The sequence below is a fragment of the Eretmochelys imbricata genome, chromosome 12 (genome assembly GCF_965152235.1).
Source record: "Eretmochelys imbricata isolate rEreImb1 chromosome 12, rEreImb1.hap1, whole genome shotgun sequence".
Classification (NCBI taxonomy): Eukaryota; Metazoa; Chordata; order Testudines; family Cheloniidae; genus Eretmochelys; species Eretmochelys imbricata.
In genome coordinates, this window is record NC_135583.1 from 43,140,887 (window position 1) to 43,201,834 (window position 60,948).

Below are 60,948 nucleotides of genomic sequence, written 5' to 3' on the forward strand. Positions count from 1 at the left end.
CCTTTTTCCAGTCATTCGGGACTTCCCCCGTTCGCCACGAGTTTTCAAAGATATTGGCCAATGGCTCTGCAATCACATCCGCCAACTCCTTTAGCACTCTCGGATGCAACGCATCCGGCCCCATGGACTTATGCACGTCCAGCTTTTCTAAATAATCCCTAACCACCTCTTTCTCCACAGAGGGCTGGCCATCTATTTCCCATGTTGTGATGCCCAGTGCAGCAGTCTGGGAGCTGACCTTGTTCGTGAAGACAGAGGCAAAGAAAGCATTGAGTACATTAGCTTTTTCCACATCCTCTGTCACTAGGTTGCCTCCCTCATTCAGTAAGGGGCCCACACTTTCCTTGGCTTTCTTCTTGTTGCCAACATACCTTCGAAGAACCCCTTCTTGTTACTCTTAACATCTCTTGCTAGCTGCAGCTCCAGGTGTGATTTGGCCCTCCTGATTTCATTCCTACATGCCCGAGCAATATTTTTATACTCTTCCCTGGTCATTTGTCCAATCTTCCACTTCTTGTAAGCTTCTTTTTTATGTTTAAGATCCGCAAGGATTTCACCATTAAGCCAAGCTGGTCGCCTGCCATATTTACTATTCTTTCGACACATCGGGATGGTTTGTCCCTGTAACCTCAATAGGGATTCCTTGAAATACAGCCAGCTCTCCTGGACTCCTTTCCCCCTCATGTTATTCCCCCTTGGGATCCTACCCATCAGTTCCCTGAGGGAGTTGCAGTCTGCTTTCCTGAAGTCCAGGGTCCGTATTCTGCTGCTTACCTTTCTTCCCTGTGTCAGGATCCTGAACTCGACCAACTCATGGTCACTGCCTCCCAGATTCCCATCCACTTTTGCCTCCCCTACTAATTCTTCCCGGTTTGTGAGCAGCAGGTCAAGAAAAGCTCCCCCCCAGTTGGCTCCTCCAGCACTTGTGCCAGGAAATTGTCCCCTACATTTTCCAAAAACTTCCTGGATTGTCTGTGCACCGCTGTATTGCTCTCCCAGCAGATATCAGGGTGATTAAAGTCGCCCATGAGAACCAGGGCATGCGATCTAGTAGCTTCTGCGAGTTGCCGGTAGAAAGCCTCGTCCACCTCATCCCCCTGGTCCGGTGGTCTATAGCAGACTCCCACCACGACATCACTCTTGTTGCTCACACTTCTAAACTTAATCCAGAGACACTCAGGTTTTTCTGCAGTTTCATACCAGAGCTCTGAGCAGTCATACTGCTCCCTTACATACAGTGCAACTCCCCCACCCTTTCTGCCCTGCCTGTCCTTCCTGAACAGTTTATAACCATCCATGACAGTACTCCAGTCATGTGAGTTATCCCACCAAGTCTCTGTTATTCCAGTCACGTCATAATTCCTTGACATCACCAGGACCTGTCATGCTTGGCAGTATCATTGGTGCCCACTTGGAGAAGTAGGATGGGGTAGCGGTCCAAGGGCTTGATGAGTTTCAGCAGACTCAGTCACATCCTGAATTCTAGCTCCAGGCAAGCATTACATGGACTGTGTTTCATTATTACCCCCAACTATCAATTGGGATCCCTCTTTTCAAGCAATTTCTCTTAATATTCCAGTGTTAGACAATGTGATGATATTTTTAATATGCTTTCTTCTTTCTAGAGCCTTGCAATTCTTCTCACTTCCAGGGTGCAACAATCTTTTACAAAGAAAACAAACAAAATCCCTTAGATCAGGGGAACTGGACAGATTAGTCACACGGAGAGATGAACATCTGGTTCAGAAGGCAAACAAGCATACAGTGTGTAAGTTGGAGTGAGTATAGAGAGAGAGAATGTGGCATTGGAGGTATCAGGAAGTTTGACCTCTGGAACTCTCACTGGTTTCGAGTCACCAGCCGAGCTAGTCCTGATTGGTTTAACCCTTCACTGTTTTTTCCCTCTTCTCTCGTTCTGTATAACACATGGGAGACAATTGGGCGCTCTGCGCAGGAGAGGGGGCAGAGGCTCTCCGTAGCTAGACTCAGAGCAGTGGAAGGCTCGTCCATAAGTGAATTATAGGAGTCTTTGGTTTGAGAAAGTAACAAGAGTTGGAGAATTCCTCAACAAGCATCAGAGCTGTACTTTCCTGGGAATGACGTATTTTAGCTTTAGCTTACTTAACGCCCCCAGAGAGGATGTCTCACCTGTTGGGGTGGGTCTGTTGACTCTCATTGACGAGGAAGCTGGGGTGTGCAATACGCATGAGGGTGATTGCCACTGGATAGCTAGATGGGAGCAGAGAGAGAGAGAGATTGTCAACAAGGTATTTTCAAGAGACATGTTAATGTCTGTATCTCTTACACCTCCTTGTCCCCTAGATGACCCAGCAGCACCAGACCATCCATGCACTGGAAGAGGAGCAAGCCCGGCTGCAGGCCCATTGTCACCACCTGGAGGAGGAGACTGGCTTTCTGCATGCCAGGCTGGAGGCCCAAGGCCTGGTGCTGGAGAATGAGCAAACACTGGTAACCAGCCAAGTGAGCAGTGCTGACACTGGGAGAAAGGATGAGCAGTCCTGCTCTTTGCAGCAGGGACACGTGCATTCATTTTCGCCATCCTGCTGCAATCAACTGCTGTGATAATAGGCCCTCGGGGCTGGGGCCAGGGTAGTGAGGTGTCTGAGTCAAACACATGCCTTCACCAGCACCCTCCATCTGTGCTCCCCCCTGTACACAAGCATCATGCCACCCTGACTGTGTCCCAGAGAGCTGCAGGGGTTTGGCTTTTGTTCCAAATAATTTGTGCTGCTTATTTTCCTGCTTAGAAATGTCTGTGATGTCCAGCTGTCCCCAGTGTGCTGGCAGGCGATAGGGGCAAGAGGTTTCTCAGGGAGGTGTACTGAAAGGGCAAGGAGGTGATTGTTTAACAATGAAACCCTTTCTCCAACTTGTTACTTAGTTATTGAAGTTAAATAGGAATTTAGGAATTGCCAGACTGGCTCAGACATGAGGTCCAGAGTCTTGTCTGGCAGTGCCCAGAGCCAGCTTCTTCAGAGAATGCTGCAGCAGGCAGATAATCTGTCCCCATGAAGTTCTAGCCTAATTGTCAGAGGTTTGATTTAAGCCCTGAAGCATGAAATTTAACATGGCTTTTTGTTATCATTAGCTATGATAACTCTGTGTGGTTTTGGTATCCCTATAAATGACCAGTCCTTTGAAACTTGCTAAATACTCTCTTTATTGAATTCCTGTGGTAGTGAGTTTCACAGTCTAATCACACCTTGCATGAAAAAGTATGTGCTTTTATCAGTTTGTTTATCTTCCTACCTTTTAATTTCATTGAAAGTCACCTTGTGCTTGTGCCATGCAGGGAGAACAGAAGGTCCCAGTTTCCCTTCTCTAGAGCTGTCGTTATATACCTTTATCATGTCTCCTTTTATTCATCCTCTTTCTAAGGTAACAATCCCAATCGTTTCAGTCTGTCTTCATGTGAGAACTTTCCCAGGCTATAGGCATTCTCATTGCCCCTTTAGCTCTGCAGTGCCCTTTTAGAGGGGCAGCCAGCCCTGACACAGTGTCCAGGTGAAGCTGTTAGAATATTAGCCATTAGAATATTCTCCAGGTCATTTCTTATGCATCCGGCCACGATTCCCCCTCACCTCTGAGTGCCTCCCTGTGGCTGGGTGCAGTAATGCCGGTCCCATCTCAGGCCCTAGGGTATGTGCACACTGCACACTCCGGCTGGGCTCTCAGCTCTCCCGTCTGGATTCCCCTCTGGGCTCTCCACAGTTACACCACAAAGAGGAGCAGGTGGAGAAGTTAATGAGAGAGCTGCTGAAGGCAAAGGCTGAGGTGCAAGCCGCTGAGCAGAAGGTACGTGTCCCTCCCTCCCCTTTGGGGGATGTGGGCTGGGACTGCAAGGCGCTGGGAATGGGCGGGCAGCAGGCAGTGCTCCGCATTCTCTTCCTTCATCTCCCACCACCTCTTCTTCCCACTTGTCTCTCTCCAAGAGCCGGCAGGCCTGCTGGGGAGGCCCTCAGGAGTGGGCGGCCCCCACCTCTCCGCAGCGCAGGCTTGGGGTGAGCTCCTCCCTTAACTTCAGGAACTTCTCTGGCTCTCTCCCGACCCCACTCGTCCCTGAGGCCCTGTTTGTATGCTCCAGCCAGAGGCAGTCAGGTTCCTGTGGGACGCCCTTGGATGCAGCCTGCAGCCCGAGCGGGTTACCAGGGTTGGGGCGCTCCTGGGCCATTTCCTTGCTGACATTAAGCCCTGTCCCTGCCTTGGGTGCCCAGCCTTTCGCCTCCTCCCTTTCCACATGGGCACCTTGGGTATTGCAACCGTAAGCAATGTATATTGTGCCTGCCAATAAGTGTGGGTGCAACATTGCAACCCAGGCCAGCAAGCAGCCTGGGCTCTGCGACTCCACCCTCTCTCCTCTTGCCCCCAGCTCTGGGGCTACTAGTTCTTCTGCACCATGTCCCAGAGTGAGAGAGCCCGGCGGCTCAGGGCTCAGTCCTGGCGCCAGGGAGCAGCTTTCCATGCAGCCACTTGCTGGTCACATTGAGTCAAATGCTCAGCTCACCTGCGTGCTTCGCCAGGCGCAGGCTCCTGCTTGCAGCACGTGCAGAAGGCCATTGGGTAAAGAGGCTGGTACTGGTCGGTGCTGTATTAGGTGCTCCTCCCCTACCAGCCCCCACCTCCAGTGTGACCCTCGGGAGAACCGCCCAGTCCTGGGGGGATGGAGGCTGAGGGAACCCAGGCTCCTGCCTCGAGCTGTTATCGTGGGTGCACCTCCTCCCACCTCTGCTGCTAGCTCAGTGGGAGGGCAGGCGAGGGCGGGGAGGGCTTCTGCTGACATCCGCGTGGTTTGTGGGACAGGCCCGGCGCTGGGAGGACACCCTCGGGCAGCTGAAGGATAGCCTGGCAGCATCCCAGGTCTCGCGGGAGGCAGCCGAATCCAGAGTCCAGCTCAAAGAAGGGCAGCTGCAGGGTTTGCAAAGGAAAGGGCAGTCACTGCACCAGGAGCTGAAGATGGTGCAGAGAGAGGTACCCGTCTGGAGCTAAGGGAGAGCCCACTGCTTAGCGCCTCTTCCCTTTGCACCAGCACTGAGCGAGAACCTACATCTTCTGTCTCTTCTGCCTTCCACTCTCCACCCCTCCTGCTTGCTGCTAGCACTGGCAGGACTGTCTTGGAGGGTGTGGGGGTCTCTCTTGCTGAAGTTTCAGGGAACTTTCTAATTTCACACACAAAGGGCATGGCAGAGTCTTGCCTGGCACCATGTTGCCAGGCCGTGGGCAGTGTCTCAGATCTCTGGGCAGAGGCTCCTGGAGCAGGCACTGTGGCCATATGGCTCATTTTGTGTCCCCTAGCATCCCTCAGGCCCAGTGCAGGCTTCTCCACAGCATGCAGGCCCCAGACTGGGGCTAGTGGAGGGAGACGATGCAGGCCGTGCTGGCAGATGTTGTCAGTACTGTGAAGTGTTGCTGATGCCGCAGCACGCTGTTCCTGGAGCCCTGAGGCCAGCTGCATTAGCAGGCCGTGCAGTGTGTTCCTTCTGCAGACCTGGCTCGGTGCGGCGGCAAGGCGCGTGGCCAGGTTCATAGTGGGGGGAGGACAGTGTTAGCGCCCCGGCTCAGCGGTTACAGCCGCACTAACCCCTACGTGCAGCCGCAATGGTGTCAGTGCACCAGGCTGCCAGCCCCTCTGCAAGTACAAAGACACCCGCCTAGGACGTCTTCTTCTGCACCCTGACCCAGACACGGTACCTCTCGTACGCCTGACGTGGTCAGTTACCACCCTGCTCCTTGTGCCTGCCTCCCTCAGCCTGTCCGCCCCTCCCGGTCCTCTGGAGGGTCGGGTGTTCTTGTCCCATCCCTTGGGAATGCATTTACACAGCTACTGGAGAGAGCTGCACCATCCTCGCCGGTCGGGAATATGCTCCCTTAGTTAGCCAGTGCCTGGTGTGTTACTGTGCTGCCCAGGCCTGCTCTGGCTCACACTGCCAGTTCAGCTTCCGGCTCCAGCAAAGCCTAAAGCAGACTGCTCCAGGACAGGCCCGCGGGACAGCAGCTGCCGCCAGCCACACGCGGAGACAGCCTCTTGCATCATGTCCTCAGGCGGCCCAGCTGGAGGTGCTGCTGAGCACGTCGCAGCTGGAGTCATGCTCCCTGAAGAAGGAGCTGCAGCGCCTGCAAGAGCAGCTCCGAGACGCGCAGGAAGCACTGCAGGGTGCTAGGCAAGGGAAAGAGGACGTCCGGAAGGGGTCGGAGACCCAGGTAGGGCCCCAGCTGAGGCTCAGGGAGAGAAGCAGACGCTGAGCCTCCATTCAGTCGTGTCTGTGCCTTTGCACGTGGCCAGCTCACATGGCTTCTGGCGGTGGGGCGGGTGGGAAGCCTTGCTGGAGCTGGTGCCACACCCCGATCCTGCCTGCCCTTCCCACGCGGCCCGGAGGGTGGAGGGGCGCGCTGAAGCCACGCAAGGGCAGGTGGTACTGCTGCAGGACCGGCAGGCCAGCTGCCATGTGCAGGAGCACGGGGCTTGCAGTCAGCACCACGGGCGACCATTCACTTAGTCCCCACAGCTTGCTCCCTGCCCTGGCTCAAGAACAACTGGCAACCCAAGAGCCACTTGGAGCCCCCCTTTCCTGTCCCTCCAGGGCCCACGTCCTGGCGCGCTGCCCTCTGACGGAGGGGCCCTGCAGGGGGAGGGCTGAGCACCGTTGTCCCAACGTGGATCTTGGGCACAGACAGAGCCCCTGGGCCTTCTCATTGCCCTGAGCTAAGGAAGGAGCATGCATGTGGCAAGGGCTGTATTGGTGAGATTGTCTCAGGCCAAGGAGCCGTCTCCCTGCCCGCAGCCTGTTTTGGGGAGGTTCCAGGAGTCTGCTTCTTTCCCGTGCGGCCCACCTGCATTTCGTATTCATCGCCCAGCGGGGCCTCACCTTGGCCTGGTAAAGCAGCAGCATCTCCAGGTGTGACTCTCCAAAGCAGCACTGCGGGGCTGCCTGCCCCATCTGCCCAGCGCTCCATGGCTCCTTCAGCCTGGGTATCTGAGCTGCGCTGGCCTGCGGTGTCTGGGAAGTTGGCTTTGGCTCCAGCTGTTCCATTCCTCTGCCCAGCGGCTGCAGCGTGACCAGCTGGTGGAGCAGCAGAAAGCCGATCTTGTGGCAGCCCAAGAAGAGCTTTCCAGGTGCGCAGGGCAGCTTGCAGAGCTGCACTCAGACCAACAGCAGCAAGCTGGGGAGCTGGCCATCCTGAGAGAGAAGCATTAGACCGCACAGCAGGAGGTAGGCAGACAGCACTGGGAAGAGGACAGCAAGGTTTTCTCTTCCTCCAGACCATCCTCTTGGCAGGCTGCTATGGGGGCGTTTCTCCTGCTATGGATTAGTCTGTCCCCTGGCTTGGGGGTTCCTAGATTCACCTTGCCTGAGTGTCCCTTTCAGGAGGGCAGTGCCTAGGACACCGGTGGCTGCCCCGTGAGATGACTGGCGCCTTCCTCCCAGCTCTTGGAGCTCTGATGCTTTGAGCTAATTGCTGCTGTTATTTTGTTGTCTCATCTCGCTGCTAGCCTTGCCCCTGCAGGCTGCCTTCCTCCCCTCACCGCCCCTCCCTGGCTGCTGGAGCTGGGCAGGCCGTGCCCACGGTGGAATGTTTTCGGAAGTGGGGTTCTAAGTTCTAAGCATTATCTCCAGAATTCCCACTGCGGGAAGGCTGCTTTACCAGCCATGGGCTTTGCAAGTGTGCAGCCGTGACCAGACCATTGGGAAGCTCAGAGGAGACCTGAAAAGTGCTGAGGAGGAGCTGGTGCAAGCGAAGGATGAGGTGAGCTTTCAGATCTCAGCCTTCGGGGTCTGTTGAACTCGCAGCATCTCCTGGGGCGAGGAGCTCCTCGCAGGGCTGCAGCACTGGCTGTATGGTCTGTCCGTGGACTGTGGTGACCCGTCTGCCCTGCAGCCCCTCTGTAGTCGGGGCATGGTGGGCCCAGCGGGGAATCGTCATGGTTGGCTGCAGTTCCAGGGTGCTGGGCGCAAGCCCTGTGTGACAGCCTTTGCTCGGCAGTTAGTGTAGCCCATGGGCAGGCAAACTTTTTGGCCTGAGGGCCACATCTGGTTTCTGAAATTCTATGGAGAGCCGGTTAGGGGAGGCTGTGCCTCCCCAAACAGCCAGGCGTGGCCCAGTCCTCGCCCCCTGTCTGACCCCCCCGTCCCCTGACAACCCCCCCAGGACCCCTGCCCCGTCCACCCCTCCCTGTCCCCTGACTGCCCCCCACTGCTCCATCCAACCCCTCCTCTCATTACTGACTGCCACCCGGGACCCCTGCCCCATCCAAACCCCCTGTTCCCCGCCCTCTAACCACCCCAACCCATATCCACACCCCTGACCACCACCCCGAACTCCCCTGCCCTCTATCCAACCCCCCCGCCCCCTGACCACGCCGCCCAGAGCACCAGGACAGGCAGTCGTGCCACCCGGCTGGAGCCAGCCATGCCACGGCGCAGCACAGAGCACCGAGTCAGGCTGCGGCTCAGCAGCTGCACTGCCCCCGGCAAGAGCTCGCTGTGTGGTGCAGTGAGCTGAGGCTGTGGGGGAGAGGGAAGAGCAGGGGACGGGACGGGGACTAGCCTCCCGGGCCAGGAGCTCAGGGTCCGGGCAGGCGGGTCCCACGGGCCGGATGTGGCCTGCGGGCCATAGTTTGCCCACCTCTGGGGTAGCCAGTCTCTCATATCCCTGAGCCCTGAGAGCAAATGTCAGAAGGGCTCGGTGCAGTGCCCGAGGGGGCTGAATGTGTAGAGCTCCACCCGGCGAGGGAGAGGCTCCGTCCCCCACCTTCGGGCCGCAGGGCGTGGCCCCTCACTGAACAAAGCACCAGCGAGTCCCTGCAGGGGAACAGTCCCAGCAGGACGAATCCACTAGTCCCGTTTCTTGCTGCCTCGGGGCTGCTTGCCAGTGATGGTTATCAGCTGGGCGTGGAGACCGGGCGAGCAGCCCCTTCGGTCCGTGCTCCAACACGCACCAGGGCTTTTACGCAGGACAGTTGCTCTGTGGGCCCTCGTGTGTAGCTGGGAGCCCAGGGCGAAGGATATAAAGGGCGGAGTTGTGCAGCCACCGACCACCCGGTGCGAAGTGAGACCCGCTGGTGCGAGGGAGCCCAGCAGAGCAGACAAGGGCTCTGGCCCCAAGTGCCATCACCCAGGCCGGTGCATTCCATTGTCGCCATGTCGTCGCTTGTGTGCGCTGCGGCTAACACATGGTGCTGTCCCATTGCCTCTGTCCTGACCGTCTGGGCCAGTCACGTGTGCGTTTGTGGTGCTGCCCAGGGGAAGGAGAGAGCCACAGAGGGGAGCGGCCTGAAGGGAAAGCTCCACCAGCTGCAAGGTGACGTAAGAAGCCTGCAAGAGATCTGCGGGGAGCGGGACAAGGCCATGGTGGAGCAGACCTGCTGCATCCAGCAGCTCCAGCACGAGAGGGCGATCTGCATCAGCCAGGTGAGAGCTTGCCAGCCCTGTTCTCTACCCAACCCTGCTTGCACATAGCCAGCCCTGCCGTGGTGTTAAGCCTCAGCGAGGCAACTGGCTTCCTGGGGATTCTAAAGACAGGAGCGAGCGATGGAAGCTGTCTGGCTTGGAGAGCGTTGCTGGCCCTGGCCCTGGTCAGTGTGCAGACCTTGTGTGCTCCACTTACCATCTCCTCTAGCGCACAGGTGCCGGCTTCCTCCAGGTTGGTGCTCGAATCCCCATCCCACCCCTTCTCCCAAGCCTCCACCCCACCCCGCTTCTTCCTGCCCGCGCCCCGTCCACACTCCTACACCTCCTGCACGCCACAGAACAGAAGGGGCTGGGAGGAAGGGGGAGTTGATTGGCGGGGGCTGCCGGTGGGCAGGAGGGGAGCTTCAGCCCCGGAGTACCCACAGAGTCAGCCCCTCCGCTGCCTAAGACTGCCCCTCAGTGTATGAGCAGTTCACAGCCCCAGCAGCTCTGCGTTGTCTGGAACTGGGGTCGCCTCCTGAATCCTTTGTCTTGAACTGACTCAGCGCTGTCCGTCCGTCCGTCTGGTACCGCGGAGGGGCCGGTCAGCCCTGTCCATCCGTCTGTCAGGTACCGCGGAGGGGCCGGTCAACCCTGTCCATCTGTCTGTCTGGTACTGCAGAGGGGCCAGTCTGTGCACGGTCTAGGCCTGGGATACTCAGCTACATCCTCCCGCTGGGGACAGAGCCCTCCAAGTGGCCTGCATTAATCTGCAGGCTGTAAATGGTTACGTCCTTCTTGGCATTCTCCGCAGAACTGGTCCCACTGCGCGTTTCTGGCCTCCATTACCTTGGCCTTCGCCCAGCCCCAAATTTCATGCTGCAGCCTGTGAGAATAACTCAGAAGTGACGTAACTGGTTTCACTCCAACTTGCCAGGTACCCTTTGGCCTGAGAGCCCACCGGGCCAAGGTTGTGCGCAGGGAGGTGGGGCAGGACCAGGGGAGGCCTGACTGCTGCGTTACAGTGCGGCACCTGACTGAGGTCTGCCCGGCGTTGTACGGCTCGTGTGGGACTCTGCTTTTCTGGCCTGTGTCCTAGGGCCAGGAGCAGGCCGTGCTAGTGGAGCAGGGACAGCCCGAATCCCGCGAGCGAGCCCGCCAGACAGAACTGGAGCAGCTGCGGGCCAGGCTGCAGCACCTTCAGCAGGAGCTGGATGTCTGCAAAGGGAAGAACCAGGATAATCTGAGCCACCTGCAGCAGCGGGAGTCCTCGATGGAGAGGCAGAGCTTGGACCTGGAGTTCCTGCTGCAGCAATGCCAGACGCTGAAAGAGGAGGTATGGCTCCGGGGAGGGTCACCCCCTCTCAGCAGGCAGCCCAGAGCTGAGCCCTCGTTCAGGCAGGGCCCTGCAGCTCCCAGAATGTCCCATCAGCCCCCTCTGGGGCTGGGCCACAGCCCGGGCGTGGAGCAGGACAGCAGGGAGGGTGAGAGTCTCAAGTCAGGCACCATCAGGGCCCCCTTGTCGTGGATCCAGGGACAGGGAAGGGGCCTGATGTGTGCTCGGGCTGGTTCTGGTTAGCAGCAGCCCTGGCCAGTGTAACTAGCCTGTACCAGGAGCAGCCTCCCATCCCCAGGGCTCCAGCTCCAGCCCTGTATTCCTCTGTGCCCAGCACCACATTGGGTCAGCACCCGCAGCAGGGTCCTGGTGCCTCTGCGCACGGTGGGGACAGCACCCTGCTTGGTGCAGAGCACCTGGCCAGTGCTGAGAACAGAGCTGGAGGGGGAAGGGGCGGGGGAGTGACAAGGAGGAAGCCGAGGAAGTCCCCTGCCGGGGATCCATGCCCAACTGTGGGGGAGATGCTCTGGGGAGGAGCCAAGCCCTCTTGCTTGGGAGATTTGAGACTAGATCGATAAAGATCTGTCCTGCCCAAGCCAGAGGCTGGACCGGACTGGACCCGTCCATCTCTGATTGGCCTTCGGGTCTGAACCCTGCCTGGCCAACAGGCGCACTAAAACAGGGCAGTGGCCGGCAGGCGGCTCCCCGGTGCTGTCGCACTCCCAGGTGTTCTACTACGAAGAGGTGGTGCAGAAGCAGGAGAGGGAGCTCTGCCAGCAGCAGGAGCAGCTCCGAGAGGCACAGGAGCACCTGGCCATGGCCAAGAGCAAGAGCAGCTGCACCGAGAGCAGCCTGGATCTGTACAAGAAGAAGTACCAGGCCGCCCTGAACAGAGCTGGCGAGCTGGAGGGCAAGGTGCAGAGCCTGGAGGAGGAGCTCCGGGACATGAGCAGCCAGGTGGGGCCCGGCCTGACCATGTGAGCCCTGCGCCTCGGATTAGAAATGAACTGGTTGTGCTTTCCCTCGGTGCCTTTACCTGGCATCGCACTGGAGGGGTTTGGGCACGTGGGCCTGGCCATGCGAGCAGTAGCACAGGCTTCTTGCCAGCACAGTTCCAGCCGGGGACAGTTTAGGGCGCAGCTAGCCCAGGCTGCACAAGCCCCGTGTCCTTGTCTGTGCTGAGAAGTTTTCTGTGGTTGCCCTCCAGGGCTTTCTCCGTTCACCTGCTGGGGTGGAGGGCTCGAGTGAACAATGCCAGTGGGGTCTGCCCTGGTGTCTGGACTCTGGAGGGTTTGCACCATGCTCCCAACACATGGGATCTGAGGGGAACCACTCTAGTGCAGGGGCCATGGGAAGGCCGTTAGTCTGCTCTCCCGTGGCTAGTGACCATGCTGGCAGTGCAGAGCGTGCGACACAAGACTTCCAGCTCTGTTCAGAGAAGCACTGGCCAGCACAGGCCGTGCAGCCACTGGCCTGGGGCAGAACAGCTGGGAAATTCACCAGGTGACAGTAGGCAGGTTGGGCACCCACTCTGCCCTTGTGTCAGGGCTGCACAGACTCAGGCCCAAGGCTCTCCATGGTGCTCAGTGGCCTCTGGCTGCCCGTCTGCCTCTGCTCTCCTCCCTGGGAGCTTCATGGAGTGGACAGCCGGCCTCCTCCCATGTCATTCTCAATCCTTCCCTCGGAAGGGAGCCAGGCCGCAGGCAGGGGAGCCGGTCCAGCCCCTACCCCACTGATCAGCACCATGGGTTGAGCCAGTCCTACTGTCTGGCCCCTCTGACAACTGCTCCTCGTCCCTGCTGCAGATGCGGGAGTGTGATGACACCATCATCAATCTGTGCAGCAAGCAGCTGGTTCTGCAGCAGGAGATGACGGGCAGGAGGAACCAGACGGCCATGGAGCAGCTGACTCAAGAACTTCATGCCACACAGGAGGAGCTGTCCAGCAGCCTTCTGCATGCCCACCAGTGTGAGCAGAGCATCCAGGGCCTCCAAGAGCAGCTGGTTACCAGTCAGACCAAGGTGAGCAAAGAGAAGTGGGGCAGCTGGCCTGGCTCTCTCCCTCCTGGTGCACTGTCTCTGTTCCTGGGTCAGCCTGAGCTCCCTGGGGCAGGGCCTGTGTGCAGTGCCAGCATGTTGTCAGTGCTTTAGAGAACGTCACCTGCACGCCAGCATTCACACCTGCTCCTTTGCCCACTCACTATCACACACCACCTCACGTGGACATGCTCACCCATTACACGTTCACACACCGTCCCTCCAGATTGCCACAGCATGCTCTGTTGGAACGCAGCGCATCTCTGTCGGGATGAGGGACACCAGTGCTCTGGAATCTGCACTGGCTGCCTGTTGGTCCCAGCTGGAAACACAAGTCACATTGGGTATCTGTCCCATTCTAGGGAGCAGTCTAGACCGGCGAGGGGCTGTCACCACCTGCCCTGTGACCTGGAGTGCCTCACAACAGTTTGATGCTGTAGCTCCCAGCATGGGCTGCTCATAACCAGCCAGACAGCCTGTGGGTCACCCCTCAGTGTCTGTGTGTAGCCGCAGTCCTGGGTCAGCCCCTCTGAGCCCAGCAGCCTGTCAGCTACAAAGCAGCCACACTCTGGCTTCCAGCAGCCTTAGTTACTACCCGCAGGGTGACCCCAGCACACTGCCAGTCCTGAGTTTTCCCCAGAAACGTGTGTTCTGCATGCTCCAGCCCTCTCCTGGGCAGTTCGGGTATTAGAGGAGCTGTGCCCCTCAAAGGAGAAACAGTTTGTTACTTTAACTGGCATTACCCAAACAATTCAATTTAAACACAACACTGGGTTGTTTTGATTAAAGAATAAAACAAGTTTAATTAACTACAAAGAGGTAGATCTGAAGTGAGTACAAGATATTAAAGTCAGCAATGGTTACAAGAGAAATAAACGCAAAACACGTCCTAGTAACTAAAATTTAACAAACTAGACTTGGTTCAAGGTAAAATCCTTCCACGTGTTCCTAGCAACTGGACTGACCAAATTCTCAGGTCAGGATCCCGCCCGCAAGGCTGAGGCAGTAACCGGCTTTCCATTGCCTCCTGCATCTCTGCCAGCCCCTGGCTGCAGACAGGGAAGAACAAGAGCAGCTGGCAGAGAAGGAACGGCCACTGGAGGCCCCAGGGCAATGCCCTGGATTTCCCACAGACCCATCACAATGAGGGGGTGCTTATCCACACCTCCTCCTGCAAAGACCCTGGTCACAGACTCATCAAGAATAGGGTGCAGCAACCCCTGGACCGACTCCAGACACCAGAGACTTAGCCTCCAAAGGACCATACCATAAATGTACCCGGGGTCTGGTTCACTTGCATGGGATCCCAGCCTGTCCTACAGCCCTCCCCAGAGCAGCGTCTCAGAAACAGCATATCTGCAATGTGCTGTACAGTGTAAACAAACAAGGAAGCATCTGCTTATCACCCCTAGGCCGGGAGGCACCCAAGGGAGGGCGGACGTGATGTCAACAACACAGGATAATCTCAGCTACTCCCAGCTGCTCTTCATCTTCCAGGAGTCAGCAGCAACCTGGCAGACATCATGCACAGACAGTCCACCAACCATGTGTGCTCCCTGACCAGCTCCATCATCCAATCAATATTTCACTGCAGGAAGGGAATCCCATTATAGACCCACTTACCACCAAAGATTATACAAATTGTCCAGCCTTTTGTGCCAGGGAGACATGCGCCTAGGGTCATTACACATCTTCCTCCTACCATGGGATCAAGGGCCCCTGATTTCCACTGATTTCCTTGATTCCAAGAGTGACATGCAAGGCCCAGCAGGATGCTGACAGATCTCCTGTGTCCAGCCTCCCATGTCACTTCCGAGTGGTCCAGACAGAATAGCTCAGAACCAAGGGCAGGTACTCCATCCAGACCCGACGTTGCTCCATCTGACAGCCTGGGAGGTGGCTGGTTGCATGCTATCGCCGGAGGCAGCTCCCTGTGAGTACGAGACCCTGCTGCTAACTGGGACGCTCCCAGGAGGAAGATTTACTCCTCCAAATGGAAAAGGTTTTCAAATTGAAGCCCGAATTGAGCCAGGGCTGGCCCCTGCACCCAAAATCCTCCATTAGACTATGCATTTGAAATGCTCTGGACACCCCTTCAGTGCCCTCAAAGTGCACCTGGCAGCAATCACTCCCCCTTGCAGGCAGGGGCCATTCGTCTCCCACCACGGTTACCCAGATAGCTGATGGGGCGAGTGTGTGCTGACCCACTGGTGAGAGAGCATCTGACATGGGATCTCGGTATTGGCCTTAACTTGATGGAGCCACCTTTGGAGCCTCTCACCAGGTGCTTGTCACACCAGCTCATGCTCAAGATGGGCTTGTTAGTCACTAGCCCCCCCCAGCCAGCAAACAGCTCTGTGGCTGCCCTTCCTTACCCAGCACCCACGGGCTCAAAGCTGTGGTGAGCCTCACCCACGGTTAATCCCCCAGCTGCATCACACTGTCAGATCAGCCAGGCCATTACGTTCCCAAGGCCATTTCTCCGCAGGAGCTATGCGCTCCACAGGGGCCTGATTATCCTACCTTGGCAGGACTAAGCCTGTCCCGCCAGCTCCCCATGCCTGTGTTTCAGAGGCTCACGCCGGCTCCCCGCAGAGCCTTTCAAAAGGGAAGATGCAGCATACATCAGCCTGCTACCATATAGCCGACGGACCGCCCCCTCCAACCAGCACCGCTCGCGCCACAGGTCACACGCTGGAGCCTCTGCATGCCCCGGGCGCAGCGCCATGTCGGCTGCTGAATGGTGGAACCCTGGCTCTGCCCTGAGCTGGCAGCAGATGCAAGCGCGTTCCGTAGGGCAGCCTCCTCGGTCCCACCGTCTCAATGGGGGGGCCGCTGCTCGTCAGTCCCCGCCAGTGGGCGCTGCAGGCATACGCCCGGTTACTTGCCCTGTGGTTTTGCCTGACGTTGCCCCCACGACCCGCTCACTGAGCCTGCCTTTCCAGAGTCCGCCGGAGCCGGGGTTCTGAGTGAGCAAGGGACGGCCAGGTGCAGCTGCTCTGCTCTCCAGCTCTTCAGGCGGGCGAGGGGGACTATGCACGGCGCAGGCCCAGCCGTGCCGCTGATCTCACCCAGGTGGGAGCCGCGCAGCCAGCAAGTAACTGTTCTCTCTACGGCCAAAAAGGAGCGTCCGATTATGCAGGCTGAACTCCTGTGTACCAGGAGTTTCACCTAGTTACCCCCATGTTCAGCCCCACTTGTGTGGCCAAAGCCCCTTTCAGAGAGGGATCCGTTCTGGAGTTGGCGAGGCCCCCGGGGTTGTTCGCCCATCCTGCTAACGGTTTTTGCCTTATTGCTCAGCTGGACGTGTCTGGCTTGAATGTCCAGGCCTTGATTCTAGTTCTGCCTTGCGCTGCTTTGCAGCCCTGGTATTGTCTCCTTGTGAAGATACGGAGCTGTTGTAATCACGTCGCCGCTCAGTCTCCCCTGGGGAAGATCGACAGATCGAGCTCTTGAAGCCTCACAGCCAGGCATTTTCTCCTGCCCTCAAATCCTTTCTGTGGCTCTTCCCTGCAGCCTCCTAAAACGTACACACCAGCACAGACGGCCCCCCCCCCCCCCGGGCATTTCCTGGGCTTCCCGCTCCACCCTCCTGCCATGTGGTGTGTCCCAGGTGGCCCCTCGTTACCACCTGCCCTCAGCCTGAGGGAGCCTCATCTGTGCCTGCCAGGGGTCAGCTCCCCAACTGCGCCAGCCCTCCCCTCCCAGTCTGCACAGCCTCCGCTGTCCCTCTGCCCCCGAGTCCTGTGAGCACCCCCAGGCGGGTCCAGCACCGAGCCACTGGGCCCTGGCAGCACTCACAGCGTCCCAAGGTACAGGACACCCCACCTAGCAGCTTCGCCTCCGGGTCTCCGTACTGCTTATCCCTCACCACTTCCCTGCGGGGACTGTGAGAACAAGGGTCTGTTCTTGACCCACGAGAGCGAGTCCCATGACAGCAAGTCGATGTATTGGAAACAGATGGTTACATGTAAAACAAAACCGTAATAGTACTTGGCTAATGAAGGTCAGCGCACCCCCAACGCCTTTCTCCCTGCGCTTACCAGCCAGGCTGAAGGGGTCTCTGTGTGAGAGCTGTGGGGTGGCTCTGCCTCTCCTGAGACACCAGATTAATTCTTCAATCCTCATCCCTGCTGGGTGTGCCTTTCGCAGATTTCTGTGAGCTCTTGTCAACTTTGCAGGCTTGAGCTGCAGCCCCGTGTGCAAATAGCCTTCCCTTGCAAGACACACAATACACAGTGGTCAGCCAGGCAGAGCTAAGCGTCTCCTCCCCCTGCCCAACTAGAGCCTGATTAGTGTGTCGGGTGGCATGGCGTACTGCACACACCGTACAAACACCTGTCTCGGGCGAACGCCGTCGCTCCACACCTCACAGCCGTACGCACAGCTTGGACCTCCGGCTGTTCCTGGCCGTTGGGGGAGGCCTCACATGCTGCACTTTGGCACACTAGTCTATAGCCTCAGCCCCGGGGGAGTCCAGGAAACCCCTCTGCACCCTGCTGCCCAGGGGATCTCTGGGGCCCGGCCCACTGGTATCCTGCTGCCTGTGGTTTCAGTGCTTGCAAGAAGAAGAGACTCTGGTGAACGTGCAGACCGAGTTTGCCTCTTACACAGCCATTCACAGTCACTCCAACGCCAGCTACGAGAGCCAAGCAGCCGTGGCAGAGAAACTCCAGCAGGTAGGAACATCCCTCCCCCACTCCCCCGTACTGCTGTCGGCAGGGAGCGCCAGGGCGGCACTGGGCGGCCAATGCCTGCCCTGCCCTAGGTCCCTGGGACTGCTCTCTAGGACCAGCCAGGCCTGGCAGCTGGCTGGCTGCCCACGGCAGTGACTGAGCTGTGCTGCTGTGTTGCTTGTCTAGCAGCTGATCCACGCCGAAGAGGAAAGCTCCAAGCACAGCCAGCGGGCCGAGGAGTACCAGTGCCTGGTGCAGGACTTGAAGCTGGAGCTGGTGCGAGTGGCTGAGCAGAAGAACAGCACCATGAAAGGTAACGCAAGAGGCGGCCGTCTCCTCCTGCCAGCCAGGGCACCCTGGGGGGATGCCGCTCCCCGTTCAGCCCCAGCCACATCAGCGCTGCCCATCAGAGCGAGAGAATCAGCACCAAGGGCCTGCCCCAGGGGGGCTGTTCAGGTTGTGAGCTACGCCCCATGCCAGCCGGGACTGCAAGGAGCCCTGGGTGGGTGGCAGGGTGGCTAGGGCTAGGCACGCTTTGTCTTCCTGGCTGAGCCTGTGGTGAGCCCAGAGTCCCTGGCTGCCTGGCCATGAGTCAGGCAGGGCAAGGATTGGACCATCAGAGAGCCACATGCAGCCTGGGGAGGAGCTGCAGCCAGGTGCTGCTCGCTGCTGGGCAGGGCCCCGTGCTGGCAGGCCAGGACAGCCCTGGCCAGTGGCACGCCGTGCGGTGTCTGCCCAGCCGTGCAGCTCGCTGCACACTGGGCTGGAGCTGCCCCGCGCCGGCTCTCAGTGAGCTCCAGCTGGCAGCGTGGCCGTGGCCGTGGGAGGGCTAGCGGCCTGAGTACACGCTGGGGCTCAGAAGGGAACCGTACGCGGGGCGGCACCCCAGCAGCACTGTGGTTCCTGACGCCCGGCCAGCACGGTACGTGTGCAGAGCCGCAGGTCCGTTCTGCTGGCTCAGGGCGTGTGCAGGAGGCAGGAGCTGGCCCTAGCCTGGTGCTGCTTTTTCAGCCCTCGGGAAGCTGGAGCTGGAGGTGCAGCGCCTGAGGCAGGACACAGCTGCTGAGGTGGTGCGGAAGCAGCTGGAGGTGGCCAAGCTGCAGCAGCTGATCCAGACACTGGAGTGCAAGCTTAGGGAGAGCCGCAGGCTGTGTGCGCAGAGGGAGCAGGTGAGCCCAGGAGACGGGAACCCAGAGGAGGGACAAGCCAGGGGCCCTGGGCCAACGTGCGTTCCCAGCAGGAGAGGGCGCCAGATCTCAGGCAGGTGCGGCAGCACCTGTGGGGCCAGGTGGAGGGCGCCTGTGGCCGTGGGGCTGTGCCGGAGGGCGGGTCCGGCCGGCGGGCGGCGTGGCCCCGGGCAGGGTCTGCGGCAGTGCTGGTCTCTCTTAGCACAGGTTATGCAGAGCCGGGAGGAGCAGCTCCGCCAGGCGCAGGCCGCCCTGCAGGAGACGGAGCTGGAGGGGGCGAAGCAGCGCGCAGAGGCCAGCAGCCTGGATGGGCGCCTGCGGCAGGCCCAGCAGGAGAGGGAGCAGAGCCGGGCAGCCAGCGGCACCCTGCAGGAGGAGAGCCAGCTGCTGAGACAGCGCCGGCAGGACAGCCAGCAGCAGCAGCAGGCGGCTGGTGAGCGAGGCAGCCGCGCCCTGGTTGGGCCCTCGACACCACTGGCCTCAGGCTCTCGGAGAAGGCAGGCGAGACACATGGCCCGCCTGGGCCATTCCCCAGAGACACCCCCGAGGCCTGGCAGCCGAGCCCTGTGCCATAAGCCCGGGATGGTCCCGCTCGGAATCGGCCAGCTGCGGGGGGGAGTGCCCGCGAACCGCCCAGTCCCCTCCCGCCCCGCGTGCGTCCCACCTGCCCTGAACGATGCGGCCAGGAAGTCACGCAGTGGCCACACTCCTGTGGTCGCTGACCCTGGGGGATGGCAGACGGCTGTGCCTGCCCATTCCAGTCATCTCAGAGCCTCCCAGACGCGCAGGTGATGGGCTCCAGCTGCCCCCAGGCGCCTCAGCTCCAAGCTGCGTCAATGGCAGAGCACTGGGCATGCTCAGGAGCAGGAGTCTCCTTCCTGCAGCCGGCCAGGGGGCAGCTGCTGTGGGTGACGGGCAGCGGCTGGGTAAGCTCGTCCCTCCCTGTCTCCGGCAGCTCAGGAGCTGGTGCAGCAGGAGGAGCGGCTGCTGCTGGCCCAGAGCAGCCTGCAGAGCACACAGGAGCAGCTGAGCGAGCGCGTGGCCGAGGTTGTCCGGCTGGAGCAGGCCAGCCGCAGGTGGGAGGCGGAGCAGCTGTCCAGCAGCATGGATGAGGTGGAGCAGAGCAGGTGGGAACAGCTGGGGACCTGCCAGTGGCCCCTGGTGGAGGTGGGAAGAGCCCAGCAAGGGGCACAGGGTGTTGGCATCTGCTCGTGCCAGACTCCGTGACCCAGAGCAGCACCAGTCAGCACTCAGCGACGTGGCTGTGGGGCAGAGAGAGCCAGGCCAGAGCCACTCGGGATGGGAAGGGTCCCGGGGAAGAGCCAGGGTTGATTTTTGTGAGCCTGCAGCGTGGGGCGTCCGGCTGGGCTCATGCAGCAGGAGGGGCAGAGGCTGGAGCTGCTCTGCCTTGGGCCTTCGCCCGCAGGAAGCTGCTCGAGCACCTGAAGGCGGAGCTGAGCCAGTGGAAGCAGAGGCACCGGGTGGCTGTGCAGCAGGGGATGCAACATCAGCACTCAATGGCCAAGATGGAGCTGAAACTGGGGAGCAGCCAGGAGCAGGCGAAAGCCCTGCAGCAGCAGGTACAGGCTCGGCGTGGCCTTCCCCTGGGACTGCACACGGGGGCCTGGCCCCTGGGCACCAGGCAGGCGAGACAGAAAGGGAGCACCCTGCTTAGATGGGGGAGAGGAGACGGTCACCCGCTGGAAGCATCAGCCATGCAGGAAGTGCTGTCTTGCCCAAACCAGCAGCTGCCCAGCTCCTGCATTGACCCCACAGCCCTGCCCTGCCCGGCCCGGCCCAGCATCTCCTCCCGAGGCCCTCATGCTGCCCCGGCCGGTGCCCCCTGCTCACTTGGAGGGAGAGGGCGGTGCTGGCCTCGCACCTGCAGCCCCATGTTCCCTTAGCTCCAGGAGCAGGCATCCACGCAGCGGGCCCTGCAGGAGGAGCTGAGCCAGCTGCAGGGCAGGGAGGAAGACCTCCAGCGGCAGCTGCAGAGAGCCCAGGAGAGGGAGAGCAGGCTGGCCAGTGAGCGCGAGGCGCTGCAGCAAGAGCTCCGAAGCAGCGAGCAAGCGGTGAGCACGCAGCGGGGGAGACAAGGCCTCTACGGGGCAGTGGCCAGGGAGGGAGGGAGGGAGGGAGGGCCGGGGGAAGATACGGCGGCTGGCTGGGGCCTGTGTGTGGGAAGGGTGAGCAAGCGGGCCTTGCTGACAGCCCTGCCTCTGTGCTAGCTGCTGGAGCAGGAGCAGACAAGCCAGGGCCTGCAGTGCGGGGTGGGGCAGCTGGAGGAGGAGGGCCAGCGCCGGCAGGAGCAGCTGAGGCAGTGCTGCGCCCAGCTGGAGAGCACCAGGAGCAGCCTGGGCCAAGCCCAGCAACAGATCCAGCAGCAAGCCAGCAAGGTGAGTGCCCCAGCCTCACTGTGCACCACAGGCCAAAAGCCGGTCCAGCCACTGGTGCCCAGCTGACAGCGCTGTCCTCCCCGAAGGCCATGCTCCAGGAGTCGGCCCTGGCCCAGCTGCAGGCGGAGCTGGAAGCAGCCCAGGCCAGAGAGAGGCAAAGCACCCGCACGCTGACTGCAGCGGAGACGACCATCCAGGAGCTGATGCTGAAAACTGCCTCCTGCCAAGAGAAGCAGAGGGAGGCACTGAAGAAGGTAGGGCAGAGCCACCCCATCAGCTCCCCTGAGCTGGAGTAGGGTTAGCCTGGTGTTAGCAGGGGCACGGTCAGTGCCGACCCCCAGGGCGGCGCTAAGGGCTGGTCCTGGGAGCACTCGCCTCTCAGCTCCTCGGGCTCACCCGCTCCCCAGCCCGGTGAGAGCTCTGTCCCCGTGCCGCACGGCCTGCACTGGCTCTGCCTGCCGGCACCGCCCTCTTCCAGGTGAATGTTTCCAGCCTGCAGCTCCCAGCATCTCTGGAGCCTCCAGTGAGTGGGGTGTTCATCCATTCACACTGGCCCAGACAGGCGGGTGCCCCACACACCCCGCCTGGTGCCTGCTCTGCCCAGGAGCACGTTACCCTTTGGCACCTACAGGGGAGCAGCCCCTCACCCAGGCAGTCAGCGACCGTGTAGAGCATTCCCGCTTCGGCACATGCGCCCAGCACAGTCGGTCCTGCTCCTCCCTCTCCCCCACCCCCCGTCAGGCTCAGTGCAGCATTAGGGGCCTGTGCTAGGGGGTGCTCAGTAGGGGTCTCCGCCCTCCCAGCCAGGCCTGGCCCCGCGTGGCGGCTAGAGGGTGTATAGTTCTCGCGTCTGCCGGAAGGCTGGGGCCTCGGCCCTAGTTGGGTGGATGTCAGTGCAGCCCAGCTGTCGGCCCAGGGCCTGACGCCCCCCCAGGGCGCCCCACCCCACTGCTCCGTCCCATGTGAAAAGCTCAGTGAGACGGCGCAGGACATGGCAGCCCTGCGGGCAGAGCTGGTGCGGACGCAGGCCAGGGAAGCCCAGCTGGAGGAGCAGATGAGGCGGCTCAACGGGGAGCTGAAGACACTGCAGGATTTCCGGGAGCAGGAGGTGAGTGACCCGTGTGCTGCAGCTGCCTCCCTGAGACCCCCACCACCCAGCCACCACCTGCCTCCCTCCTGGCCCCCTGCCTTTTACCCCACCCCGGCTGCCACCTGCAGGTCCGGTCCTTCGAGGAGCAGCTAGGTGAGCAGAGGCGGTGCCAGGAGAAGGCGCAGGCCTTAGCACAGCGGGACGAGGAGCTGGTCGTATTCAAGGTGGAGCTGGCCGCGCTGAAAGAAAAGCTCCATGGGGCCGCTGAAGAGGTAAGTGACTGGGGGGTGGGAGCGATGGCGTGTCACGCACAACCCTGCGGCTGGCACAGTACAAGTCCCTGCGTGCTGGCAGGGTGGGTGAGGCGGCAGGGGCGTGACGCCTTCCTGCGTAGGGCTCACTGAATGGTCAGCACATGGGGCTCTAGGAGCCGGTCCCGGGGCGGGGGCAGTGCTGTGGGCTTGGTCCTCGAGTGGAGCCTTGTTCACAACCTACGCGCCTCGAGACGCGTGTTCCTGGGAGCAGCCAGGCTGGGAGCCTTACGACACATGGCTGGAAGCATGGGCCTAGCCCTCCCCGGGTAATGGAATTTCCCTTGCTCATAACATGCCCTTCCTTGGCAGAGAGACCGCCTGCAGCAGGAGCTCCATGTCTTAAGGCAGAAGTTTGTGGCCTCCAGCAATGAGGTAGGGCTCCCCGCCCCTGGTTCTATCCTGTGAATGGGTGTTTGAGAGCCGCTCTCCACCCGAGGGCGCAGGCAACACGTGGCCAAGGGGCAGGCTATGCTATAGCTATCCAGGGTGGGCTCCTGCCTGGTTCGAGCTAGGAGCCTGGCTCGGCTGGCCCCAGGGCTGACCCCATCCATGTCCAGAGGCGGCTGTGCAGCGCCCTGTGCCCCAGCCACAGGTGGGGTGGGATGGGGGTCTCCAGCCTGGCTGCAGGGCTGGTGCTGTGTCGCTTCTCTTGCAGGCAGAGGCGCTGCGCTCCTCCCTGGGGGCTGCGCGCTCAGACAGCCGCCGGCTGCACTGCGAGAGCGAGCTGGTGCTGGCCAACGTCACCCAGTGGGTGAAGGAGCAAAAGTAAGTGAGGGGGCTGGGCCGGAGCTGAAAGGAGCTGCCTGCACTATGGCCCTGTCCTCACCCCCGTGCCCTGCCCGCTCGGCCCCACCCAGCCTCTCACAAGCAGGCGTGGCATCAGGCTGCATTCCTACAGCCTGGCACCGCTGTAGGGACCAGCCTTGGTGAGGGGACAGCAGGCGCTGGCCATGCTCCTGCCTGTGCCGCATTTCAGCTGGGCGCTGGCCCCTGGCACACCAGCTGCCTCCCCAAGGGCCCATCACTGGGAGCTCCAGAGACTGTGACTGTTGCTGGGACTCAGCAAGAGCCAGCTGACCCTCCCCTCCGGCCCTGTTTCAGGCAAGCAAATGACAAACTGGGACACAAGATCCGGGAGCAGATCAAGCACATCGCGCAGCTGACAGGCGAGAAGGAGTAAGTAGGAGCAGCCCCTGGCCTGACCAGGGCAGGTGGCTGCATATCAGCCTCCAGGGATAAAGAGGGAGTCTGCGGCTCTGACCCCGCCCTTACAGCCCCATGTCTCAGTGAGTGGGGGAAGGGTGCTAGCACCCCCATTGCTTTGCTGGCTCCCAATCCTGGCCTTAGCACCGCTCTGCTGCAGCTGCCCCCTGGGCTGTGGCTGGACAGAAAGGAGCAGGCTAACCGGCCACACCCCCAGTGCGGGAGCAGACCCCAGCACCAGGATTACACCCGCCCATCCACTACGTGCAGCATGTAAACAGAGCTGGTCGTGGGGGCAACCCAGTCTGAGCGGCATCTGGGATCTGCCATGGCCGCCGCTGCTCCTCCCACTGCCCGCTCCCTCTCCCTGTCCTTCCCCCAGCCACCTGCAGGAGGTGACGGCGAGGCTGCAGCGTGAGAACAGGCGCCTGAAAGGCGAAGCGTCGGAGCGGCGCATTGAGTGTGAGCGGTGCAAGGTGAGGGGGAAGTTAGCTGGCACAGCTGGGCTTGTGTGCAGGCTCTGGGAGGCCCCTGCTGCCAAGAGCTGCTACTGATTTTGTGCTTCTTGTCCCAGGCTCTGCAGGGCAGCGGCTTAGATGCACGGGCTATGCTGCGGCAGCCACGGCCCCTGCTCCTGGGCGAGCAGTGAGGTCCCACCCTTCTTCCAGCCTGGCGCCTGCACCATGGACCCAGCAAGGACTGTACACGGGGCAGGCACGTCCCCTGCACCTACCTGCTGCGGGCCCCGGGCCCAGCCTGGACTGTGAAATAAAGCCATGGGCACAGGCTGTCACCGACCACGTGTGGTTTGGCCACGCTGGCAGGGCGGGGGCTGCAGCCCCCTCAGCAAACCCAGCCTGCCGGGAACAGTCCTTCTATTTCAGCCCCCAGTCCCTGGCGCAGCACTGCTCCCTCCTGCCCCTGCCCCTGCCCCCAGCTCAGCCACAGCCCAGGGGGCTGAGCCATGCTAGCCCTGCTGCAGGCTGGGGTATTGGTTGGAGCAAGACTTAAAGGGGGCTTTTTCCTTTCCCATAACCCGTTCCCATCGCTTAGTACCAGGTGCTTGGCCCAGCTTCACAGCAGCAGCAGCCCTGAGGCAGATTCTGGCTGTTAGATGGGGGGCAGCATCTTCCTCCGCTCCCCCGGGAGAGGAGCTGCCACAGGCAGCACCCAGTGCCCACCCCGCGACTGAATACCAGCCGCTGGCACCAGCTTGCAGAGCACGCAGCTCTGCCTGGGGCCCAGCCCCACCGCAAGAAGCCCAGCATTTACCACTGCCTGCTGTCATGGGAGGGCAGAGATCAAGCCCACTGGGGAGGGGGGTTCAAAGGTCAGCACATCCCCTCTTCCCCCACAGCTCTCAGCCCAGGAAGGGCACCGCTACCTCAGTGGAAGCCGACAGGGCTACTGGTCATGCTGGGCCCAGGCTGCAACCCACACAGCGCTGGCTCCGGGAGGGAGATGGGGACCAGAGCCTGGGGATGTAGCAGACGTAGGCAGGGGTTCTCCCCCCAGCGTAGGTAATTCACCTCCCCGCGAGGCTGCAGTGAGGCCGACAGACAGGTGTGCATTGTCTGCGCTGGGGGCCTGATGGACACAGCTATGGCTCTCGCGCTGGGGATCTTGCACCAGCCCCTCTCTCAGAGCCGCGCGATGCAGGGGCAGCTGCTTCAGGCTGGAGCCGTGTTGCACACATCCATGGCCAATAGCTTGGGGCTGCTTCATGCTCCTACAGCCTTGGCCCCAGCCTCCAGTTGTGTTTGCACCTGCAAGGGGCCCTGCCCCTGGCCCAGCTCCAGGAAAGCCTGCAGGACCCCGCCAAGTGCAGCACAGGACAAAGCAAGGGCTGGCGGCCACCAACATTTATACAAATAAAATTATTTCTCCTCTGTAGCAAACAGTGCCAAGGTGTGTGGAGATGGCAGGGCAGGGCCCCAGCACCCCAGAGTCACATTTACACACAGCGGGGAACAGCCCAGCCAGAGCCAGCTCCCCGCAAGGAATCCATCAGCCCCAGGCCAGCACAGGGAAGCGCCTGCTCACAGGCCGAAGCGGGCAGGAGTGCGGCGTGGTGTCATAGGCTCCCCCTGCTCCTTTCGCCCCGGAGTATAGATCTTCAAAGACCTGCGAGGGAGAGCAAGGGCCATTAGCCATGGGGCCGGAGAGCTCAGAACCCTGCCAGCTAGGCCTGAAGCCCCAGCGCTGGACCTGCTCCTTCCCCACTCGGGGGCTACTCGCAGCAAAGTCATTATCCCCCTAGGACCCCAGTGGCCCACAGGAGAGAACAATCCACATGCAGCCCTTTGGGGACAGCCCCTGCTACCATGCCCAGCACCCACCTCACGCTGCCCAGTGGGTTGCGGCGCTCCTGCTCTTCCCGGCGTGCTCGCAGCTGCTCTTCAGCCAGAGCCATCTCCTCCTCCATGGCAGACACCTCCTCCTTGGCCCGACGTCGGTTCTCCTGCAACAGCAGCAAGGGAAAGGGCTCAGAGTTGGGAAGGGGAGAGGCCTACGCCCAATCCTGCCTAGCTGGGTGCCCTGCGCCACTCCCCAGGCCTGCAGGGATGTGGGCATAGCTGGGCACAAAGCAGGCAGCATCAGCTCGGCTGTGGGCAAAGCCCAGTCTCCATGGAGGTTGTTCCCATGGGGAGTCCCCCACCCTGCTTTGCAGAGCTACTGGCCTGCACCCCTGGCAGCTGGGAGGAGTCTTACCTGACGCGACTTCCCCGCATGCTTGATGCTGTAGAACATGGGTCCCAGCTCCGCTAGCCACTCTCCATCCACGGACGTGACACACTGCATGTACTCCTGGGGAGAGAAAGAGCAAGGGCAAGGCCAGCCACAGGGGTCCCATCCTCCCCTTCCCAGGTACCGCTGCCACACGGCCCTGCCTGCCTCCCAGGACACCAAGAGCCTTCAGCCCAGCACTAATGGGCACAATGGACGGCAGAGCTCCTGTGGAGGGCCAGGCCCCAACCCACCCCCTCTGAGAACATCTCGCTCGCCAGCAGGGAGCGCACTGCCCGCTCACCTTGGTGGTCATGACCAGCTCGTGATACACGATGTAGTCTGGAGTGTAGCCCATACCAAAGAGAGAGCTGGTGGGGTGCAGGTGGCAGGGCATGCCAGTGCGGATGTTCACATACTCCCCGATGCCCTGTGGAAAGAACAGAGTTAGCACAGCCCCAGGCGGTACCCTGCTCCTCCCTCAGCCTGCGCCCTGCACACCCCACCCTTCACCTTCAGCTTGGCAGCCTGGTGGAAGTACGCGGCACAGATGCACTTCCTGACGACGTCCCAGTCTGAGCCGCAGGATGCCAGGCTCATACGCTGCTGGACCATGATATCCTTCAGCTGGGCACGCACCTCCCGCACCTGCAACAGCACATGCCCGTCAGAGACCTGCCCACCCACGCTGGAGGCCCCACCCTCTGCCCCCTCCAGGCCCTGGCCTCCCAGCACAGCCCCACCTTCCTCATGGCTTTGGCGTGGATGAAGTGCTGGTTACACCACAGCATGGAGTAGCTGTTGTTCTTCCACTGCAAGTAAACGTTTAGGTAGGTCAGGTGATCACTCTCCGGAACAGCAAACTTCTCCCGCACTTGGTCGCTCTCTTCCTCCCGGCCCTAGATGGGAGCAGGGGGCGCAGGGTTAGAGCCGGAGGGCAGGGATCAGCCCCCCCAGCCCACACACGAGGAGAGGAGAGGAGAGGCACGCACCTTGGGCCGGTAAAAGATGGCAGGCACAGAGAGCATGGAGACGATGAGCAGGATCTCGGAGCTGCAGCCCATGTCACAGGAGACAATGAGCATCTTGGAGAGCGCTGGGTCCAGCGGGAACTCCACCATCAGGCGCCCCGTTGAGGTCAGGCCACCTGCCAGAGCAACACAGGAGCCGGTACCAAGTCAAGCTCCCAGCACCCCCTACCCACCCACCCCCCAAATCCCACAGCGCTCCCCTCCCTCCTCACCTGTGTTGTCCATGGCTCCCAAGATCCACAGCTGGTACATGGAGTTCAGCATGTTGTCCTCAGGGGGCGGGTCCATGAAGTGGAACTGCAGCAGGTCCTGCACGCCCAGAGACTTGAGCAGGAGCACCACGTTGGCCAGGTTGGTGCGCTGGATCTCAGGCACCGTGGTGGTCAGCAGCTCATTCTTGTAGGCGCTCTGGGTGTACAGCCTGGGGAACCGAGGCCATGAGTGCCATTCCCTCCTCCCCAGCCAGCCCCTCAGATGGCTCCACTTCCTCACTGAGCTCAGCCACAGCGAGCCAGGGCAGCTCCTCTAGAGCAGGGATCCTGGGCACAGTCGCTGCAGCTCCAGCTTGCCCTGCTTTGGGGTAGGGAGCAGACCCTGCACACACCCCCAGCAACACAGCAGGAGGGGCTGGGTACACAAGGAGATGCCATCACTGCAGCCGAGGGGCCAAGGCAACTGGATCTGGACATGCTGCTCCCCGTGGTGCAGTTGGGAGACCCCTGACATGGGAGCATCCCCTCCAAGCTGGGGCACTTTGGGCTGAGGACTGGGAGCTGCCAGGGGAGCCCTGGCCACACAGTTCAGACTTCCCTTCTCCTCTGAGCTCCAGGACCCTTCCCACGGAGCCGCTAGAGTCAAGCCAACCGAAGGGAAGCAGCTGCTGTGTCCACAGCTCAGCACCCAAGGGGTTAATACTGCAGTGAGGCACCTACCTGAAGCACTGACCTGGGCCCGTCCGGCCAGCACGACCCGACCTCTGGTTGGCATTGGCTTGGCTGATGGGGTAGATCTGCAGGGCATCCATCCCTATACGGGGGTTGAAGACCTGGCGGGGCAGGCAAGGAGCAGTGAGACAGGTGGGGAGTGCAGAGCAGGGCCCAAAAGGCGGCTATGCAGCAGCTCCAGGGAGTAGGGCAATGCCGTCGGCCCTCACCTCACCTTCAGTTTGCAGTAGCCGGAGTCGATGACAAACATGATGCCATCCACAGTCAGCGAGGTCTCCGCAATGTTGGTAGCGACAATGCATTTCCTGACACCGTCCGGAGCCTGCAACACACCAGATGTGAGCGCTGTGAGGGGCTGGCAGCCCTCAGCCCCCGACTGACAGTGCCCCCAGGGATGCAGACAAGGAGTGCCAGGATCAGCGCCCGACAGGGAGTGGCAGGTCCCTGGCTTTTACCTTTTGCAGTCAGACATCAGGTGCCCCCCACACAGCAGGCCCTGCCCTGGCCAGTCCCATGCCCAACAGCCACTGCTCCCCTCCCCCAGGAGACCCTGCCACATGCTACCTTCTGGAAGATCTTGGCCTGCAGGTCAGAGGGCAGCTGAGAGTAGATGGGCAGCACAGCCAGAGCTGGGGCCTTTTCCAATTCCTCCAGATGCTCCACGATCTGCTCCGAGGCCACCTGGGGACAGAGAGGGGAGTGAAAGCAAGCAAAGGCACAAGGGCCGGGGGGGTGAGGGGGAGGAGGAGTGCCTAGTGCCTCCAGGTCCCAGGGAGGGGAGGTGCCTAGCATTACAGGCACACTGAGGTCACCTCAATGTCTTCCTGGCCTGGCATGAAGATGAGGATGTCTCCAGGGGCCCCAGACAGATGCACCTGCAGGGTCTGCTTCACCGCAGCCTCCACGTAGTCCTCCTGCGGGGTCTGAAAAGCAGAGAGGAGTTCAAGGGGGGCCTGGCTGCCCACACCCCGACTCCCCCCCGTGCACAGGACCCATCACACAGAACATCCACCTCCGCTCCCTGCGCAGCCAGACCTGCCCAGACCCCCTCTCCTCCCACACCCGCCCCGGGCACCTTGCTGAAGAGGACATCGACAGGGAAGGTGCGGCCAGGAATGTGGAAGATGGGAACGTTCCCAAAGAAAGAGGCAAACTTCTCTGCGTCCATGGTGGCCGAGGTGACAATGAGCTTCAGGTCCGCGCGCCGTGCCACCACCTGGGGAGAGAGACTGCAAGGGCAGCACGGGGCAGGGCCCAGGCAGGCACTGGGCCCTGTCCCCAGACACTGCAGCAGGGGACAGGGCCCAGGCCACTCCTCCCCCCACCCTCAACACCGCGAGGGCAGGGTACTGTGCTGACTCCCTCCCCTCTCTGCAAAGGGCACAGCTCACTCCCCCTGCCCCAGAGCCTTCATCTCCCTACCCTTCCCTCCCCAAGTCCCAGCAGAGCATCCAATCCGTGCTACCAGCAGCCAGGCTCTGGCCTGTGTCTCTGCTGCCCCTAGACCATCCCACGTCCCGCCCCAACCTCGGGTGCACCGACCTCCCGCAGCAGGCCGAACAGCACGTCCGTGTTGAGCGAGCGCTCGTGTGCCTCATCCATGATGATGGCGCTGTAGTGGTCTAGGTCGGCCTCGCGCAGGGACTCCCGCAGCAGGATGCCGTCCGTCATGTACTTGATGACCGTGTTCTCGGACGTGCAGTCCTCAAAGCGGATGGCATAGCCCACCTGGAGAGCGGAGAAGTCAGCACCTGCACAGCACACCTCACCAGCAGTCCAGCAGGGCTACCCCGGGGCCTGGCCAGACTCACCTCCTCTCCCAGGCTCACGCCCATCTCCTCGCTGACCCGCTTGGCTACTGACATGGCAGCCACTCTGCGGGGCTGGGTGCAGCCGATCATGCCGTAGTCAGTGTAGCCGTCCTCATGTAGGTACTGGGTCAGCTGGGTGGTCTTGCCACTCCCAGTCTCCCCCACCACAATGACAATGCTGTTATCCCTAGGGAAGAGCAGAAAGGTCTCTCAGCAGCGGGCTTCTCTCCCTGCTCCAGCATATGATCTGTGCAGCCCGCTCCCACAGCCGAAGGACCCCCCCAGTGCAGAGACCTGCCTGAGGGAGGGAGGGGGAGCAGGGGAAAGCAGCAGGGTCCCCATCTCCTGATGCCTTCCAGTCAAGGCTGGAGGCCTCTCTGGAAGATGTTTCAGTCAGACAAGTTATTGGGCTCCACCCAGGAGCTGTACAGGAGCTGACAACCCGTCTGGCTTTGCCTCTCTACCTAAGAGAAGCTGCCCGGGAGGGCGGGAGGGGCTAGCAGCAGTACCTGATGATGGTGAGCAGCTCCTGCTGCACAGCAAAGATGGGCAGATACTGCCTCTGCTCCACAATCGACTTCTTCTTAGCAAACTCGCTGCTGGCCTCGCTCTTCTCCTTCATGTGATCAGCAAACTTCTGCTCTGTCCTGGGGAGACACGGCAGCCCCTGAGTGTGTGACTCCATGGACCTCACCCAAGTCCCAGGCTCAGAACCCCACCAAGCAGACGCCTACCTGTAATCCACCTTGCCATCTTCTGTCAGAGTCTGGTCCGGCTCCTCCTCTTTCTTGATGCCCATAATGTCTCCCAGTTTGGTGCCAGCCAGCTCCCAGTGCTTGTGCTGAGCCTGAAAGGCAGAGAGCAAAGTGCCAGCTCACCAAAAGAGCAGAGAAAAAGAGCCCAACCCTCTGCAGTCACATCCCAGATGGGACATTCGTAGTCAGACATTGTGACCATCTAGTCTGGAACCTCACTCATGACTCCTGAAGCATCAAGCCCATAGCTTCTGGGTGAGCTAGAGCAGATTTGTTTTTAGGCAGACACCAATCTTGATTTAAAGATTTCAAGTGCTGGGGAATCCACCTCATCCCTTGGCAACTTGTTCTTACAGTTAATTCCTCTTACTATTAAAAATTCATGCCTTATTTCTAGACTGAATCTGTCCATCTTCATCTTCCACCCACTGGATCTTGACTCAAATCCTTAACATCTCCCTCATGCACACAGAGTAACAATGGGATCCTCTCCAATTCACTCTAGAGGCCCAAAAAACCACAATCGAGAAGGCTGCACTGGTTAAAAAACAACCTAGCTTAGAGGGAAAGTGAATGCAGCTATGAAAAATAAATACATTTTTATATATAGATATAAACAAATGGAAGAAAGATGATGTTTACAGAATGAAATTCAATAAGGACAAATGCAAAGTACTCCACTTAGGAAGGAACAATTATTTGCACACATACAAAATGGGAAACGACTGCCTAGGAAGGAGTACTATGGAAAGGGATCTAGGGCCACAGTGAATCACAAGCTAAATATAAGTCAACAGTGTAACACGGTTGCAAAAAAACTAAAAACAAACATCATTTTAGGATGTATTAGCAGGAGTGTTGTAAGCAAGACACGAGAAGTAATTCTTCCACTCAACACCGTGCTGATTAGGCCTCAACTGGAGTTACTGTGTCCCATTCTAGGCGCCACATTTCAGGAAAGATGTGGACAAATTGGGGAAAGTCCAGAAAAGAGCAACAAAAATGATTAAAGGTCTCAAAAACATGACCTATGAGGGAAGACTGAAAAAACTGGGTTTGTTTAGTCTGGAAAAGAGAGACTGAGAGGGGAGATGATAACAGTTTTCGAGCACAAAAAAGGCTGTTACAAGGAGGAGGAAGAAAAATTGTTCTTCTTAACCTCTGAGAATAGGACAAACAGCAATGGTCTTAACTTGCAGCAAGGGAGGTTTAGGTTGGACATTAGGAAAAAATTCCTGTCAGGGTGGCTAAGCACTGGAATAAATTGCCCGGGGAGGTCGTGGAATCTCCGTCACTGGAGATTTTTAAGAGCTGGTTAGACAAACACCTGTCAGTGATGGTCTAGTTAATAACTTAGTCCTGCCTTGAGTTCAGGGAACTGGACTAAAAGACCTCTTGAGGTCCATTCCCATCCTATGATTCTATGAAGCCTTTTAAAGTAAATTAAGAACAAAAAAGATCCTAACAACACTATTGGTCCATTACTGGATGGAAAAGGTAGATTTGTCAACAATGCAGAAAAGGCAGACAAGTTCAATAAATATCGCTGTTCTGTATTTAGGGAAAAAACAGATGATGTAATCATATCATCAGTCATACCATATGCTGATGCAACACTTTTCACTCCAGTAGGAACACAGGCAGATGTTAAACTGCACCTACTATAGTAAGGACATTTTACAATCAGCAGGTCCAGATAACTTGCAGGTCCAGAGTTCTAAAAGAATTGAATCATAGAATCATAGAATATCAGGGTTGGAAGGGACCCCTGAAGGTCATCTAGTCCAACCCCCTGCTCGAAGCAGGACCAATTCCCAGTTAAATCCCAGTTAAATTGGTCAAGGAGCTGCTGGGATGTTACTCTTGGAACACTGGGGAAGTTCCATAAGACTGGAAAAAAGTGTAGGTCATGCCAATATTTAGAAAAGGTAAATAGGACGATGCGGGTAAAGACAGGCTTGTCAGCCTGATGTCAATGCTGGGCAAGACAACACAGAAGCTGACACAGGACTCCATTAATAAAGAATTAAAGGAGAGTAATGCAATTAATGCCAATTAACATGGGTTTGTGGAAAATAGATCCTGTCAAACTAACTTGATATCAAATTTATGAGATTACAAGTTTGTTGGTAACTGTGCTGTTGATGTATTATTCTTATTATTAGAATTTGCTGTTGGAGACGGTGACAACATCAGCCAATGACTTGCAGTGACAACTGAATAACGTAAGGGAGTTCTGTGTCCCCACTTGAGACATCTAGATAGACTTATGTGTAGTGCTGGGGAGGAGCCCGTGGTCATGGTACATGTAGGTACCATAGGGAGGGATAGGAGAGAGGTCCTGGAGGCCAAATTTAGGCTACTAGGTAAGAGATTAAAGTCCAGGACCTCCACGGTAGCATTGTCTGAAATGCTTCCAGTTCCACGCGCAGGGCCAGGTAGATAGGCAGAACTGCAGGGTCTCAAAGCATGGATGAGACGATGGTGTAGGGAGGAGGGGTTTAGATTTATTAGGAACTGGGGAAACTTCTGGGAAAGGGGGAGCCTATACAGGAAGGATGGGCTCCACCTAAACCAAAATGGAACCAGATTGCTGGCAGTTAACATTAAAAAGGTTGCAGAGCAGTTTTTAAACTAAGGGCTGGGGGAAAGCCGACAGGGGCAGAGGAGCACGTGGTTTGGACAGAGACATCCCTTAGGGGAGGAACTACTAATGGAAATTCTCTATGTCCTCGTAAGGAGGAGACTATGGAAGATGATAAAATACAGGTAGGATCTGATGAGAAACAGTCAAATGAAAAAAAGTTTCATTCAATTACATCATGTAATGGCAGACAGCTAAAACGTGACACGTTTTTAAAGTGCTTATATACCAATGCTAGAAGTCTAAATAATAAGATGGGTGAACTAGGAGTGCCGAGTATTAAATGAGGATATTGATATAATAGGCATCACAGAAAGGCGGTGGAATGAGGATAATCAATGGGACACAGTAATACCAGGATACAAAATATATCGGAAGGACATAACAGGTTGTACTGGTGGGGGAGTGGCACTATATGTGAAAAAAAGCATAGAATCAAATGAAGTAAAAATATTAAATGAACCAAATTGTACCACAGAATCTCTATGGATAATAATTCCATGCTTGAATAATAAGAATATAGCAGTAGGGATATATTACCAACCACCTGACCAGGATGGTGATAGTGACTGTGAAATGCTCAGGGAGATCAGAGAGGCTATTAAAATAAAAAACTCAATAATAATGGGGGATTTCAACTGTCCCCATATTGACTGGGTACATGTCACCTCAGGACGGGATGCAGAGATAAAGTTTCCTGACATCTTAAATGACTGCTTCTTGGAGCAGCTAGTTCTAGAACCCACAAGAGGAGAGGCAATTCTTGATTTAGTCCTAAGCGGAAGACAGGATCAGGTCCAAGAGGTGAATATAGCTGGACCGCTTGGTAATAGTGATTATAATATAATTAAATTTAACATCCCTGTGGCGGGGAAAAACACCACAGCGGCCCAACACTGTAGCATTTAATTGCAGAAAGGGGAACTACACAAAAACGAGGTGGTTAGTTAAACAGAAATTAAAAGGTACAGTGCCAAAAGTGAAATCCCTGCAGGCTGCATGGAAATGTTTTAAAGACACCGTAATAGAGGCTCGACTTAAATGTACACTGCAAATTAAAAAACACAGTAAGAGAACCCAAAAAGTGTCACCATGGCTAAACAACAAAGTAAAAGAAGCAGTGAGACACAAAAAGGCATCCTTTAAAAAGTGGAAGTTAAATCCTAGTGAGGAAAATAGAAAGGAGCATAAACTCTGGCAAGTGAAGTATAAAAATATAATTAGGAAGGCCAAAAAAGATTTTGAAGAACAGTTAGCCGAAGACTCAAAAAGTAATAGCAAAAAAAATTTTAAGTAGATCAGAAGCAGGAAGCCTGCTAAACAACCAGTGGGGCCACTGGACGATCAAGATGCTAAGGGAACACTCAAGGCCAATAAGGCCATTGCGGAGAAACTAAATGGATTCTTTGCATCGGTCTTCACAGCTGAGAATGAGGGAGATTCCTAAACCTGAGCCATTCTTTTTAGCTGATAGATCTGAGGAACTGTCCCAGATGGAGGTGTCATTAGAGGAGGATTTGGAACAAATTGATAAATTAAACAGTAATAAATCACCAGGACCAGAGGCACTCACCCAAGAGTTGTTAAGGAACTCAAATGTGAAATTGCAGGACTACTAACTGTAGTCTGTAACCTATCATTTAAATCAGCTTCTTTATCAGATGACTGGAGGATAGCTAATGTGATGCCAATTTTTAAAAATGGCTCCAGAGGTGATCCCGGCAATTACAGGCCGGTAAGCCTGACTTCAGTACCAGGCAAATTTGTTGAAACTATAGTAAAGAACAAAATTGTCAGACACAGAGATGAACAGAATTTGTTGGGGAAGAATCAACATGGTTTTTGTAAAGGGTAATCATGCCTCACCAATCTACTAGAATTCTTTGAGGGGTTCAACAAGGACAAGGGGGATCCAGTGGATATAGTGTACTGAGATGTCCAGAAAGCCTTTGACAAGGACCCTCACCAAAGGCTATTAAGCAAAGTAAGCAGTTATGGGATAAAAGGGAAGGTCCTCTCATGGACTGAGAACTGGTTAAAAGATAGGAAACAAAGAGTAGGAATAAATGGTCAGTTTTCAAAATAGACTGCCGTAAACAGTGGTGTCCCCGAGGAGTCTGTACTGGGACCAGTCCTATTCAACATATTCATAAATGATCTGAAAAAGGGGATAAACAGTGAGGTGGCAAAATTTGCAGATGATACAAAACTACTCAAGATAGTTAAGTCCCAGGCAGACTGTGAAAAGCTACTAAACAATCTCTCAAAACTGAGTGACTGGGCAACAAAATGGCAGATGAAATTCAATGTTGATAAATGCAAAGTAATGCACACTGGAAAACATAATCCCAACTATACATATGAAATGATGGGGTCTAAATTAGCTGTTACCACTCAAAAAAGATCTTGGAGTCATTGTGGATAGTTCTCTGAAAACATCCACTCAGTGTGCAGCGGCCGTCAAAATAGCAAACAGAATGTTGGGCATCATTAAGAAAGGGATAGATAATAAGACAGAAAATATCATACTGCCTCTATATAAATCCATGGTATGCCCACACCTTGAATACTGCGTGCAGATGTGGTCGCCCCATCTCAAAAAAGACTACTGGAACTGGAAAAGGTTCGGAAAAGGGCAACAAAAATTATTAGGGTTATGGAGCTCTGCAATATGAGGAGAAATTAATAAGACTGGGACTTTTCAGCTTGGAAAAAAGACGACTAAAGGGGCATATGATTGAGGTCTATAAAATCATGACTGGTGTGGAGAAAGTATATAAGGAAGTGTTATTTACTCCTTCTCATAACACAAGAACTAGGGGTCACCAAAAGAAATTAATAGACAGCAGGTTTAAAACAAACAAAAGGAAGTATTTTTTCACACAACGCACAGTCAACCTGTGGAACTGCTTGCCAGAGGATGTTGTGAAGGCCAAGACTATAACAGGGTTCAAAAAAGAAATCGGTAAGTTCACGGACGATAGGTCCATCAATGGCTATTAGCCAGGATGGGCAGGGATGGTGTCCCTAGCCTGTTTTCCAGAAGCTGAGAATTAGCGACAGGAGATGGATCACTTGATGATTACCTATTCTGTTCATTCCCTCTGAGGCACCAGGCATTGGCCACTGTCAGAAGACAGGATACTGGTCTAGAGGGACCTTTGGTCTGACCCAGTATGGCCGTTCTTATGTTCACTATTGTTTGCACTGGTCATTGATTATTTCATGAGGAAAGTAATGAAAGGAAGGAAACTGAAGAATTTTATGGACAAACAAAGCACCACCCAGCTTTTAGCAGACACAGCAAAAACAAGTTGGTTTGTTCATCAACAAGAGGAAGAGAAAGTATATAGCTATCAATGTCCCAAAAGTAACCCTCAGAATAGACGAAGAGCGAAATGTGCAATGATGGTGACGCGTGCTAGATGTCAAGCAGCGACTATCAAAAGCAGCAAACAACTTTCATAAACCGAAAAAGATATGGAAGAGTAGCTGATTGGCACTGACACAAAAATCTTAATTTTTAACATTGACATCATGTCTGTCCTCCTTTATGGAGCAGAGTCATGGCAGTCTACAACAGAAATCAGTAAGATCAACTCATTCCAAAGTAAATGTCTGCAGAAGATCTTCAAAGATCATTAGAAAGAATTGCTTGCAACATCAGAAACTAAGTAGAGCAAACCAGTCTAAAGCATCAAATATGCTATGACGACAACGGCAGACACATTTAGGACACACTTTAAGGATGCCACCAACATGACCTTCACCACAATGATATGGAGAAAAAGACAGGGACCTAGAGAAACATTTCACAGAACCCTAGAGAAAGGAGCCAAGTCCATAATTTCACCTTGAACAGACCAGCACAAGGCTGAAATAAACGCCGGAACCTGATGGACACCCTACACAGCAGGAGGCCACGAAAAGAAGAAAGATTCTTTTTAGACTTCTGTAAGGCATTTGACTGGGGCCCACACAACATTTTGATTAAAAAACTAATACACAGAATCACCATGGCACACATTAAATGGATGAACCACTGGCTAAATGACAGGTCTCAAAATGTAACTGTAAACAGGGAATCACTGAGTGGTTGCCTTTCTCGTGCAGTCCAATAGGGATTGGTTCTTGGCCCTAGGCTATTTAACATCTTTCATCAAGGACCTGGAAGAAAACAAACTCACTGATAACATTTGCAGATAACACAAAGATCTGGGGAGTGGTAAATAACGACGAGGACAAGCCACTAATACAGAGCACTCTGGACTGCTTGGTAAACTGGGCACAGCAAACAAAGTGTGTTTCAAGATGCCAAATGTAAGGCAATACACCCAGGAACAAAGAATGCAGGCCATACTTACAGGATGGGGGACTCTATCCTTGTTGCACTGACTTTGAAAAGGACTTGGGGTCATGGTGGCTGGATCTGCTGAAGATGAGCTCCCAGTGTGACGCAGTGGCCAAAAGGGTTAATGCGATCCTGGGACGTATGAATGGGAATATTCAGTAGAAGGGAGATTATATTACTTCTGTATTTGGTACTTTTGTGACCATTACTGAAATACTGTTTCCAGTTCTGGTGTCCACGGTTCAAAAAATGTTGATAAATTGGAGAGGGTTCAGAGAAGAGCCACGAGACTGATTAAAGGATTGGAAAACCTGCCTTACAGTGATAGAGTCAAGGAGCTCAATCTAACTTAACAAAGAGAAGTATAAAGAAGTGACTTGATCACATGGTGAGAAATATTTGATAACAGGCTCTTCAATCTTGCAGAAAAAGGTATAACATGATCCAATGGTTGGAAGTTGAAGCTAGACAAATTCAGACTGGAAGAAAGACATAAATTTTTACCAGTGACGGTTAAAAAATGGAATAATTTATCAAGGGCTGTAGTGAATTCTACATCACTGGCAATTTTAAAATTAAGATTGGATGTTTTCCTAAAAGCTATGCTCTAGTTCAGCGGTTCTCAAACTGTGGATCGGGACCCCAAAGTAGATCAAGACCCCATTTTAATGGGGTTGCCAGGGCTGGCGTTAGACTTGCTGGGGCCCAGGGCCAAAGCCCACACCCAAGCCCCACTGCCTGGGGCCAAAGCCCAATCCTCAGGACTTCACAGCCCTTGATGGAGGGGCTCAGGGTTACAAGCCCTTGAGCTATGGCTTTGCCGCCCACACGCACACCTCGGGTGGTGGGGCTTGGGCTTTGGCTCTGGCCCCCCTGCCCAGGGTGGGCTCAGACTGGGGTCACACAGTAATTTTTGTTGTCAGAAAGGGGTCGCAGTATAATGAAGTTTGAGAAGCCCTGCTCTAGTTCAAACCAGAATTATTTCAGGGAAGCGCTACCGCTGGTGTTATACAGGAGGCCAGACTAAAGTCACAGGGTCCCTTCTGCCTTTAGAATCTATTAATGCAATTCCCGTGGACATAGGGGTCTCCTTCGCTGCAGGCGCTGGAGGGGGAACGCAGCGACAGGAGGCTGAGTCCCCACCAGCCGGCCTTCACCTTTTTATTTGCCTTGGTTCAACTCTGCTATGCATCAAAAGGGTCATCCCCTTGATCTGGTCTCCACCAAGCACTGCTCTCTCTGGCTGTTGAAGCCCCCACTCTCCAACCTTCCCCTGTTCTCTGCTCAGCATCACCCATCAGTCCCACCTCAAACTGTTACTCGGTCTTTCCATGATTTCCAGTCCATCAGCACTGACTTCTTGTCTGCTCTCAGCCCTCTCTCTCTTCCATGGATATCCTTGCGGAGTGTCTCCATGATTCATTCTCCTCCATTCTCGACTCTCTTGTCCCTCTCTCCCATCACCAGATCTACCCTGCCACCTCCCAGCAATGGATCAGCCACAATAGCCACTTCCTCCATTCCGGCTCTCATGCTGCAGAGCGTCTCGGGTGGAAATTCCGTGGCTGGGCTGATTCCCTCCATTCCAAATGCGTAATCTCCTCCTTCCATTCTGCCATCTTCCTATCTGAACAACTCTACTTCTCCAGCTGAATTGAATCCCGCACCAACAACGCCAGCCCCTTTTCACCACTTGACTTGCTCCTCAAACCCTCCTTCCATCCCCCTCCTCTCTTGGCACCAATTTCTTCCAAGAGAAAAACTGGCAAAATACAACATGTGATCTTCCCCTCTCTTCAGCTCACCTTCCCTTCCCACTCCTTCCCCCCAGCTCTCACCACCTTCTCCCCGGTCATAGACGCAGTGGTTTCTCAAGTTTCTCGTCTGTTCTCCTTCTCTAACTCCATTGACCCCAACCCATCTCCTGATCTTCCTTGCTCCCACTCTCCATCCTCTCCCTTACTCTTCAGCTTAACTTCTCGCTCTCCTCTGGCTCTTTCCCCCTCACAACACAAGCACGCTGTAGTCGCTTACATCTTAAAAACCCACCCTTGACCCCATGTCCCTTGACTCCAACCACCACCTCATCTCCCTTTCCTCTCTAAGCTCATTGACCATGCTGTCTACGATCACTGTCTGGAGTTCCTCTCCTCCAGTTCCATCCTAGACCTTCTCCAACTCAGCTTCTGCCCTTTGCACACCACTGAAACCACTCTCAACGAAGTCTCTAGTGACCTCTTCCTAGGCAAACCTCAGAGCCAGTACTCCATCCTCATCCTCCTTGACCTATCAGCTGCTGACACCATTGACCATGCTCTTCTTGAAATCTTGTCCTCCACTGGCTTCCATGACTCTGTTCTCTCCTAGTTCTTTCTCTACCACTCTAAACACTCCATTAGCACGTTCTTCAGAGAATTCTCCTCATCCTGTCTCCAGCTTTCCATGGGGGTTCCACGAGGCTCTGTGGCCCCTTCTCACCTCTCTGGGTAATCTCAATTGCATCAACTATAATCTCTATGCGGATGTCTCACAGAGCTACCTCTCAACCCGAGACCCATCTCTGTCTGTCCAAACTAAAATCTCGGGCTGTCTCACTGACATCTCTTCGTGGGTGTCTAGCTATCAGCTCAAGCTCTACATGGCTAAAACCGAGCTCCTACCCCCGCCTTCTTTCTTGATCGCTGTGAACAACCCTACCATCCTGCCTGACATTCAGGCCTGTAACCTGGGAGTCATCTTCGACTCGTACCTTTCTCCAGGTCCTCACCTCTGGGCTATGTCTAAATGGTAGAGGTTCTCTTTGCATAAAATCTCTAGCGTACAGCCCTTCTTATTCATTACACTGCTGAAACTCTCGGCTCGGCTCTCCTCGTCGGGTGTCTTGACTGTGTCTCTGGCCTTGACAAACGCAATCTTGCCCCCTCCTTTGCCATGATGCCTACAAATAACTGGACAGTGGCTAGGCTGCTGGAGTACCGAGAACAGAGCCTATCCTGCAGACCAGCACTGTGTCACAGATTCCTTGGATTCCCCACTGGCCTGTTTATAGACTGTCGTTTGTCTTACGTTTAGGGGCAGGGACCATCTGTGGGTTCTGTGTTTGTGCAGCGCCTAGCACAGTGGGGGCTGGTCCATGACTGGGGCACCTAGGCACAGACAGTAAAACAGATCACCCCACCCCCAGGAGATAGCAGCCACACCCGGCACCTACCTTCTTGCGTTCCTTCTGTTCCCTGTGTTTGCGCACCAGCTGGCTGCCTTTGCGGGCGATAATTGCCAAATCCGAAGTGGCATCCTTGACCGGGATGACTGGCTCTGGCTGGAGGGGAGGGGCAAGAGAAGAAGAGGTCCCAAATCAGCACTGACTGAGGCCTTGTCTACACTACAGAGTTTTGTCCGCAAAAGGCAGCTTTTGCTGACACAACAGGGGAGGTGGCACAAAGCTACTTTTGGTGGCAAAACTCTGCTGCTTTGCCGACAAAATAAAACCACAACGAGAGGCATAAAGTTTTTGTGGCAAAGTTAAAGGGACAAAGTATCAGTATAGACACTGCTGTTTGTTTGTCAACAGAACTGGCTTCCAGCAGTATTCCAAAATGCCTGCCATGACCGCTCTGCTCACGGTTTTGATCTCTGCTGCCCTGCAGGCATCCGCCCTTCCCCTTTAAAAGCTCCGGGAAGTATCTGACAGCCCAGCTTTTTGGGGAACAAAAAGCAAATCATTTGCGTGGCATGCTCCTTTTCTGCCCTGCACTGCGGGAGGGAGGCGGGAGAGGAGAGCCGGCTGTGCTGCTGTGAGATTGCTCCGCAGGGAGAGCTCACAGAGCCGCTCAGGGTGCTGCTCCTGGCAGCAGAGGAGGCTAGGGGAGAACCCAGGAAGGCAAGCAGGCAGGCAGAGTTGGCTGCTTTAGGAGAGATTCCTGTGCCAAGCAGAGGAAGCTGACATGTGGGGGGCATCCCCCTCCCCCGGCCTCAGGATAGGTCAGTCAGCCTGCTGTCTCCCCCGCCCCAGACACACCACTCTCCTCTCCCTCCCCGCCCCACACACACACACTCACTTCCTTTGAAAAAACGGCTGACAATCTACTAGGATGCCCCTGGAAGGATGGGATTGAGAAACCTGCGTCATGTGATGCTGTACCTGATTCACGAGGCACTGCAAACCCTTCCCAAAGCACCGGGGGTGGCCAGTTGCACAGTGGGATCGCTACCACAGTGCACTGCTCTCTGTGTCAACGCAAGAGCTGTTCGTGTGGATGCGCTCTGCTGACACAAGGAGCTAGTGTGGACATGCAACAGCAGCTTTAATTAGAGGCATAACTTTTGCCGACAAAACTTTGTAGTGTAGACAAGGCCTGAGCTTCCTTGCAGTGGCTAGTGGCTCTCCCCCAGAAGAGCCCCCACCTGCTTGGTGAAGACGATCCTCCCATCCAAAAATGGGGGCACCAGGTTGTGTACCAGCAGGTGCACTTTGGCTGCGTTATCTTCCTCAAAGTCCTCATCCACCTCTAGCCGATGGACCACCCCGCTCGTCAGCATGCGATTGGTCTCCCAACGCTCATTGTCCTGAAGGAGAAACACAGGCAGCAGGGTCACAGACCCCGCTCCAGCTTGTGGGGTGGGCACAACAACCTAGCTTCCCTCATCAGCCTGCCACACTCACAGATGGAGAACAGATTCCTCACATCTAAGCTGCAGCCCCCTTCCTCACCCACAAAGAACAATAGGACATCCACCTTCCTCACTCTGACTTGTATGGCTATCCTACTGTGAGAGAGTCACAGAGCAGCTCCAGGACAGTAAGACAGTGATGTGGAGGGGCTGCAGGGGCAGACATTGGTCTGGACATAGTGAATTTTAGCCCTCTCAGCAGGCTGATGACAGATACAATGCGTACCTGGTGGGCTGGGGACATGGGGCTTAGCCAGGCCAATCGCTCTGGGAGAAATGCTAGCGGAGACTCCCCCGGAAGGGGGTTGTCGGCTGGAAGCCAGGTCCGACTGCAACGCAACCCATCTACAAAGAGTGCCTTTGGGGCTGCATTTGCAGAGGTCTCTGGCCCGCAAGCACAGAGGGAAGCACCCCCTCCAGAGAGGGCTAGGAAGATGGCACTGGCAATGCAATGTTCAGATCTGATCACCACAGTAACAGAAAATATCAGCAGGCCAAGCCCATTCAAAGGACAAGCCACAAAACTGCTTGAGGAGCTGGCGGGCTGATTGGGAGGGAAGATTAGCAGCATTCCATCTGCCCTGCCCAGCTGAGAGATCACTAAGGGGGAGATCATGGCGTCAGTGCGCACAGCTCTAGGAAGAGAAGACAACCAGGGGCCCCATCGGGAGGGGGAGCCAGAAGGGTGGGGAACATTACAGTTGAGTGGCTGCAAGGGAGGCAGGCTGGGCTGTAGGACTGTTGCCCCAGGGGGGAGTCTCTCGTCATTGTGTGCTGTATGACGGGCAAGCTACCTCTGGATCACTCCAAAGCTCAGGACGTTGCAGGGAGTCCGGATACACAACCAGCCAGTGTGCTAAGGCAACACCTGGGTGTTACTCCTGGGAGAATTCTGTGCCACTGGGCAGGTGCAGAATTCACGTCCCACACAGATTTCTTTGCTTCCCCACAGAAAAATGACAGAGGTGAGAGATCACCCCGCAACCCTCCCCAGGGACATGGACCCCTGCAGCAGGTCCTGCCCTTGTGGGGTGTCAAGATTCAGTGCAGCCTCACCGCCACGTCCCTGTCCCAGATGGGCAAAGGGGAGCTGCAGGGTGATCTCCCACCTCTGTGCAGCCAGTCACCCATGCTCCCCACTGCCATACTGGAGCCTCCACATTTATTTTTTGACAAAATTTGCAGAATTTTAAAACATTGTGCACAGAATTTTTAACTTTTTGTCGCAGAATTCCCTCAGGAGTTGGGTGTGCTTGCAGGGGGCAGGGGACCCATCACTCTAGTCCTAACCCCAGCCTCCAAGTGACAGTAGCTAGGGCCCTCCACACCATGTACATCTGGAGCACTGGGACACCCAGACTCAGGACAGGGCCACAGCTCCCACTGTCCATTCCCACACCAGGGGTGGGGGGCGACACCAGAGCGATGGAGCATGGCTCCATCGTACTCCCCAAAGCCAGAAGCTTCTTTCGTGTCCCTCGCCCATGCTAGGCCATCCCAAAGTCACCTTCTATTCCCTCCACCCTCCTGATCTGCAGGACCTGTCATCCCCAAGCCCCACCCTCCAGTAATACAGGAATCCCTGGGGTGGAAAGTGCCCTGAATGTTCAGAGAGGCCTGGCCCCGCCTTGCGCTCCTGCCTCATTGATCTGCCTCCGCTGCGCAGAGATGCGCTTCTGCTTCTGCTTGTGCAGGTGCTGCTCCCGCTTCTTCACATACTCCTCAGATGAGTAGGCCAAGGGGTTGTGGAACTCGTCGTAACCCTCGTCCATCATGTACCAGTCCCGGTCGGCTTGCTGAGAGATGGGGGCAGGCATGGAGGTGGGAAGGAGAGAGATGGGGAAGGCAGGGTGAGAATGGCCAGAGACAGAGCTCAGGTGGGCTGCACACTCAGCCTGCTACCAAACTCCCAGAGGAGAAGTGCCCTGACATGCAGGACTCTGGGGCCTGGCTCACTTTCCAGAAGTGCTGATCAGGCCTGCTCGGAGGGGGGGCTGCCCCAAGCTAACAATAGTTGGGGGGCTTTGTCTGCAGTGGAGAGCAGCCATACTCAGTCTCACCACTTAGGGGAGCCAACAGCTCAGAACAGGATCCAGAAAAGTGTGCAGACAGCATTCTGGGAACCGAGAGTCCAATCTCCACAAACGGACCCCCTGCATCCATGGGATCCCACACTGAGCCTCACCCTCCAACCCAGCCCTCCACTGAGCCACCCAGCCCCCAACACAAGGACCCTGCACTGAGCCCACCAACTCCCAAGAGATCCCATCCCTGACCCCCAAATGGGTCTTCTCTTCTCCCCAACCCCCACACAGAGGGACCCTTTCCCATCACCCAGCATCCATGTACAGCAATCCCAGACCAAGCACCCACACCCTGCTGAGCCTCCTCCACCAGACACACTGGGGCCCCACAGACCCCTACGTGGTTCTGCCTGCCTTGGTGCACCTCAGGCCCAGGCTGTGCGCGCTCTGCTCCGCAAGCCTCATCCCAGCAAGTTAAGGTACAGAAGAGCCCTCCTGCCATTTCCACCGCCCACATGCCTTGTGACCAGACCCTGGCTCACAGCCTCCAGGCCGCACACCGATACGCCCAAGAGGCTCTTACCCGCTGGTCGTCCTCCCACTGCTGCCGCTCCTCCTCCGTCTCAAAGGAAATACCCTCTTCTGCATCTTCACGCCTTCCTGGAGGAAGGAACAATCTGGTCAGCACAGGCCCTCACCAGCCCTCGCCCCCTGCTTCTCAGCCAGGAGGCCCCAAGGAAGCCAGCCCCTGTGCTAGTCTCAGTGATGGAGGAGGGGCCAGGTAGTCTGGTCTCTCCTCTGCCACACCTTTGCCCCTGGATAGCCGTGGAGTGGCCCCCAGGTGCCGCCGGTCATCAGCCCATTCATTGTATTTGTAGGAAGGGGTGGGCAGCGGTGTCTCATCTGGGTACTTGTTCTTCACTGACCTGCAAAGACAGAAGCAGGACAGGAATGTCTGGCCAGCCTCATGGATTCGCCAGACGGGAACTGCAACCTATGGCTCACAAGCCACATACCACCACCAGTGTTTCCGCTAATATTTTATGTCCATGTGCAGAATGAATTGTGTTATGTCCACCAATGTGGAGGTGAGCCAAGGGGTTCAGAGTGTGGAGGGGGCCAGGGCTGGGGCAAAGGGTTGGGATGTGGGGGAGGAGGCGAGGGCTCCAGTTGGGGGTACGGGCTCTGCGGTGGGGCTGGGGATAAGGGGTTCAGGGTAGAGGAGTGGGCTCAGGGCTGGAGCAGAGGGTTGGGATGCGGGGCCAAGGGCTCTGGCTGGGGGTGCAGGATCTGGGGTGGGGCCGGGGACGAGGGATTTGGTGTGAAGCAGGGGCTCAGAGCTGGGGCAGAGGATTGGGATGCGGGGATGAGGGCTCTGGCTGGGGGTGCAGGCTCTGGGGTGGGGCTGGTGATTAGGGGTTCAGGGCTGGGGCAGAGGGCTGTGGGCTCTGGGGTGGGACCAGAGATGAGGGGGTGGGAGTGCAGGCTGCCCCAGGGCTGCAGTGGGGAGAAAGGACTCTCCCCCCAGCCCTTTCTCACCGCAGCACCTCCGGGACGGGAGAGAGGCACCTCTCCTCGGCCGTGGAAGCTTCGACGGGGCTGAGCCGGGGGGAGGGGGGCCACTCCTCTCCCCCAGCTGCGGCAAGTCTAGGGAAGATCTGCGCTGGGGCCAGCAGGGAGGTGCACAGGTCCGTGCTGGGGGCGAGACATCTCTCCCCACCACAGCCCTGAGCCCCAGTGTGAGGCTTAATAGGCAGCTGTGCAGCCACACAGTAGCACAGCTTAGAGAGAACTTAGACACTTGCAGCATCACCAGGGAGCGCAGCCCCCTCAAGCTACCTCTCAGGCACCCCGCTAGGCCCTGCCCCTCCATCCCACTACCTGTCCCGGTCCCTCCTGTCTGCATCACGAGCGGAGGATGCTCGATGGCTGCGGTCGCGCTCAGAGTCCCTATAGGAAGGCGTAGGGGAAGGCGACTCCCACTGCGAGCGCCGTGAGCTGCTATAGCCACTGTCCTCTTCCTCCCAGCTCGAGCGAGATGGCGTGGCTGCATCTGGGGAAAGGAAACTGGGTCTGATGCCTCATGCTGAGCCAACCTAGGCCCCTGCCAAGCTGCAGCCAAGGCCTGGGACCTTCCAACAAGGAGTACAGCAAGGGGGCCCTCTTACATGTTTACCAACTCACACTGGGCTTTCTATGAGCCGACCCAGATAGTCTAAGGAGACATGCCCCCAGGGGAATGACTGCCACAGCTCCCCATACCAGCCACGCAGACTTGCAACTATGCTCCCGGGGCGCAGGCTCAAAGATCACCCCAGGGCCCCCTAGCACCCCAGTCTCACTCCCAGGGAAGGCTGTAGATATGAGGCAGTTCACTAGTCATGGGCTTCTTCAGCTGGGGACTTTCACTCAGCTCTCTCCTTGTGAAGGAACCAGAGCCCCTCAAGAGTAGCGCATGCCTCCTGCCAGCTCCTGTGGAAGAGCACTGTAGGAAGGACAGCTGCTCCTACCCTTCGGTCGGTGTCTGGGGCTCTCTGGTTCACCCCTCCTGCTGCTGCCCCTCTCTGATGAGCCATCCTTCTCTGACCGGCTGCTGCTATGACGGCTCCTGTCCCGCTCCTCTGCAAACAGAGTGCCAAGTCAGACATGCAGGGTGTGAACAGCCTCCGGAGCCCATCACACCCCAGATTCAGGACCATGCCCTGGGATTCAGAGCAGCCAAAGCCAGGGTCCCAGAGCCTGTGTCAGCAATCATGAAGGTCTCCAGGACAGTTACCTCGGTCCCGTTTGCGGTCGTGGTCCCGCTCTCTATTGCGCCCCCGCTTGTGCTCCTTCTCCTCCTTGGAGGAGGCATAGACGCCATGCTCTCGCCGTTCCCGCTCCCGCTGCCGGCTGCGCTCCCAGAACTCCTCGCTGACCCCCCCAGTGTGGGACGGCGTCTCCACATGGGCAGAGCGGTAATGCCTGAGGGGCAAAGGGCAGTTCAGCAGGGTCAGGAACGTACTGTGACTCTGCCTGCAGCCCCCACTGCTCCCTGACATGTCATGCAGGAGCCTGGCCTCATTCACTACTAGCCTGGCAAGGAGTGTGCAACTGGAACCTGTGCCAAAGAGCTGAGCATGACAGCCTGCCCACAAGTTCCCTTTGCTCCCAGCTTGGCAGGCCTGTTCCTACCCTCTACCCATAGGGCAACTTTAAGGGAGCCCACTGCCTCCCTCCAGCTGGCCTCAGCAGACCCCAGGGGGAAGGCACAAGCCTCAGTAGCTAAGACAAAATGTTACCAGGAACGAGGAGGAAACACCCCCAAGGGGGCTTGGACAAGGTCTTGCCAAGGAACACCTGGCTCCTTCTCTGAGATACGTATGTGGCAACCAGACTTGTCTCCACCCAAGGCCCTTCACTTGGGGAAGCCTCCAGACCTCATCCCCATGCACGAGCCTTCACTCTGTCTAGCAGAGTTCAGCCCTCCAACAGCTCCCAGCCCAGAGAAATCCTCAGTCTCTCCTCTCCCCAGGTGCTTGGGGCCCACAGTTTCTCTCCTGTGTGCCCTGGATCCAGCACAACAACTAGCTCCATGAATCAGCCCAGTTGCCTTCAGGCACTCACTCCAAGCCCCTTCCTGAAAAGGAGGACATGGCAGCCACCCAAGGGATGGGAGAGGCCCTAAACCCCCCTTACACCTCGTGCCAGCATCTTCACCTGTCCTGCCGGCTGTTCCTGCTGGTCCTGTCACTCCCCTCCTCCTCAGAGCCTCCCAAATCATCTTTGGACTCCTCCCAATCTTTGTAGGAGGAGACTTTGGACTTCTTCTTGTCCTCTGTGTCTTCCTTCTCCTCTCGCTCCCTGCGTTTCTGTGCAGCCAGCAAGTCCAATCCCAGCAGTGAGGTGCGGGGGGCTGGAGCTTTGAAGACATGCTGCTCACTGCAGGCACTTTTCTTCTTGATGATCAAGCCTCCAACCTGTGTCTCCAGATCAGCTCCTTCCAGCCGGTGCATCGAAGTGTCCACAGGGACATCCTCCATCGCTAGGATCTTGTGGTCCAAGCAGTCTATTCCCTGGGGCTCTCTGAAAGGAACACAATCAGGCACTGGTATGAGGAGACAAGGTCGTTGAGATTCATGGGGTTGGGCTTCTGATTAACTAACGAGAGGAGGAAGGGGGCATACATGGGGCTCCCTGCACTGCTCTCTCCCAAAAAAGCAAGCCTCTCACTTCCCCAGAAGACATGATGGAGGAGCTCAGAGTTCCAATTTCCCCTGAGGGGAAGAAGAATCAATCATTTCTGGATCAGCGCTGAAGAAGTTCAAAGCCGCAAGACACTACACTAGGAACGTTTACACTGTCAGGCTGACAACCTAGGAGCCAGGTCTCCTTTCAAAAGCCAAACCCCCAGAGAGTTCATCTCAGCAATAGACTACCTCATGGGTAAAAGCCCTTTCAATTTCAAGAAAAAAGGCCCCCCACATTCTTAGAAAAAAACATCAGCCTTCCCCACCCTACTCCACATCTTTTCTAAGCTCAATGTCTGGATAAACTGACCTCCTTCTGGCATCCTAAAACATTCTCTATACAAAGCAATCCTTTAGGAACACAAGGCTGGCCAGATTAGATTGGAGCTGGGACCCATCTAGTCCAGGCTCCTGCCTCAGACAGTGGCCTGTACCACCAGCAGCTTCAGAGAAAAGGTGCATGAAATGTTGAGTGTGTAGTTATGGAATAATTTGCCCATCAGAAAAACCCCATAAATTAGACAGGTGTTTTATGCTCTAGAAGAGAAGGAATTGTACCCCTCTTGGGTAAAATTGGAGAGAGTCCAGCAAAGGGCAATAAAAATGATTAGGGGTCTGGAACACATGACTTATGAGGAGAGGCTGAGGGACCTGGGATTGTTTAGTCTGCAGAAGAGAAGAATGAGGGGGGATTTGATAGCTGCTTTCAACTACCTGAAAGGGGGTTCCAAAGAGGATGGTTCTAGACTATTCTCAGTGGTAGAAGATGACAGGACAAGGAGTAATGGTCTCAAGTTGCAGTGGGGGAGGTTTAGGTTGGATATTAGGAAAAACTTTTTCACTAGGAGGGTGGTGAAACACTGGAATGCGTTGCCTAGGGAGGTGGTAGAATCTCCTTCCTTAGAAGTTTTTAAGGTCAGGCTTGACAAAGCCCTGGCTGGGATGATTTAATTGGGGATTGGTCCTGCTTTGAGCAGGAGGTTGGACTAGATGACCTCCTGAGGTCCCTTCCAACCCTGATATTCTATGATTCTATGATTCTCTTTTCATCCTAATGCAAAACTGGATATTCTCATTCATGATACAGATGCTCAGTCCTTTATTAAACACTACCAAAATACTGGCATCGGTGATATCTTGTGGCCATGGGTTCCAGAAGCTAATTATACATAGGCTAAAGCATATTTCCCTTTTTATCAGTTTTAAATGTGCAATGTCACTGAACATGCCTTGCTCTTGTATTGTGAGGGATAAAGAGCAGCGCCCATTTGGCATGCTCCGTTCAAAACCTCTGCCAGCCCTTACCCCAGATGCAGCATAAATCGCCCCACAGACCAGCCTGGCTCCAGTGAGCAAGAGGTTCCTGGGGCCCAGCTGGACCCACTCACTGCCCGCCACTCTAGCCTTGCTGCTCTGCCCAGCCCAAGCTATTGGGTCCGTGTCTTGAGCCCACAAGCTCAGCCCAGGCCCCCCACCTCACTCCCAGACTGGGCTCTCCTGGGTACAAGTTACACCCTTAGGGACCCTCAGGCCCCTGTGATACAGCAGCCCATTGATGCAAACATGCAAAAGCTTCACTGTTCTTTACAAGCAACTCCTGTTTCAGACCTAACAAACTCACTATACCTAATACAGAGACGAGTGAGTGAGGCAAAATCTTATTAGACCAACTTCTGTTGGTGAGAGAGACAAGCTTTCTAGCCACAGAGCTCTTCTTCATGTCTGGGAAAGGTACTCAGAGTGTCACAGATTGTTTAAGATAAGTAGTTAACACATGGCAAAAGACCATTCAAGGTGAAGTAACCCATTAACACCTTTGCAGTAATAGGACCAAAAAAAAAAGGGGAGGTGTTAGCGGGTTACAGACTGTTGTAATACGCCACAAATCCAGGATCTTTATCAAGACCCTAATTTTTGGTGTCATGCAGTTATGAATTTAAGCCCCAGGCTTGTCTTTTGAAGGAGGTGTGCAGGTTTCCTTTGAGGATGAGGACTGAGTGGTAAGATACGGAGTGACTGTTTTGTGAAAAGTGTTCTCCCATGATTGGTATGCTGGTTTTGTCTGTTATTTTTCTGAGAGTTCATTCGAGAGCATAGTGATTGCCTTGCTTCACACACATGGATGAGGTACCCCAAATGTTGCAATAAGCATGTGTAGGACCATGGCTCTAGGAAGGCGTGTTGTGAGTAGTACTGATCGTAGTAGCTATGGAGGTATGTCTGCAGGTTTTGTATGTGTTGTTGTGGCAGGGTCTAATGCCACCCTGAGGGTATGTCTTCACTAGTGGCTGTGTAGTCACAGCACCTCCACAAAGGGAGTAGAACCCAGCGCTGGTGCACTCTCTACACCGCCACTTTACAGTGCTGAAACTTGAAGCACTCAGGGGTGTGTTTTTTCACACCCCTGAACAAGAAAGTTGCAGCGCTGTAAAGTGGCAGTGTAGATAGGGCCCTAGTTGGTGTGTCTGTGGGGAGCCTACTGATGATGATGAGTTTCATGAGATGGTGGGTTGTTTGAAGACAAGAAAAAGGGGCTCCTGGTGTTAGAATGGTTTCTTACAATGTGTTAACTACTTATGCTAGCTATACACTCAGGGTAAGTAGTTAACACATTGTAAGAAACCATTCTAAGTGAAGTGGCCTGTTAACACCTTTGCAGTAACCCAGGAGCCCCCTTTTCTTGCCTTCAAACAACCCACCATCTCATGAAACTCATCATCATCAGTAGGCTCCCCACAGACTCACCAACTAGGGCCCTATCTACACTGCCACTTTACAGTGCTGAAACTTGCAATGCTCGGGGGGGGGGGGTGTTTTTTCACACCCCTGAGCGAGAAAGTTGCAGCGCTGTAAAGTGGCAGTGTAGACAAGGCCTCAGAATAACCTTCCCAGACCTGAAGCACTCTGTGGCTCAAAAGCTTGGTCCAATAAAAGATATTACCTCACCCTCCTTGTTTCTCCCATATCCCGGGATCAACACAGCTAGCTACAACCCCACAGCGTACACCAAATACACGCTTTCAAGGTATTCATTTATTGATACTCAATCACAAGGCTATATTAACACTAGAGACCTTACAGTGGCACAGGTCTCTTGTCGACATAATTAAACCACCCCCTAGGAGCAGCTGTGCATACTAGCACTTATGCTGGCATAATTTAGGTCACCCATGGGGTGGCATATTCACACCCCCGAGCAACATAAATTTTGCTGACATAAGTGGCAGTGTAGACATAGCCTAAGACATGCATCTGTGTGTAACAGTTAAGGAATAATGTAACTATATTGAAAACTTCACCCTATAGTCTTGGAGTAAAAGACGGTCACCAGGAAATCGTACGTCGCAGTGACGGCCCACTGACGTGTGCAAGGTTCCGCTGTCCTCACCTGCCCCCTCCCACGTCAGTCAATGGAAACCACCAAAGGCAACAGAAACCCATCAAAACCACTTGAAGGTGAAAAGCAACGTTACACCACCGGATCACCCTGCCTGCGAACAAAGACAACGCCGTCTGGAGCCTTCCCTCTTGACTGGGAGTGTTTCAGGAGAGGCTGCAGCCCTGTTCTGGTGAGGCCAGCAGCTTGCGGGGGGGCCCCTTTGGCAGGGCAGGGCGGCAAGTACCAATACGCGCCGGCGCTAGCTCGCGTTTTATGGCTTTGTTTTGCGCGGCCGTGCCCACCGCCCTCTTCTTCTGGGCAGAAGCGCTGCTCCGCCGGGGACACCCCGAGCCGGGCTGAGCGCCAGCCCCCCGGCGCCGGCCGACTCCCAGGAGCGGCGAGGCTGGTCCCGGGCCGCCCGCGCCGGGGGGCAGCGGCTCCTGGCACCGCGGGGACGCTCCGAGGGACCCCAGGACGGGCCCGCCGTTAAGCGGCCAGGCCGGCGCGGGAGCGAGCGGCTGACGGGCTCCTGGGCGCGGGGAGCGGGCGCGGCCCTTGGAGCCCCGAGAACCGACCACAGCGCCCGCCCGCCCCCGCAGCCCCCGGCCTCTCACCTCTCGGCCCCCCCCAGCCCCGCCGCGCGTCTCCTCGACGCCCGTTCCGCAGCCGCCTCAGCGCTCAGTGAGCGCCGCCATTCCCGTCCCACAATGCCCCGCGAGAGCAGCCGCTCTACCCCGCCCCGCACCATAGAGAGACAAGCCGGGAGTCTCGGTCCCACCATAGAGCGAGGGCGGAGGCTAGAGCGGCCCAAGTTTCCGGGCTCTTCCGGTCCGCCCCGCGCGGGGGGAGAGGGAGGAAGAGGACTTTAAGACGTGATACACTCTGACCCGGAACAGGAAATGTATCGTGTGCTGTAAAGCCCCGCCCCGCGCTGTGCCCGCAGTTTACTGACCCCTGTCTGCCGGTCCCCCGCCCCAAGGTACCGCCCCCCGTGCTGTGCCCCCCCCCCGGAAACTGACCCCCTGTGCCCTCCCGCCCCCCGAGGGTGCCGACCCCCGTGCTGTGCCCCCCCCGAAACTGACCCTCCCCGTACTGTGCCCCCCCGATACTGACCCCCCCCCCCGTGCTGTGCCCCCCCCCAGATACTGACCCCCCCCCGGATACTGACCCTGTGTGCCCCCACCCCCGCCCCAAGGTACCGCCCCCCGTGCTGTGCCTCCCCAGATACTGACCCCCTGTGCCCTCCCGCCCCCCGAGGGTACCGCCCCCCGTGCTGTGCCCCCCCCGTACTGTGCCCCCCCGATACTGACCCCCTGTGCCCTCCCGCCCCCCGAGGGTGCCGACCCCCGTGCTGTGCCCCCCCCGAAACTGACCCTCCCCGTACTGTGCCCCCCCGATACTGACCCCCCCCCGTGCTGTGCCCCCCCCAGATACTGACCCCCCCCCGGATACTGACCCTGTGTGCCCCCACCCCCGCCCCAAGGTACCGCCCCCCGTGCTGTGCCTCCCCAGATACTGACCCCCTGTGCCCTCCCGCCCCCCGAGGGTACCGCCCCCCATGCTGTGCCTCCCCGGATACTGACCCCCCGTGCTGTGCCCCCGGATACTGACCCCCTTGCTTCGTGTTTAACTGTAAGGCTCAGGAAGGAGTTTGGGTCAGTGTCAGGGGTCCAGGCCTTGGAGTGCTGGGGGTAGGGACAGATAGACTGCCTAGAAGGGCACAGCCTGACCCTCCCACTGGCAGCACCCACAGGCGCCGGGGGTTTGCGCCGGGGGAAGGGAGGGCAGGGAGCGGAACAAGGGCAGGTGCTTCAAGCCCTGTGTCCTGCCGCAGGCTGGGAGGGGCTGGTGCTGAATGCCTGGGTGCCCAGGGAGCCCCTTTGGAAACTGCTGAACAGAGGAGACGTGGGCCCGGTGTGAGGAAAGGGTTTTATTGCTCAGGGCTGTGTCCAGGGCCTGGGGCCCATCCTGGGTTCAGTGTGCAGCCATGGTCTCCTTGATCCAGTCCAAGACACTGAGCATCTGCACATAGACGCCGTACTTGGCAGCTGAGCAGCTGCGGTCAAAGCTGAGGATCCCGGCCGCGTACCAGGTGTCGTCCTCAGGATCGTGGATGGCAAAGGCGCTGCCGGCGTCCCCAAGGCAGGTGGACTCGTGCAGCTCGCTCATGCCGACACAGAAGGTGTGGCTGTTCAGCAGTGGCTTCCAGGCGTGTGCCTGGTAGTACGCCTGGCAGCTGCCGCTGTCGGCCACAGGCAGCATGACGTACTTGAGGTGCTTTGGGTGCTCCAGGAGGGTGTTCCAGCCCCAGCCAGAGACAAAGCCCACCCTCCCCACCTTTGCATAGTCCTTCTGGGCCAGGCAAATGGGCATCACGGCCTCTCCAATGGGCACCTTCTGCTTGAGCTTGAGCAGGGCCAGGTCCACAGCCCCCGGGAACTCAGGGTGCAGGACAATGAGCTCGACAGCCCCGGCGGCCGTCTCCTTGCCAAGAAAGAGCCGCAGGGTGGGGGCGATTTCATCCAGCGTGCTGTTCTCACTGTGGCCCAGGTAGAGGTTCCTGCCTGTCGTCAGCAGCCACTGGTCGCTGATGAGCGTGGCCCCCGCCGTGTGGTTGTGGTGGCTCAGCAGCCGGCCCTGCCAGGGGAAGCTGTTCTTGGCTGCCATCATGCCCCCAATGATGCGCTGCACCTGTCTGGCCGGGTTCTTGGGCTTCCCACACACTGCAGAGGGCAGAGACCCAGTGTGAGCCTGCCCCTCGCCCTGCAGAGCACAGGCCCCGCACCTCGCCTGGGAGATGGGAGCTCTGCTCCCCTCCACCCACAAGCCAACAAGCAATCTCCTTCCCAGGCCCTGGGCCGGCCGGGGCCTGGTGCCACCATCCAGGGCGAGGTGTGTCACTGGCAGAGGGAACAGCACCCAGAGGGGCGGCTGCCAGAGGGGCCGTGGCCGCTGCCTCAGTCTGCAGAAGCTCTGCTTCAGGGAACGCAGCCCCAGCGTCATTGCAAGGGCATGGGGAGCAATGGGAGAGCAGGGCCCCGCCCCTGCCTTGCAAAGAGAACCCGTGCTCCACTCCACCCCCACCTCCCACTCACCTGGCTCACAAATGGGCAGCTCCTCTCCGGCTGCTTCATTCAACCACACGTGCTGCTGGCTACATCGGTACAGGCCTTGGGGCCAGAAAACCAGAGTCAGTGTCAGCCGTCCCCAGGCAGGGCACACAGGGCTCTGTGCACTTGCCAGGGGGGGCAGGGCCCCAGGCATGTCCCCCAGGGGTGGGGGCAGGCCCCATGCGTATCCCCTTGGGGGGCCATGTGTATCCCACACGGAAGGAGGGCAGGGCCCTGTGCATATCCCCTCAGAGGGGGCAGAGCCCGGTATGTATCCCCCACAGAGGCGGGGGGGACAGGGCCCAAGGTGTATTCCTCCAGGGTTGTGGGAGCAGAGCCCACATGTGTATCCCCCCAGGGATGGGGGAAGGTCCCATGTGTATTCCCTTGGGAGCAGGGGCCGGCCCTGTGCGTATCCCCCGGGGGTGCACTTCTGCCGATCGTGGGCATATCTCACCGTCCCCGCGGCTGTGCAGCTGGTAGTAGGGGTCACACTGGTAGCGGGCCAGGTGCTCCACCTTCCCGTGCTCGATCCCCCTGGGCGCCGGGCAGCTCTGGTCTGGGGCACAGAGAGAACCCTTAGTGAAGTGCCCCCTGCTGGTGAGAGACAGTCCCACCCTTGTCCCCCTGCCGGGCACCCCCTCCCTGCCCGAAGGCATCCTGCGCCCAGCCCCCTGCCGGGCACCCCCTCCCTGCCCGAAGGCACCCTGCCCCCAGCCCCTTGCCAGGCACCCCCTCCCTGCCTGAAGGCATCCTGCGCCCAGCCCCCTGCCGGGCACCCCCTCCCTGCCCGAAGGCACCCTGCCCCCAGCCCCTTGCCGGGCACCCCTTCCCTGCCCAATGGCACCCTGCCCCCAGCCCCCTGCCGGGCATCCCCTCCCAGGCACCCTTCCCCCAGCCCCCTGCCGGGCACCCCCTCCCTGCCCAATCCCACCCTGCCCCCAGCCCCCTGCCGGGCATCCCCTCCCTGCCCGATGGCACCCTGCCCCCAGCCCCCTGCCGGGCACCCCCTCCCAGGCACCCTTCCCCCAGCCCCCTGCCGGGCACCCCCTCCCTGCCCAATCCCACCCTGTCCCCAGCCCCCTGCCGGGCACCCCCTCCCTGCCCGATGGCACCCTGCCCCCAGCCCCCTGCCGGGCACCCCCTCCCAGGCACCCTTCCCCCAGCCCCCTGCCGGGCACCCCCTCCCTGCCCAATCCCACCCTGCCCCCAGCCCCCTGCCGGGCATCCCCTCCCTGCCCGATGGCACCCTGCCCCCAGCCCCTTGCCGGGCACCCCCTCCCTGCCCGAAGGCACCCTGCCCCCAGCCCCTTGCCGGGCACCCCCTCCCTGCCCAATGGCACCCTGCCCCCAGCCCCCTGCCGAGCATCCCCTCCCAGGCACCCTTCCCCCAGCCCCCTGCCGGGCACCCCCTCCCTGCCCAATCCCACCCTGCCCCCAGCCCCCTGCCGGGCATCCCCTCCCTGCCCGATGGCACCCTGCCCCCTACCGTTGCCAAGCTGGACTTCGTTGAGGCTGGTGTGGGTGGAGGCGAGGGCCCCCCAAAGCAGGCTGGCAACCAGCAGCATGGGCATCCTGCAGGGAAAGAAGCCGCCATGAGCAGTGAGCCGACCCCTTGCCCTTCTGGTAGGACACAGGACATTGGAATCTCTGTCGAAGGAGCTGGGCCCTCAGCCCCACACTCACAGCACTGACGGCTCTGGGCACTGCCGGGCCAGCCTGGAGCGGTGGTGAGCTTCCTCCCAGCAGTGTCGTGTAGGAGCAGCCAGGGGGGCAGGGTCTCAGCAGAAGCCAGGTCCTCTGGCACGGCACTGGGGCCAGGTGGGCTGCAACCCTGCTGCTGCCATTCCCCTCCGTGCCCTCCCTGTGAACAGGAGCAGGGCACAAGGGTGCTGGGCACAGGCCTGGCAGGCAACGTATCGGAGACGCCCCCTGCTCAACCCTGCCTGTGCCAGGCCAGTCGGCTGGGCCCAGGGCACACGCACTCACCACATGGTCTTGGCGGGTTCTGCTCAGCCTATGGCTCCTGCTCCAGGTGCAAGGCGCTGGCTGCGAGGGCTCCCTCCTCCTCGCCTCTTTTATCCCAGCCCACCTGGCCACGGCATCTGCTCTCTGTACAGCCTGACCTTGCCGAGGTCAGTGACTTTCCCAGCAGCTGGTGTCTGGCCCGGAGGGGACCCTGGCAGGGAGCTGGGCACTTCTGGATGTCACAGCAAGGGGCGGGGCCTGGGGAGAGTTGGCTGCAGGGCTGCTCTGGGTTCGGCAAGGCCAGACTGGCCCGTTGGGCACAGCGCTGGCCTGACACAAGCTGGGGTCAGTGTCCTGTTCCACCACAGATAGGGAGGCCGCTTGCCTGGCATAAAACAGCCGGCCCCCCTCATGGGCGCTCTGGCTCACACCCAAGACTGGGGCAAAACTGGCCATAGCTTTGGCCAGGCTTGGATGGGGACACCGCTCCCCCCACCCCATCTCTTAAAGGAGGCACCCGTGTGGCCACCTCGCACACACCACCCTGGGGATGGGCTCTGTCACGGCGTCCCCGGGCGATGCTCTGGAACTGCTCCCCATGAAGCCAGGCAGGACTCTGGGGAGTCTCCTTTCTGGGAGCAGCCTGTCTGCAGGACACACAGCTCACCCGGCTTCCACCTTCCTGGGTCTGACCTCGGAGCCTTCAGCCTCCTCTGCCCCTCCGTGCGCTTCCCACAGCCAGTCCGCCCAGGCGGGGTCCTGGGGAAGCCAGAGGGTCCTGCCCCCCAACTCCGCAGTCAGACGTGACTCTCAGCCAGCCAGTAAAACAGAGGTTTATTAGACGACAGGAACATGGTCTAACACAGAGCTTGTAGGTGCAGAGAACAGGACCCCTCAGCTGGGTCCATTTTGGGGGGCAGTGAGCCAGACCATCACGTCTGCCCTTCACTCCATGTCCCCAGCCAGCCCCAAACTGAAACTCCCTCCAGCCCCTCCTCCTCTGGGCTTTGTCCCTTTCCCGGGCCAGGAGGTTACAGGATTCCTTTGTTCTCCAACCCTTTAGCTCTCACCTTGCAGGGGGGAAGGGCCCAGGCCATCAGTGGCCAGGAAACAGGGTGTCGGCCATTCTCTGTGTCCAGACCCCTGCACACCCCTGCCCTCCAGGGCTCTGCAAGGATCATACACCCTTACCCCACCCCCTAGACACTTAGGAACTGCCTAGGGGAAACTGAGTCACCCCCACCATATTCAGAGGAAACATGAAGAACAGTCCTGCTTCATCACAGGCTAATACTATTCCTGGAAGCATCAGCCCAGGAACCTGAGTGACCACCTTAGGAGCCGGGTGCTGGTGGTACAGAGCCCATGGCGCTGGGGCAGGGGGAGAGCCGGGTGCCAGTTCCACGGAGCCCTTGGCCCTGGGCAGGGGGAGCCGGGTGCCAGTTCCACGGAGCCCTTGGCCCCGGGGCGGGGGGGGGGGGGAGAGCCGGAGGCACCGAGCCCTTGGCCCCGGGGCGGGGGGGGGAGCCGGGGGCACCGAGCCCTTGGCCCCGGGGGGGGGGGGGGGAGCCGGAGGCACCGAGCCCTTGGCCCCGGGGGGGGGGGGGGAGAGCCGGAGGCACCGAGCCCTTGGCCCCGGGGGGGGGGGGGGGAGAGCCGGAGGCACCGAGTCCTTGGCCCCGGGGGGGGGGGGGGGAGAGCCGGAGGCACCGAGTCCTTGGCCCCGGGGGGGGGGGGGGAGAGCCGGAGGCACCGAGCCCTTGGCCCCGGGGGGGGGGGGGGAGAGCCGGAGGCACCGAGCCCTTGGCCCCGGGGGGGGGGGGGAGCCGGGGGCACCGAGCCCTTGGCCCCGGGGGGGGGGGGGAGAGCCGGAGGCACCGAGCCCTTGGCCCCGGGGGGGGGGGGGGAGAGCCGGAGGCACCGAGCCCTTGGCCCCGGGGCGGGGGGGGGAGCCGGGGGCACCGAGCCCTTGGCCCCGGGGGGGGGGGGGGGGAGAGCCGGAGGCACCGAGCCCTTGGCCCCGGGGGGGGGGGGGAGAGCCGGAGGCACCGAGCCCTTGGCCCCGGGGGGGGGGGGGGAGAGCCGGAGGCACCGAGTCCTTGGCCCCGGGGGGGGGGGGGGAGAGCCGGAGGCACCGAGCCCTTGGCCCCGGGGGGGGGGGGGAGAGCCGGAGGCACCGAGCCCTTGGCCCCGGGGGGGGGGGGGGGAGAGCCGGAGGCACCGAGCCCTTGGCCCGGAGGGGGGGGGGGAGCCGGGGGCACCGAGCCCTTGGCCCGGAGGGGGGGGGGGGAGCCGGGGGCACCGAGCCCTTGGCCCGGAGGGGGGGGGGGAGCCGGGGGCACCGAGCCCTTGGCCCCGGGGGGGGGGGGGAGAGCCGGAGGCACCGAGCCCTTGGCCCGGGGGGGGGGGGGGAGAGCCGGAGGCACCGAGCCCGTGGCCCCGGGGGGGGGGGGGAGAGCCGGAGGCACCGAGCCCTTGGCCCGGGGGGGGGGGGGAGAGCCGGGGGCACCGAGCCCTTGGCCCCGGGGGGGGGGGGGAGAGCCGGGGGCACCGAGCCCTTGGCCCCGGGGGGGGGGGGGAGGGAGCCGGGGGCACCGAGCCCTTGGCCCGGAGGGGGGGGGGGAGCCGGGGGCACCGAGCCCTTGGCCCGGAGGGGGGGGGGGAGCCGGGGGCACCGAGCCCTTGGCCCCGGGGGGGGGGGGAGGGAGCCGGGGGCACCGAGCCCTTGGCCCGGAGGGGGGGGGGGAGCCGGGGGCACCGAGCCCTTGGCCCGGAGGGGGGGGGGAGCCGGGGGCACCGAGCCCTTGGCCCCGGGGGGGGGGGGAGAGCCGGGGGCACCGAGCCCTTGGCCCCGGGGGGGGGGGAGAGCCGGGGGCACCGAGCCCTTGGCCCCGGGGGGGGGGGGGAGCCGGGGGCACCGAGCCCTTGGCCCCGGGGGGGACATTACTCGAACAGCTGGCGCCCTGGGCCTGGGGCCTGCTCCACTGAGGGATGACGGCAGCCTGGCTTTCTCCTGCGTTTCCTGTGGGAAGTGAAGGACTTCCCCGTTGCCGCCTGGCCCCTTCCCAGGCCTTGTCCCGCCCCCACTTATCCGCCCCTCGGTCTGTAGGGCAGGAGCGGGTGGGCGGGGGGGGGAGCAGAGGGCCGTGTAGGGCAGGGTGCGGGGGGGGAAGCAGAGGGCCGTGTAGGGCAGGGTGCGGGGAGGAGCAGAGGGCAGTGTAGGGCAGGGTGCGGGGGGGAGCAGAGGGCCGTGTAGGGCAGGGTGCGGGGGGGGAGCAGAGGGCAGTGTAGGGCAGGGTGCGGGGGGGGAGCAGAGGGCCGTGTGGTACGGGGGGGGAGCAGAGGGCCGTGTAGGGCAGGGTGCAGGGGGGGAGCAGAGGGCAGTGTGCAGAGGGCAGTGTAGGGCGGGGGGAAGGGGGGGAGCAGAGGGCCGTGTAGGGCAGGGTGCGGGGGGGGAGCAGAGGGCCGTGTAGGGCAGGGTGCGGGGGGGGAGCAGAGGGCAGTGTGCAGAGGGCAGTGTAGGGCGGGGGGAAGGGGGGGAGCAGAGGGCCGTGTAGGGCAGGGTGCGGGGGGGGGGGGGAGCAGAGGGCAGTGTAGGAAGGGGGGGAGCAGAGGGCAGTGTAGGGCGGGGGGAAGGGGGGGAGCAGAGGGCCGTGTAG

At 58.4% G+C, this 60,948-nt stretch overlaps 3 protein-coding genes across 14 annotated transcripts; 1 reads left to right on the plus strand and 2 right to left on the minus strand.

Annotated features, from left to right (window-relative positions):
• Positions 1-16,833: 16,833 nt before the first annotated feature.
• PMFBP1 (polyamine modulated factor 1 binding protein 1) lies at positions 16,834-24,442 on the plus strand. Of its 6 annotated transcripts, none has more exons than XM_077831582.1 (15): positions 16,834-17,458; positions 17,642-17,768; positions 18,467-19,075; positions 19,598-19,769; positions 20,069-20,222; positions 20,547-20,714; positions 20,871-21,038; positions 21,125-21,292; positions 22,009-22,146; positions 22,257-22,400; positions 22,752-22,814; positions 23,098-23,207; positions 23,544-23,618; positions 24,028-24,121; positions 24,220-24,442. In XM_077831582.1, the coding sequence occupies exons 2-15, from the start codon at positions 17,762-17,764 to the stop codon at positions 24,292-24,294; spliced, it is 2,145 nt and encodes a 714-aa protein (XP_077687708.1). In that variant the 5' UTR covers positions 16,834-17,458; positions 17,642-17,761; the 3' UTR covers positions 24,295-24,442. The 6 variants fall into 6 exon arrangements, with proteins under 6 accessions (XP_077687708.1, XP_077687709.1, XP_077687711.1 ...); XM_077831585.1 differs by lacking the exon at positions 16,834-17,458 and having other exon boundaries at positions 17,482-17,768; positions 18,467-18,624; positions 18,850-19,075; XM_077831586.1 differs by lacking the exon at positions 16,834-17,458 and having other exon boundaries at positions 17,483-17,768; positions 18,850-19,075.
• Positions 24,443-25,492: 1,050 nt separating this feature from the next.
• Positions 25,493-52,922, minus strand: DHX38 (DEAH-box helicase 38). Of its 2 annotated transcripts, none has more exons than XM_077831581.1 (27): positions 52,826-52,922; positions 48,303-48,668; positions 47,380-47,567; positions 47,114-47,224; positions 46,485-46,656; positions 45,411-45,529; positions 45,187-45,263; positions 44,220-44,375; positions 42,313-42,474; positions 41,120-41,227; positions 30,893-31,005; positions 30,668-30,805; positions 30,159-30,345; positions 29,890-30,075; positions 29,423-29,563; positions 29,160-29,270; positions 28,912-29,028; positions 28,562-28,669; positions 28,336-28,448; positions 27,616-27,824; positions 27,365-27,519; positions 27,116-27,271; positions 26,886-27,020; positions 26,677-26,802; positions 26,358-26,453; positions 25,985-26,106; positions 25,493-25,769 (listed from the first exon to the last, which is right to left on the minus strand). In XM_077831581.1, the coding sequence occupies exons 2-27, from the start codon at positions 48,623-48,625 to the stop codon at positions 25,685-25,687; spliced, it is 3,714 nt and encodes a 1,237-aa protein (XP_077687707.1). In that variant the 5' UTR covers positions 48,626-48,668; positions 52,826-52,922; the 3' UTR covers positions 25,493-25,684. The 2 variants fall into 2 exon arrangements, with proteins under 2 accessions (XP_077687707.1, XP_077687706.1); XM_077831580.1 differs by lacking the exon at positions 52,826-52,922 and adding an exon at positions 52,132-52,533.
• Positions 52,923-54,121: 1,199 nt separating this feature from the next.
• LOC144272951 (haptoglobin-like) lies at positions 54,122-60,306 on the minus strand. Of its 6 annotated transcripts, none has more exons than XM_077831375.1 (6): positions 60,237-60,306; positions 57,957-58,098; positions 56,811-56,896; positions 55,779-55,880; positions 55,307-55,381; positions 54,122-54,934 (listed from the first exon to the last, which is right to left on the minus strand). In XM_077831375.1, exons 3-6 carry the CDS (start codon positions 56,893-56,895, stop codon positions 54,186-54,188), a joined length of 1,011 nt encoding a protein of 336 aa, XP_077687501.1. In that variant the 5' UTR covers position 56,896; positions 57,957-58,098; positions 60,237-60,306; the 3' UTR covers positions 54,122-54,185. The 6 variants fall into 6 exon arrangements, with proteins under 6 accessions (XP_077687501.1, XP_077687499.1, XP_077687504.1 ...); XM_077831373.1 differs by lacking the exon at positions 60,237-60,306 and adding an exon at positions 58,360-58,750 and having other exon boundaries at positions 57,957-58,096; XM_077831378.1 differs by lacking the exons at positions 57,957-58,098; positions 60,237-60,306 and adding exons at positions 57,008-57,185; positions 57,311-57,949.
• Positions 60,307-60,948: the final 642 nt, after the last annotated feature.

Coding starts and splice junctions, on each gene's coding strand:
- PMFBP1 (XM_077831582.1), top strand. Junction 21,039..21,124: donor TCCAGCAGCAAGCCAGCAAG/GTGAGTGCCCCA, acceptor TCCTCCCCGAAG/GCCATGCTCCAGGAGTCGGC. Junction 22,815..23,097: donor TTGTGGCCTCCAGCAATGAG/GTAGGGCTCCCC, acceptor CTTCTCTTGCAG/GCAGAGGCGCTGCGCTCCTC.
- DHX38 (XM_077831581.1), bottom strand. CDS start 48,625: ATGGAGGATGTCCCTGTGGACACTTCGATGCACCGGCTGGAAGGAGCT. Junction 29,564..29,889: donor TGTTCGGCCTGCTGCGGGAG/GTCGGTGCACCC, acceptor CTCTCTCCCCAG/GTGGTGGCACGGCGCGCGGA. Junction 27,520..27,615: donor GGGAGCCATGGACAACACAG/GTGAGGAGGGAG, acceptor TTGCTCTGGCAG/GTGGCCTGACCTCAACGGGG.
- LOC144272951 (XM_077831373.1), bottom strand. CDS start 58,470: ATGATCCTTGCAGAGCCCTGGAGGGCAGGGGTGTGCAGGGGTCTGGAC. Junction 58,097..58,359: donor GGGCCCTTCCCCCCTGCAAG/GTGAGAGCTAAA, acceptor GCTGGCTGAGAG/TCACGTCTGACTGCGGAGTT. Junction 55,881..56,810: donor CGAAGTCCAGCTTGGCAACG/GTAGGGGGCAGG, acceptor TCTGTGCCCCAG/ACCAGAGCTGCCCGGCGCCC.